Genomic DNA, 64,002 nt, shown 5'->3' on the forward strand with positions numbered 1-64,002 from the left:
CTCATACTTGTGGTGCTTTAAAAATACTAATGCTAACGGTCACGTTTCATGAAGCTAAGGGAACAGAAATGCCTCTTAAGTAACTACAAAATGCTGCAAACAAAGAGCTGCAAGTTCTTCCCCAATGAATGTTTCTTTGGAGATTCAGCAGCCGATATTTTACTGAACTTGTTCTGCCTGTGGGCAATCATAATAGCTCTCAAAAAAGTAATCCACACCAAAGCCTTGAGCTATAAAGCAGAAAGCAGCAGGAAATTAGGTTTATTTTGCTGTTAATGGAAAGAGGCAAAATCCTGCAGTAACTTAACTGTTTTTTTCATTTTTAAATGATTGAAAGAGATTAATAAATTTTAAGAGACAGAATTAACTTGCACTTGCTATGGGTATGAAAGGGCACTGTATACCAACAGTAGATTTCTGTGATAACCACAAAGCAGAATTTAATGAAATTGCTTCAGAGAAATGCAGCAATAAATACATGTAATGAGCCAGCAAAAGGAGCCAGGAGGCAAGGTGCTTCCATAGATATGAGTCAATAAGTGCATTAGTGAAAGGAAGAATGGGTTCTTAGAGAGAAAATTGTTTGAAGTGATCAGAAAAGAGAACAGAAGTCATTTGTACAAAATTCCACCAAGAAATCTTCTTTTTTCCCCCGGTTATATTAGAATATTTGCACTTTAACAGAAGATTGAGGAGGCCAAAATGGTAGTTAAACCACTATGCTTTTACTGTCAGCCAAAGGCTCTTCAAAGGCTGATGCGTGGTAGGAAACCAGGTTGTTCATTCCAGCCCACACGCACCTATTACCAACCAGCACACAAAATACAGTGCTGCCGAGGGAACAGCAGCCTCAAGGTGACCGTAGCTGGAGCTCAGTGTTAAAATATGCATCACTTAAGATCGGGCCCATACTAAATGAACCAGAAACTCCCCAGCACTTATATCTCTGTTGTGCGTGGTTTCCACCCAGCGGGTTACAGCACTCCCCCCCTCACGGACGCAGGCTGAGAGGGTGATTTCTAATAAGGAGGGTCCAGAGGCATGCAGGTGATAGAGAGCAAAGCAGAGCTCCTGTCTCCTTTCCTTTACGGCTTTTATGGAGCCAGAAGAGACAGGTGAAGGAGCTGTGCATCCTATATGCACCAGCCGGCTGCAATTTGCTGCACAAACACACCGTTTGTGAAGCCATTCCTGCCCCTACGGTTTTCTCACTGATATATGCAATATTCTAGGCAGCTCCTGTAGAAGATTCAGAGAAATGAGAACACTTTCAAAGTAACTGCCTCTGTTTGCACAAGGCAAACGTGCATCTTCAGGCAGTCACTTGTAAGTCTTCCTAAATTACCTTACCTAGAAGGGTGAGTGAAGATCTGCCATAATAATTCACAGCATACATTACATTTAAAGGCCTAGCCTACATGTAGTCAGTATGTGAAGGCTTTGTTTTTCTAAGCTGTGAAGCTGAATTAGACCGTCATATGCAATGCATACATCTTCTGGGCTGTAGACCGTGGAAAGCGGTATAAACAAAGCATTGTAGAGAGGACGTGGCAATACATTTCCCTGAAATCAGAGTCACTGCACAGCATGGAGCACAGATGTGACGAGTCCTGGCTGTGGCACCGAGTGGCTTTGTAAAGTCCTGTGCTGCATGTTTCTTAGGAGAAGGCTCCGAGGAGCTACAAGGAGCACTCTCATGAAAAATAAATTGTGGGAAGGACTCTTGCCTAGAGCTGCTGTCTATAAAGCAGTAACAGACAGCCTGTGAAATTAGAAAGCCGGCAATAGTAATTATTTCCTTAGAATAGAGAAGGGGTTTTGAAGGGTATTATACTCCAGTAAGTACTCATTCTGAACACCGAGGCAGATTTCAGTGTCTAATTAGTTAATTATATGTAATTTCAATAGGTATGGATGTTCCATTTTCTGGAACTGTTTTTTTTTCTGTCAAGTGTTACTGGATGTTGGGGGAAAAATATCTTAAGCAAACTGCTATGTAAAAAACTAAGGCAACAAGCAGACCTTTCTAAGACTGGGAGTGCCGCAGGATACCTCTAATTACCAGGTCATTGGCAACCACTGACCAAGTGAGAGCATTTGCATTCGTTTTTTCCAGTGTTCGCCAGTGCTTTCTTCACAGCATCTATGAATGGTAAAAATATTAGTCTTCACCATAAAAGGAAGGTAAATATAAAGCACAGTTAATCCATTAGTTAAGAGAAACCCTGAGCGTTCTATGCATCCTGCTGAATCCCACTTTTGGACAATCAACACAGAAACACTGGGCAATAGTAGGGCAGTAAAAAACCAGTTGCATGGCTTTCGGATGGAAGCGGCGATGATGGGCGATTCCCTGGTCCATGTGAGCCTGAGGTCGCATTCACTCCCAGCACCATGACCTTCCTCGCTCCATTTTTTCCCTGATTATTCCTCTCGCAAAACTTTTCTGCAGAGGCGTGTGCCAGCAATACCATCTGCTGGCTAAACCTAGCACTGTCCGCAGCAGCGGGCAGAGGCAGCGGGGCTGGCGGCCCCTCGGTGGGCAATTCTCTGCCCCTCGGTCTCCTGCCCCAGGAGGGCTCCTGCACCCGGGGCAGCGGGCAGCCAGCGCCGGGGAGCAAACCCCTGTCTCAGCCTCCCAAGCCAGAAACGTGTCCAGTTACTCCTGTCCCACACGTCGTTCAATGTTCTGGCTTTCAGTCCGGCTTCATAGGAGTTGGGGGTTTGGGGGGCTTCAAATCACGCCGCTGAATGGGGAAGAAATGCCTGACCGCCGCTCAGGGACGCAGAAGAGCAGGCACAAACTCCAGACCGCGTGCAGGGATGAGGCACAATCCTTTTTCCGTGTCTCGGCAAAGAAGAGCTCTCTGTGCTGTGCCCTTTGCACGTAGCTGTCCCCCTTTAATCCAGGATAAGCATGCAAAACAATTAAGATCATTTTTATGGAATGAGATAACTGAAAGGAGAAAGCACGTGCAAAACCCCTCCAGGAATTGAGCTGAGTGTGTTTTCACTAGGTATTTCTTTTGGATTAAGCTGTCTGGTTATATGAGCCAGGAACAGAGAATTATCTGAGAAACACTTCAGGGCACGCAAGGAAAGCAGCTGGGAAGCAGTAGATAGCTCTGGCCATTTTTAGGGTTGGGGGTTTTGGGGGGGGGATATTTTATTTACAAATAGAATCACAATATTTCTATCACCCAGCTTCTGTCTGATGAGTGGCTAAAGAGGCTGGGAGGCTCTGGCCTGGGAAAAAGAGGCTGTGAGGGAGGGATGAGAGCGAGGACTATGAAGGGAGTACCGAGGAGAGCGTAAGAAACAGTTCTTCATTTTCCCAGATAAAATTAGCTGAAAACTCTTGCAGAACAAACGGGAGGAATTAGCCATACACCAAATACGTGGCTGGAGCTATGGATCTTCTCTTCATAGGATGCCATGGATGCTGAGAATTCACATGGCTCCCCAGGTCCTGAGGGCACCACCAGCACTTGCTGCCCCCCGGCAGCCCCCCGGGCTCCCCCCACCCTGCCCACGGCCCCGGACCCCTGTCAGCCCCCGGGGCTGCCAGTCCCTGCCCCAGGGGTGCCCTAATCCCAACGTCTGCTCTTACACTTCTATGTACTGAGGCGCTATCAGTGAGAAACTATTAGTGAATTCAAGTCAGACGGTCTTGCTGGATAAATTGGGTGAGAGAGGCTTAGATTCACCAAAACCGAGGGGGATCTATCTCCAAAGTGCCAGGGATAGCAAAGATAGAGATTGAATCTATTTCAGATTGAATCTATTTCAGTCTAGGAGGGGATTTGCATTTTCTTCCATCACCTCTAAAGAATATGTCCCAATAGCCCAATTGGTGGATGATATTTTTCATGTGTTTTGTTCTTTTCCTGCAAGAAAAATGACCAATATTTGCTTGATTTGGCTTGAAATCTTTGGGGTTGGTCTTGTTTATTTTCTAGCCTCAGAAATAATAAAAGTAATTACAGCTTGAAGGAGAGAAAAAGCTACTTAACCTTTGCTCTGTGAGGAAAAGGTTTTGGGTAGAGTGTCTGGCTGACTAAAAAAATGACTGAGAGCTGTGAGCAGAGCCATCCCCCCCTCCAGCGGTCAGTGAACAAGGAGAATAAGCTGGTGCTCCCAGGGCCGGCAGAGTGCTTCGCCTTTCCTATGGGATGAATTAACAGACTTAACTCCAAGGAAGTCGGGATATGCTCACACCTTGCGCTCGCCAAGGTCTGATTAGCGGAGGAGCAGAAATACATGTGTCAATACAAATGGAGTTATTTTGGAAAGGGATGTCTGTAGTTCTCATCGAGAGACTTGGCGAGGCAGAGGTGCTGCCTACCAGCTTACAGGAAAAATTAGATATAAACAGTTGGAAGGGACAAAGATTTTCTTAGCCTCAGCCCTCGTGCTTGTCAGGAGGGTGCAGAAGGGGAGTCATCTGCAGGGGTGACACATCTTCGGGGAGGACTGGGGAGAGCAAAGCAGCTGCTGGGAGCTTCGCTCCACGCAGAGGCTCACACCACCAACAGTCCCTGTTTTGGGACAATTATTTAATCAAGACAAAGCCAAGATGATTTTTGTTCCCCAAAATAAGTTAATAAAAAGTGCAGTTTCAATGACAATGAGACAACCCTATATTTGTCATAGTCATAACATCTTTTTTTGGGTCTGCACGAACCTTCAGGATTCAGAGTCAGCATGTTTTCATGAAACAAAGAGCCGCTTTAACTGCTACCACTGTATTTTTCAGACCACAGAAGGAAAAGCTCTAGGGATTTCAAAAGCCCCAGACTCGGCAGAGACTCCACAGTTTAATTTGTGAAGTGAGACAACTGTCAGATTAGAAACTCAATTTTACTTCACAGGTGCTAAGGCCATGAATCTAGTCCTGTGTCTCTTGAATAGGTGATGATTAACGAGTTTCAAGGCCTTTAAAAATGCAAAGGGCAGTAGTTCAGAAAGGAAAGGCTTCACCTGGCATAGAAAAGAAACAAGACCTTGTTGCACGGTGACATGACCCAGGTATTGTCCAGGTGTGCTACCTGAGAACTCAGGTAGGGCTGAAGTAAGGGTTACCCTGTTGAATGGGGATGTAAGAATTCGAAATATTTCTCTTCCCAGCAACAGTTCACTGCTGACATTTTAAAGAAGGGTGGACTCCTCGAGGCATCCTAGAGAGCACTTTTGCATCAAATGCCTGTGTGCATGAAAGTGAGTATCCCTTGGAGCAGTGAGCTGAGCAATGTATCAAGGAATGACAAATAATTGTTCGATATGCAGAGAAATAACTCTGGCAAATTTTTATCCAAAGCCAGCAGGCTTCAGGCTGGGACTGCAGGGCAAGGCAGTCTCCATTTTGACAGATAAAGTGCATGTGTTAAGCAAGAAAAAGTGGCTTCAGGAGGATCAAGTCCTGGACCTGTGGCTCTCGAGAACATGAGTCTGAGGAGAATTGAGTGTATCCTGATTTAGGGACACAAGCACTCTCTTTTCTCCCTTCTAGCACCCTTAATCTGCTATTTTGCAGCTGGTTTGTCCCATTTTGCTAAGCTAGTAAAGCAAAATTTCTTTCCTTCTTAGTCATCCTGAAATGCATTCATGTCAGTGGAGAGGTAAGAAGACATTCTCTGCATATGCTCCAAAGCTGTATATTACATTTACTAGATTAAGATGTCTGTGGTTTCCAGTTAAGAGAAAAAAATAAAATGGTGAGAAATGGGCAGGACAGCTGTGGACTTTTGCACACGACTGCAGAATGAAGAACTGAGTCCTGGGACATGGCTGATCCCACGTAGCAACTGCTGTAGAGCCAAAGCAACTTTGCAAGGATTTGTTGTGTCAGACATCTTTCAATAAATCAGAATTTTCTTGCTTAAATAAGTTGTCTTCTTTTGTTGAGGAGCTGGTTGTTTAGTTCCACAGTTTTCATAAGCAGCCCTGTATCCAGCAGAAACAACATCTTGTAAAGCAGTTTGCTGGCACTGCTTTCTCTCTTTCAGAGATGCATCTCATGGAGGGGGAATTACTGCCCTCCCATGTCTCTCCAGCCCTGCGGTGTACCCACTGGATGCTGGCAGATAACCCTTGGACTTCTGACCATACAAGGGTCTCCAGGCACCCAGGTCATTACATGTGCCTCTTGCTGAGGAGACAGGAGAGACAAACTGATGCAAATTGGTAACAAACAAACAAACAAACAAACACCCCTAAAGATGGTGACCATCTTAATTTACATCTTTTCCTACTTTGTGAAATCTCCGGCTCCTTTTTACTAACTCTCAAGTGAGTAGAAAAAGAATTGCAAGAGTCCAACTCTACCTTAAAACATCAGCAAAAGGCAAGATTTGCACAGTATTTGCATTTTAGTCTTATCTTTACTATAGGTCTATTTGAAGGAATTCTTCTGTACAGTACCCATCTGCAGGCAGGATTGCAAACAAATAGAGTTCAGTCCAAAATTCCACAGTACCAGACAATCCACAAAATTAGTGCTATCAATTAAAAAATTAATGACAATCAAAAAAACCCATTTATAAACCATTTATTTTTGAGCAAATATCCTATGCAATTGTGGCTTGACTACCATTAAACTCCTAACAAAATAATAGCAAAGAACCTCGTAAAATATATTCCTGACAATCTTTCAAGTCCTGCATTACATTTGGAATGGTTTCAAATAGAGAAGAAGATCCAAACCTCACCTATGTGAGCTTATTCAGTTTGCATCTTGTACAACTTTTACAGTTTATAACTGGATAAATGTTGATGCATAAAGCTGTAATTTGCCAGTGTTGATCACAATTTATATTAAAATAAATAAGCAAACATACTGAGATGGTACAAGCTGAGCATACAGAATTCATCCTAATTACACTTGATCAGAGGTATTCAAGTAAACAGAGTCACACTATGAAATTTCCAGAAAAAAAGCAATCTAGAAGCAACACTCTCACCACCTTCTAAGAGCAATTTTCTCCTGGTATTAGCATTACTCCTATAAACCCATGGGCTAAAGTTACAAAATAAGATGCTTAAGGGTAAATGATAAAACTAGTATGTAAAAAAATGGTTCTTCATCATCTGAAATATAATAAGCTGGATCTTCAGCTTTCAGATGTGTCACCCAAGCAGGGATTCTTCACACTTTAATCTTCACAAGTTAAGCACTAGGATTGTTGTCCGTTCCTTGCCTGTTCAATGCAAATTCAGCTTAACCAAGATACTGATTTTAGAAGGATCCTCCTTTCCCATCCAAGATGCCTGCTTTTATTCAGCCTATGAAGACCAGTGTCTATTTTTCTTCCCCAGCAGGAGGGAAAGAATATAGAAGGCCATCTTAAACCAGCCAGTGAATTTTTACGTGGCTCAAATTATGTGTGATGAATCGGGTCAGATAAGTGAAGATTTTTAGGTGCTCTATCATAAGGGGAGTTCCAGACTTAATTGTGTTTGTCCCTTTGTCCCATTAAGGTACAATTTGGTATCCCACAAAACCAAGAGAACTGCTCTTGCTGTGTTTGGTCAGCACAAGAAAATCAAACCATCATACTGGATACCTATAGTGAGCAGTAACGTTGTCTAGCCGAGGATTTGAATTGTAATTTACACCAAATATGAGCATCCAGGTAGCATTTGACCCATCCTCTTTAACTTCCCCTGTGTGAAAGGAAGACTTGCACTGCACACACCAGCACACTAGTAAACATCAAAATAAGTTTGTGTATTTGAAGGCTGCCCGTCTCTCCACTTACGAGATGAGGACTCCGTATATCTCACTGCTGGCGTTAACGATGTTGTCACGGTTTTCGCACACCAAGCCCACTCTTGCAGGAGTCTCCACAGCTAAGTGAAAAAGAAAAGAAATTCCAAAAGCGCTGAAGCATGTGGCCTGCCCCTCCAACGCAGCGGGTAGGACGTAGCCCCTCAGGGGAGGTGGTGGGTGTGCTGCTGCTCCCGGGTGATGCAGATCCATCACGGTCCAGAGCCGGAGAGGAGACAGGGTGGCAAGCAGAAGAGCCCGAGCTTCGGCATCCTCGCTCCCACATGCATCAGGCAACCGATATTCCCACAGGAGCGCCCGGGACAGCCCAGAGTGGTTATAACTGCACTTTGGTTTGTGGCAGCAGGATGTGTTTCTGGGAGGGGAGGAAAAACACCCAGTGTTAAAGTTTAGCTGGAGGAAATATTTGTTCTTATGACCTCGGTGGAATAAGAACCACATGTCATGTTTGTCTGAGAGATGCATACAGTGAGCCAGCAGCTCAGCAACCAAGCAGGGGGCAGAAATTATCCATTATCTCTTTACTTTGGAATGGACTTCAATTTCAGTATTCTCTTTGTTTGGTTTATGACCACAGATTAGAGGTGTTATTGTTACCACTCCCGTGGAAAATGCTATGAATGAGGTAGCACCTCTCCAAGAAAAAGAATTATCTCACTCTTAAGACGATCTCTTTTCTTGGGTGGGGAAGGGGGATGTTTTTCTGATGCATGCTGAGAAATGCTTAGGAAATATCACCTGATTTTCAGGGTAGAAAGGGGAAGCACTCAATGCCTGCAACTGATAGCCTGTTAGCCTGTGTCCTTGAAAAATAATATGTTACAAGGAGAAAATGTGTAGTTCTGAAGTGTGGCTCCCTTATGTCTCAAAGCATCAGGAATAAGTGATTTTAATGGATGATTAAAAACTTTCCCCCCACTATGATTGCACCATAGGGAGCTGCCATCAGCAGCGACCTACTTGCTGCCACGGCAGAAACGCGTGTTTCAGATGCTGGCCTAAAAGCAGATGATTGTTGGTTGGTGCTCATCTATCCGCAGTGTGATATACTTAGAAAATAAGTAACATCTGTCAGAGGGCCTCGCTTGCTCTACAGGTAGGTTCAGTTGGGTTCCCTTTCCTTATCCGTAGATTGGTGTGGGTACAGCCCTCACAGATGACAGGCACGAGTGCTGCTTACAGAGAAAGTGTAGCTATCCTTCGTACCCTTAATATACACGTGAAGTGCTGTTAGTGCTGGGCTGGGATATGCGGGTTTTTTTCTTTGTAAGGGGCTGTCAACTATGAGCCCTCTAAAACTGTGTCAGAGAATCAAGAGGTCTGTTTTAAAATGCTAGGCTCATTTTCTACACTTTCTAGGGGGCTCTCGAGTCATATTTCCAAGCTTTACCATTGTTCCTTTCCAAATGACCTATTTGCTGGGGGTGGTGGCAGCAAGGACTGAGCAAGTCGGTCAGTCCTGTGTTTCTTGGACCCAGGGCTTTACCAGAGACCAACAGCTATCATAAATTAACATTGCAGGCATTGGCAACATTCCTGATGAGAAGAGTCTTTCCTCAACGAACCTTGCTGTGTTATTAAAGGCACCATTTTGAACATGAGAGGCTTAAACGTGGAGAAGGAAATGTTTCAGCTCGTCCGGGAGGAGAAGTCCGGTTATTTTTTGATGCTGCTTGTGTCCAAAGCACCGCCTGATGCACAGGCGGCACAACTGCATCAAGGACAGCGGCCCTGGAGAAAGAGCCAGGGAAGAGGTTACACACGCGGTTTTATCACCCCAAAAGCGTAAAGCTGAAACAGCAGTTGTGCATCACCGCTCCCCCCACCTCCTGCCACCGGGGGTGCGTGGCCCTCAGAGCGCTCAGCAGTGAAAAGCCAGATCTGCGCCCACCAAAGGACATCAGCCCAAACCTGCACCCACCAAAGGACATCAGCCCGCCTGCAGTTCAATTCAAGCCTAACCGCTCTCTGTCATTACACGGCTGCAATTAGCATTAGCAGCGTCAGTCTTTCCCTTTTAAGCTTCTCTTAAATAGCTTCTCTTCACACGAGTGTGAAGCAGTTTGTGTTGTCTGATGTTGTCCCATGCTGAGAAGTACAAGCCCTGCTGAAGAATCTGTGGCACTTTTTTAAAAATCTAAGTATAAAGGCATTATACACTTATTTGGGTCCCTTATTGTTTCCAGGATGAGGCAGATCCCGTGTGACGGTTTAACTGCGGCACCCGTCAACATTCAGCCCCCCCCAGTGCATCACCTGCGCCGCGATGTGCTGCACGGAGGGGCGAGAAGCACGGAGGGTCGCGGGGGGTTTTGGGGGGGCAGACAAGAAGGGGAGGGGGGGTCAGCAAGCAAGGACATGAGGGCTGGATGCTGGGAGTGGGGAGGAGATAAGAAGAGCCAGCGTGGAAAGCAGGAGGGAGGTAAGTGAGCCGGGAGGGGACAGTTTAGGTGCCACCCGCGGCGCCTGCCTGCTGGGCGAGTAAGATAGCGGTCACCAGAGAGCTGCAATGTTAGTGGTGGTGGGCTGCGGCAAAAAATGCGGTGAGGTGGCAGCTTTAATCAGCTTTTGAGACTTCCCTCACGCAGGAGACCACTTTTCCAGGAGCTCTGCAAGGCTGAACACGGCTGCACTGTTGGAAGGGCTGTGCAGGGGGCTGCAGCCTTCTGCTGGGCGCCAGCAGATGAGTTAGTCACCCTGTGCTTGGGTACGGAACAAGGCAAGCCAGTTAAATGGGCCATTGCACGTGGGTTTGGCCATCCTGATCCCACAGGTAAATGCCCTGCCTGTAAACAGCTCATTATAAAAGCTTCCATTCAAAAAAAACACAACCCAAACCCCAAATCTAAAGACTTACCAAACGCAAGCGTTGTCACTACACTGAAAAATATTTAGCAAGCGCAAGCACGCTCTTCAAAAACACAGTGCATTTTTGGATCATTAGCTCATTCTCCTGCCCACGGGTAGGACCCTCCCTGCAGCACAAGCAGGGTACGAGCAGTCCGGCAGCACGGTGAAGTCCTGGGGCGAGGGGCTGCTGCCCCCCAGCATCTGCGGCTTGGGGGGAGAAGAGCCGTGCGTGGGAGCAGGGCAGGGGAGCAGCAGCTCAGCTCTGCCAGTGCTGAGGGGACACGGGGCTGGGGGGGGACTCTTGATCCCCCCAGCACATTTCCAAACCTCTGGGTGAAACCAGAGGGGTCACGTCTGCACCACTGTCCCCGGGGTGCAACCGTTCAGTCAGCCAAAGCAGTTAGACGTCAGCTGTCCATCAGGCGTGACCCTACTCGGAGAAGGGCGTGTTGGAGAACATCAGAAAAACAGTATTCAGCAGCAAAAGGCCCTTCAGGCATTTATCCTTTCTGATTTCGATTGCTGAATTTCATGTAGCAAAGTTCCTTACTGCCTGAGCTGTCGGCTCTCAGGCCAGCTCCACAGGGTGTGCCTGAAATATTTTTCTATATCTCAAATAAACAGGACACACATGGTGCCACTGGAGTCGGGAGACTAACACAGCAGGGATTGGAGCTCAGAAGGATCACCGCTCTGTGCACCATAGATTAGGCTGGGAAACCAAGTATCAGTTGCTCATGCATAACATGCGCAGCACAGTTGTTTTCATGCTATTATTTTCATGTTACTATTTCAAGCAGGGCCTGATTCATCACTTTGTTATTCCAGCGTTACCTTGGTGTAAATCTTGTCATGACAACAATCACATCAACATGTAACTGCCATAATAGAGTTGTGGACCACACCATCAGCAACTTGTGCAAAATAATGAAAATCCGGATTATTTAGTAATGTGTATAGCTTACTGACTGAATAAGAACATCTAAAGAACATAAGTACTCCATTGAGTAGACACTAGAGACCTTATTCTAATTTTCCTCGAGAATGGTAAGTAAAATTTCTCTCCATAATTCATTAATTTATCCATAATCAATAAAGTATAATGACCTGGAACTATTTCATTTACAGGTACAAAATAAGCACTTCCTAAAGGTTAAGCTTACAGTTTGATACTGCTGGATTATTCAACACATAATGTTGGCCTTTAAAAAAAGCCTAGTGTATAAATGTATGTACATATATATATATTCATTATATCATTCCTGTGCAATTTTCCTTAATCCCCACAAAAAAACTAATATAGAGTCTTTCACTTTAAAGATACTTTTGCACCTACATAAGAACTTGGCCCAACAATAAAAGTAAAGGGCAGAGAACTAGAAGATCATTCTTTCACTATACTGGGGTTTTTTTCAGTATCACATGCATTAAAAATTTTCTGGTTGCAATTTTGCATTTATGCAGAGACCAGTGTTTGGCATGCACCTGACCATCAGCATACTGTATAGCCAAAGATCCCAGTCCTAGCGCTCACTGCCTAGCGTCAACTCCTATCAGAGGTGATTTGCTGCCTGCATTTGTCAGCACGCTCCAGATAACGCTCCTTGGTCTACTCCCATCTCAGACACAAGGTAACTGAGAGACTCCCACTGACTTCAGTGCTCTAGGTAATCAGAAGAAGCTACCACTAATTTCTAAGGAGCATTTTGCTGTTTTTTTCACCCTAAGCTCTATTTTGCATTATATTGCAAGCTCCATATGATTGCTCCCTGATGCAGTAGATTCACAACCTGGAGGTCAAAAGATGGGTTATTGTTGTTACCATTATCACTGTTAGTGTGCCACTATATTCTGACACTAGAAAACATAGTGTGCCTATGCTGGCGAATGGAGGTAAGCTTAGTTATTCTCAGGTCTATAGTGCTAGTAGCATGGAATAGCATAGCCTTTTACAGTAGTTTGGGTGTTTTTTTCCCTAACAAATCCTGAGTGAACGAATAAAACAAGTGCTAAGTAGTACCTTCTTTCTGCAGGAACAGTCGGCCCACAGGACTGCCGGGTGGCACCAGCTCCATCGGCCTCTTGCTTTCCTCATTCTTCACCCAAATGTCTGCTCCAAAGTCAATCAGCAGAGTCACCAGCTCTGCACTGCGATTCCTGGCGGCTGCGTGCAGAGGGGAGTCCAGGCCCTTGCCACTGTTCACATTTGCTCCTGAACACCAAGAGATGACAAAGAATAATGACAAAGAATAACGACTATACAGTAGCCTATTTCCATTTCCTGGACTAGCTGCTATTTCTCTGAATAATCCATAGATACTGTAGCATCCACCCAGAGGTGGATTTCCTTACCCTGGGGCTTGGTACGACAATTTGCACAGGCACTGGTTGAGGAGGAGTGGGGCTGTGACTGAGAAAATGATCCCAGAGTAATGGTGCATGAGGAAGTCCTTCATCCAGCCCATGGATACCTTCAAGCAGGACAAAGATGTAGTTCCACCTACAGCCCACCTTTGCTCCCCATCCCAGTGCCCCATTCCCTTAAAATACATGCAGGGTTTCAACCTGCTCTGCACCAGAGGCTTAAGCTGGTGGGATTTCCAAATGCCAAAGTATTTGTTGGGGAAAAAATGTGAGGATGGAAAAGTTCTAGAGGCCCTTGGTAGAGGAGGATATAAGCAAGCACCCCTGATGAGTGTTCCCCCATCTGCTATCCTGGGCTAATGGCTCCTAAAACACCCTAAGAAGGGTGAGCTGCAGAACTAATTCAAAACCATTTATAATGTTTTTATAGTACATATTCTCATATATAGAAGGCAGCAAAAAAACAAAATAGCAGAAATCAGAAAGTAATAGCCAAACATTCAGTATTTAGATTAATTTGTGTTTGACTTCCTCCAAAAATAGATCACTGTGCTAAAAGATGATCACCCACCTAAAAGATGATCTATGTGATGTTTGCTTGTTTTTTCCAAAGCGGCTTTGTTGGTCCATTGTTTTTGTACTACCTATGCAGCTACTTTAGGTTATATGGCCCCTTGGGTTAGAAGAGTTGCACTACTGTAGATAACAAGAAGTGGCCTTGTATAATTATCCAAGCGCTTAGACTTATAGCTAGGTTTGTTTGATGCAATGTATGTAGTGCTGAATGTTTTTCTGTGTTGGAAATGTTTCAAACTTTTTGTGACCTCAGTGGGAATTAAAACATGTTTGCAGAAATACTACATAAAAATAATTGAATCAATTGTTTTGGGTAAAGAGGGAGAAGAAAAAAAGGAAATTTTTTCCTGCCCACTTCAAATAACTGCAGCATCACGCACAGAGACACTGGAAAGGATGGTGTTTGTTCCAGGCACCACCAGCCATGTGAAATCCAGAATCACCCATCATTTTGTTGGGAGCTGTAAAGCCAAGTTCCTGGGTCAAGAAGACCCTGGTTACCCTGCTACCCCTTTTAACCTCAGGCTGCCATTAAGACTGAAACATCTCCAGGTCCCAGAGCAGAAGCTCCTCTAAATTTTTGATGCAAAGAGAATCCAAAGATAGATGTTGCAGGAAACAAAAGCACACCATCCTTTATTTTTCTTTTTACCTGACTCAAGAAGCTTCTTGGCACAGTTCACTTGCTGGTTCTCACAAGCTACATAAAGCGGAGTACCCAGATGCTTGATGTTGTGATCTATATTTACCCCACGGGATGCGAGGAATTCGACACATTGCACATGACCTTAAAAGGGATAAAGGAAGAGTCAACTCACAGAGAAGAGGCATTTTTTTCAGCAAATTCTCTATTGCATGAGTGTAATTTGGCAAAGATTCAATGATTTGTCAAGAGATGGTAGTGTAATACTTTCATCCACTCCAGTGTTTCCAACCTGGAAAACAGGAGCTGCAAAGCCACGGTTAGCACAACAGGCAAAAGCCCTCGCATTTTATCTGACTCATTTCAGATGTCTACCGAAGACGAGTCAAATCACGTTGTGTCTCTCTCCACTGCTTTTGAAGATAGCCAGATGACTCCCTCAGATGTCCACATGGTAGGGGGCTGACTTGGACAACGCATCCCCTTCCAGATGTTGCCACATGAACTCAGAGGTCCTGAGAGCCGAGCTGAGCTGCCCTCGGTGAGCACCAGGGATGGGAGGAACTGCACCACTTGTGATGCCACCGACTAGGAAGGTATTTCACATGACCCAAATCGAGAAAATGATCTTCTTTAACTCTCTCTTCCACTTCAACACACTGCTAGTAACATGGAAAGGAGTGCTGATGCCTGTGGGGTTACCTCTCTTAGCAGCTTCATGGATGGGGGATGCCAAGTCACAGGGCGGGTGTAGGCTGGCTCCGTGCTGCAGCAATAAATTCAAGCAAGCCACACTGCCACTGACACAAGCACTGAACAACGGAGTGTGCCAGTCGACAGTAGCTCCGTTCACCTGGGGGAAAAATAAGAGAACCGGGCTTTTTTTTTTGCCTTCTCAGTATTTTAAAATTGATGAAAATTATTTCTCAACAGAAAACAGGGTCCTCAATACTTTTTATTTAATTCCTTGCAAAAACTGCCTACTGCTTCTGAAGATTACAACTTTTCATTAAAAAGATCATTAAAAAAATCTTTTTAAAAATTGCCCCCAAGTCTCTCCTCCTGCAAAAGAATGTTTAACCAGTGTCGCTCCAGGGTCTCTCAGGAGTTAGTTACCAAGTTAAATGTGTGCCCATTTCTCAGTTATCTCAGCTGAAACACACCTGCTTGTAGCCCTCTCCTGAAACAGTCCATTTTCAGCTGAAAGTGTGCAGCCTTTGCCTTTTTTTTAAATTTTAAACTGAAAGGTAACATCTGTATAATGAGTTAATTTTCTTATTCACTCTAATTTCAACATTAGCTTGAAAAGTAGAGGCCATGAGACACACCCACTTCACCATTTTACTTGCATGTTGTTTCCATTCTCTTCCCATTTTATCATCAGTTGATCCTAATAGTCCTACACCTCTATTTAAGACTGCATATTGACACCAATGAGATTGGTGTGTGCAGAAAATAAAACACTCCGTTAACTGTTGCAGGATTATAAACCCTTTGTAAGAGGAACTTCCCCTTATTCTTTCAGTAAATGATGAGAACACTGCACTTTCATCTAAAGAATAATAACTGTTGTTTACATCTGTGCTTTTTGGATTGCTTTATTAAGTGCATTTTATAACATATGTACCTTAAGCAGAGCTAAGTACAGTGTGTATACCAGTGGTATACTGGCATAAAATGTCCATCGTACTCACCTGAGCACCGTGTTTTAATAGGACACTGGCACAAGCAGCATGACCCCCTAGGCAGGCTTCATGAAGAGGAGACACCTGGTCTGCTGTAACAAGATTAACATCGCTCCCCTGATGAAATAATGGAAAATATCATTACAACCAACTACCAAACCCCCTATACAAACAAAAAAGCCCCACCCTTTCTAGCTTCAAATATTTATGTAATCAGACCTTCCTCCACTGCCTGGAGGGACTCATCTCAATAGGTAAGCAGAGAAAGAGGTTGTGATGCTTTGGCTGGAGTGGACCCTGGCACAGCACGCCAGAGGTCACGCCTTCTACACACTGCTAGTCGAGGCAGAAAGCTGTAGGCAGTGGACTGTCCAATGGGACTATACAGACATCCCTTTAGGAACTCAGCATGATTTTATTTCTACTACACCATGAATAGCAAAATCTGAAATTAAAAAAAAAAAAAAAAAAAGACAAATTGCTACTAGAGTTCTTGGCAGGGTCATGACTGCTGCCTTTTTACATCACTGCTCAAGCCTTCTGACCTCCTGCCTGCTGAGTCTGTGGCTGGTTGACCGAATCAAATCCTGAAATGCTTTTGAGGTGTTTTCTGCTCTTTGCAGTGAGGCACACTGAAGGAAAGCCAGCCCCTGCATTAGAAACCATTGGTTTGATTCTACAGGATCTTTTGTTTTTAGCAATCTTGGTGCTCCAGACGGTTAAGCTGGAAGAGTCTTCAATACCCCTTCCCACTCCATCAACTCCTCCTCAGGCTAAATCCGAGAATTTTGAAGAAACGGAGCAGTGAGGTTCAGAAATCGGCTCTCCATAGCTCTCCCTACCCTTCTGCAGCAGGAACCGGGGCCCCAGCTACCCGCAGATCTGTGGGTGGCTGAATCGATGCCTCAACCAGAGCCTTGCCTGGGTCCTGAGCTGCCCCCCACCCACGGCACCAAACGCTGCTTGCAGGCGCAGGAGCTACAGAAGGAATCCCCCAGCTGTCCGGAGATCCCAGCAACCGGGGTCCCGTTACCTGCACCAGAATTAAAGTATGACCCAGGATATTTTGACACATCACCAGCTTAGTGCACAGAGCTTGCGCTAGGCAAGGAACCACTTGTAGAAAAAAACCCATCTGGTACACACAGATTTCACTGCATTCTAGTCAACACGACTTTCTCACCCTTAAGGTTTCACAATAAAGCACAGACTGCATTTAACCACTGAACAAACCCAGCAGAGATCACATCAAGCCAGCGGAGGGGTACCTGTTTGATGAGTTTCTTCAGAGTAAGCAGACGCCCATGGATAGAGGCATCGTGTAAAGGAGACCAGTCTGAAACGAAGTCTGTACAAAGAGAAAGACAGGAAAAAAGGCTAACAACTCCGTGGACTGTTTCCTCAGCATACTTTACTTCAACTGCATGACCCCAGCAAACCTCTCTTCTTCTACTTTATCACTTGAGCTGCCAAGCTTTCCTTGCAGCAGCTGCCAGGACAGAGTGAGACAAGAGGACGGCTTCTCTCTGGGTGTGTTTTTAACTCATACCGTGTTGGCGCTGAGCAGCTGCGCTCCCCTTCAGAAGACACGAGAGGGATTTGCAGAACATCACCTTGCTGTGACGGAGCTTGTCCTTCACTTTAAATTACTTCCAGTGCCTTGGAAGCTCATCACACTTTACCAATTAGCTCAAAAGGACTGTGTTTTGAAGAGGGTATGGCTGCTCAGTCATTGACCCCTGCTCAGAGCTGGGCTAGAGTCAACAATACCTAACAAGAGAAGGTACCAAAGTACAAGGAGATAAATTGTGTTACCTGTTGATTTTGCCTTTCAGTTTTCAGTGTTTGGTGTTAGCCCGTGCAGCGGTGCATTTTAAGTAATAGCTGTATTCTCTGAGTTGTTGAAACCACAAAGTGAGGTACAGCACTTACATACCATCTGCAATAGTACAGGTTTTATGGCTCAGAGCCAGCTGACAACAATAATCCCTCTGGGAGACATTTCCCTCCTTCAGCACTCATTGCCTCAAAACCCAGTGTCTGGTCTACTTCAATGGCCCAGGTTGCCTCTGGGAAGGAAGAGATGCATTTCCAGAGGGCATTTCACCCAGCTTCTTTTGGAAACACATTTTGCTGCTCCGGAGATACCTCACTCTCCTTCCACTAACTACAGAGAAAACCCCATGACCAACTTGGACGAGCTGCTGAGGTTTTCAGGACTATACTAGATCACATGTGTGGAACAGGATGCTTAACAGTAAGAAGTCCGCCTTCAGCAACAAAACCTAAAAAACCACCACAATTCTTTAAAATAATTTTTACAGACTAGCTGATGATGCCAGTGCTTATACAAGATCCGCAGATCTTGTCTCAGGTATGAACGTGCATGGGAGAGCTGAACCCCTCCTGGCCAATGTCCTGCCCCTTCTGGCTATGCCGTGGGGTGCTGGAGTGGGCTGATAACCCACTGTGTCAGCCGTCGCCCAGCCTGTTGGGCTATCGCTCTCTCACCTTCAAGCATGCTCAGTAAAGGACATCAAATTTAAACAAGATCTAGTATAGCAAGACTTACAACAGTTTTGTGATTGAAAAATTCTGCACTAAGTAAATTGTGACCTGAAGATGATGGTATCTGAAATGTGTTATCACACACAGAAGATCTCTGCCTTCATACCTATATTAGGTAGGGGGGAGACTTTTTGCCAGCATAGTGCCTGCAAAAGGTCTGCTATAGATTTATAGTTATTCTCTCAAGACTCTTTTATAACTGTGCAATCCATTTGTCTAGAGTTTTTCGTATAGGTAAAAGGATATTTCCGCTACTACAATACACAATTTTTGAGCCACTTGATGTCCATCACAATGCTTCTCTGCATAGCACGCTTTTGCAAATATGTACATATTGCATCTTATCAGCTCTGAAAAATGGCCCATCGATGGACTAAACGAGGGAAAATTTTAGTGTTTCCCTTCTTGGACACAGGCAGCGGGTCAAATTGGTAGTAGTCACACACACATCACAAGAGGGAACCCAACTGGTCCCCGTGATAGTTCTTATTTGAATGAAGCAGTTAAAAAAAATCTAGCAGAATAATCAAGACTTCACCTTCTCTTGTGAGAATCCTTCCCTAACAATGCTCCAGCATGCTCCTGGCTCGCAGGGCAATCCCAGTGTCGTCCTGGAAATAACCTCAGGGTGGGTTTGAAGCCTGTGGTGGGGGGTGAGCTTGTGGAACAAGGCCCTTAGGAACAGGGGTCTCATCAGGGATGATTGGACGAGCAGCTGATTCATGATTTTCACCATTTCTCCTCATTTCCCTGTCTCTGGTTATGACTGCTACCTAGTTAGGGGAAGGGAAAGGGGGAGGGCTTGTATAAAACACTAGATCATTCATTGGTTTATGCTAGGTTTATATTTACTTGACCTAAGCTATCACTGGGCACCCCTTGGACAAGAAAGGAGGTTTATTTTGTGTCCACCGGAGACTGACCATGACTAGAGACAGGACACAGATCTGGTGGCTGGAGGTTCTGTTACCTGGTCAGTATATCCTGCTGAAAGGTGCAGTTAAAATGACTAGCAATCAGCTTTCAATTCTGAAGGAGAGATGCCTTGGAGACCAGGCTGGAGGGACCATCAGCCCTGGGCTGTGCCTCCTCCGAGCACGGGGCACAGACTCCATCCTGCGCTCTCCTCGGGGAGAAAGCTTGGCACCTTCTCCTGCTCTTGGCATGTATTTGTTATAGCTGTGGGTTTGGGTCTTTTCCTTCAGATCGTAAGTTTGTTGGCAGGGAACTGGGAAGGTGTTTGGTGATCTACTGACCGTGGCCTACAGGCTCGGTGTTTGGTGGACACTTTGAAACCTGCCATCTATTCCACTGCTGCCTGTGACTGTGAGGCACTGTCAGGGACTGTGCAGAGCGGGTAGGTAAATCTGCACTGCCAAGTAAAGAAAGCCAGAAGGATAATTGAGCATTCAGCTTTAGGCAGGTGAAGATGTGAAGGCAAGTCAGTCTGCACCATTTGGTCTCAAAGACAGAAATGGTCCCAATCTCTTTATTTAGCAGTATAGAAATGTCTAACAAGACGTGAGTCAAGGGATTTTTTCCAGTCTTTTACTGGAAGTCTATTAGTCTATTACTTTCACTATGAAAGCCAAAGGGAAAAAAATGAGAAACTGAGAAGAAACTCACACGTCACAGGCACAAAAAGATTCATCAACTCAGATGTGATTCATATTTGGGAGAAGCCTCAAAATTAAAAGGCCAAAATTAGAACCCCAATACAGCTTTATGGGATGTACCAAGTACATGAAATGAACAGAGGAATGAACTCAGGAAATGTAGGTAATGTACGTCCATTAGTTTTAAAAGAAAATTGTATTCTTTATTATCAGCAACATTTGAGCTCTGCCTGCCTCCTTCTACGTTCCATGAGCCATGTCCCACAACAAACACGTAGTTCCAGTAAGTTCACAAATATCCTTTGGCTTTAGCAAATGAACAGCCATTTCCAGAAGCTGTGGTTCTGGTCTCATAAGGACAGCTAAACTATGCTGCGATTATTAAAGCACAGTATTACTAATTGACTAAAATAGCTTTGCTTTAAATGATGTGTGTCAAATGATGCTTATCTGACCATGCTGTTGTTCTTGCTGATCCTGTCTGTGTTACCATTGTGTTTCCAGGCTCTGTAAAAAGCTTTTGATTTTCCCCTTTAGAAACTAATGCCATTGCCCAATCCGTGTGAGTTGCAAGGGAAGCATGTTTATAGTAATTCTAAAAATTTAGATTGAGGAACAAGTTTTCTGAGCTGCAGCTTGATCTTTTCTTGGACACACAAATACAAGCAGGGTTTTGTGCAAACTACCAAGTTGTTATATCATCGTGTCAGCATTCTGGTGACAAAAAGGGAGGTGCATGGTCATGCCATCACATCCATGTGCAGAATTTATCCATTCAGTGCTTGCTTGAGAAAAGGCAGGTTTCTACTGAGAGCCTAAAAAGAGCCAGACCAGACCATAGTCATCTATAGACTGGCCATTAGCTTGCAATTTTGCCAAGTCTTAACAATGAATTCAAAGATTGACCACATAAGTGTCAAAAATAGATGTCAGTGGAAAATAAAAAGAGGTATGTGCCAACACATCATAATCCAGCTGGGAATTCTGTACTGAGAGGAACTAAGGCTTTCATCCTAAATGGAAGTGGAGGCCTATGGTAGCTTCACACCAGCCTTGTACACATAGGGAAGAGGGTGCTTAAAGGCCTGTCTGATGACTAATTGCTATGGCTTACTTCCAAATCTGCTGCCGTGAACTGCATGGCCCCAATCTGCCATCTCTCCTACCCTAGCTCCGTCTGCAGCAAACGCCTCCACCCTGCAGCAATGCTGGGGAGGCAACCTCCCTCCAGGGGAAGGCAAATTTCCCCGCTTCCTGCACCCTGGGTATCACCCTTTACAAACCACAAAGTCTCTATTTTCTGCCTGCTCCAGGCTGGAACTCGTGTTTCTCGCCTGGAGGAGGAGGGAGGCCGAAGTGGATGTTGGGGTCTCGCTCCTCCCTTCTGCACAGCACAGGAGGCATGCCAGCAGTAATATAAACGATCAGTATTTATACCATACACAGACTTTTCATTGAAGCCTAAGCAAATGCCAGTGCTAACTGGCCATGGACTTTTAAAATCCTGAAATAGTGACTTTTAGGAAAGTCCTCAAAACACTTTGCCCACCAGAGCTGCCCGGTAAGGAGCAAGGCTGGTGTATGTGGGTGGCACAGCTGCGTTCACTGTATGTACCACCACAGGAACAAGGATTTCTGATGGCCAAAAATATGTACAACTGCTCTTTCACAGAGGAATGAGACTGTTTATCCAAATTTGAAATTTACCCACACCTTAGTCCACAGGCAAGCTGAGTCAGGCCTCAACAGCTTCAACATCTAGACATCCAAAACCCACTGGCTTTCAGTGGCATCTAGCTCCCCTTTCACTGCTGAAAATCCCAGCCAGCCCAGATGTTACATTAAACCTCTGGTCATACTTGATTGCACTGCCATCACTTGGGCACGTGAGCGCTGGCAGGGTGGTGTATACAGAGGGAGCCTTATAGCAATAACCGCACAAACATGCAAACCCTGACTGCTCCCTGTGGACAATAGAGCATTCACGGGACCTTTCTAGAAGAGCACTCGTTTTTGTGGTGATGCTGAAAGTATCTTTTTTCAGCCTCTGACCATGTGGAGGGTGTTGCATACTCCATGCCTGTCCCCAGGCTGGTTTACTTCCACGGTGCAGCTTGCAAGGAGCTTTGAAATCCTTTCGGTGGAAGTGTGCTCTTGCATACATATTTGCACACACATATGCCTATGGCATTATATATAACAGTATTACAAATGGTATTTTTCATATTCTAAGGCTTTCCCCTAAAGTTCGTGGTACATGTAGCCTGAGCCACACACATTCCTGTTGTAAGTTGCCAGCAGAAATTATTGACTCTGCTAAGCAGCAAGCAGACACAAGAGGAACGGACTGAACTCTAATTTTTAAAGGACCAAATGATCTCTGTGCGGCAGCGCAGCATGTGGGCTCCCTCCTTCCAGCCTCCATTTTGCTGGAGCTCCTCTCCAGTGTGGACCTGGTTCAATTCGTACTGTTAATAACATCACCATCCCGTCCCTCCCACCCCAGCCTTAGGATGTACATACGTGACATGCATGAGGAGAGGTAGACAACACAGCAGATATATTGATCATCTTTGCATTGTGGTTTTAGGGTCTTAATTTTCTAGTTGGTTTGAAGGGAAGCATCCAGAGCAGCCCAGGAAAGGAGTGAGGACAATGTAAAGTCACATTATCTTAATTTACCTCATTCCTTCTGCACGCGCCATGAGCTGAAGGAGTAGCCTCTCAGAAAACAGAGCTGCAGGGAACACACCCAGCTAAAGTGTTATGTGAAGTTAAATTACTTGTCTTTTGTCACCGTGTCATATTTTCAAGGGTTCTGGGGCAGACAACAGAGCAATGATCAGAGTGAGGCCATTTGTCTGAATAACTGTTCACCGGTGACCACAACAGCATTTGTCACAACTGACCACAATGCCCTGGCCATTGCAGAAGAACCTGCTAGGGCTGGTGGCTCAGCCTGGGCAACAGCACTTAGGTCTGCTCACCTGAAAGAAAAAAGAAAAGGATAAAGAAAAAAGGGAAAATGAAAAAGAAGAAGAAAAAGAAAAGAAGGAAGAAAAAGAAAAAAGAAAAATGAAAAGAAGAAGAAGAAAGGAGAAAGGAAAGGAGGAAAGGAAGGAAGAAAGGAATGAAAAGAAAGAAAAAAAAGAGGAACTGAGCCAGTGCTGAGCTTCCAGCTGGCACTAATCTAAGTCAAACACGCCACATTGCAACTTCTTTTTCAGCATGCTGTGGTTCAAGTGCTGCATTTGTTTCTGCTTGTACAAACTGCAGTACAGAATCAGACACTCTTTCCTGTGATACACCAAAAAAACAATCAAAAATTCAGTATCAAATAGGAATAGCTTATTAAAATCCCTTCTGAAGCGCAAGGGCATGGGAACGTTTTGTGGGACTGACTGTGGACCTGCCCTGGAAGCAGGACATCGGGAGCAGCACACCACCGTAGCCTGATCTTGCCCTTTGCCACCGCCGGCAGAGGTGAAGGCTTGTGGCGAGGCAGGAGCGCTACTTACCCCCCATCAGCGGGGTTGATAGAGACGTTGCAGACGCCTGGCCTCCAGCTCCTTGCAATTTGCTGGCGCTTTGATTTGTTCCCTCATCATCCATCTCAGCCCCGTCTGTCCAATTTCTGTTTTTTCACTTCGCGGTTGGTCTCCGGAGTTCAAATTCCATCGTCCCGGCGAGCCCCCAGCAGTGGGAGTGATCTATTAAGCAGACTCTGCACGCACGAGTCAAACAGACCTTGCAGCAGACTGGGATGTGGTGCCGACAGCACTTTGTGCAGAAACTCGAGTACCTGGGTTGGGATTTAACGAAACGGCTCCCTGACTGCCCTGGTAGGCAGCCAGCGATCCGGCGAAGCGAGAGATGTGCCTGATGTCACATCCTCTCCAACACAGCACCCAATCGGGGCGCCCGCCGTCCGTTTTTATCAGGAAGGAAATTCTTCGTTTGCCAAAAAAACAAGACAGAAGGAGCCAGTTCAACGAGTTGAGCAAACTCTGCCTGCAGGGGATTTGCAAAGAAAACCTGCAGAGGTACGAGCGCGCACGCGGATCTGCGCCGCTCCCGAGCAAGTTGTTTGCAGGCAACTTCTCCGCGTGCCTCTCTGGACGCTGCAGACTGTGCGAAACCACCCCTCTTATCTGCCAAGCCCTGACCGTATGCAAGAAACGGAGGGCTGAACGCCTGCTGCACAGCAGCGATCGCGGCATACCCTGCGGATATTGAAAACACATGTCCGGGGAGCCGCGCTTCCCACTGGAGGCCCCGTGTTGTCGGCACGGCATGGAAATCGCGGCACTGCACGGGCTCCTTTCCGTCCCCCCACCGGTTCAATCGATTTCACCGAGTCACGGTCACACCAGGAGTTTCATATCTGAGCAGTGCCCTTTTATTTTTGAGCAATTTCTCGGTCTAAAACAAACATCGGGAACCTACCAGTGAGCAAATGGCAACATTTTTTTCAGGAAGACCACCACCTCATTTCTCTGGGTTTGTTTGCAAAAACTCTGTTCTCATGGATCATCTCCATTTGCACTGCTTTCCTTCCCAAATTAGTGTAATATACAAGTGCAAAATCCTTTTTCTGTCCCTGAATATTTGCCCATTTGTGTACCCAGTTGTTCTGGGTTTGTGTGGCGAGGTGTTTTTGGGAGCAGGGTAGGGTCGGCAGGGCCGGCTCCTGTGAGAAGCTGCTGGAAGCTCCCCCAGCTCCAAGCCGGACCCGCCTCTGGCCCAGGCCGAGCCCCTCAGGGACAGTGGAAACACCGGTGGGAGAGCAGATTTAAGAGGGGAAACCTGCAGGGAGTGGGGGATTGGAACGGGAGAGGAACCCCTCTGTGGGTACCGAGGTCAGGGAGGAAGGCAGGAGGGGATGCCCCCGCAGCCCGCGGTGAGGCGGCAGGCTGTCCCCCCCAGCCATGGAGGGGAGCGGAGGCCCCCCAAGATGGCCGCCGCTCCGGGGAGCGGGCTGGGACTGAAGGACTGCAGCCCGCGGGAGGGACCCACACTGGAGAAGTTGGTGGAGGACTGTCTCCTGTGGGAGGCACCCCACGGCGGAGCAGGACTGAGTGCGGAGTCCTCCTCCCCCTGAGGAGGAAGGAGCGGCAGAGACCAGGGGTGAGGAACCGACCCCAGCCCTCATTCCCCATTCAGCTGGGCAGGAGGGAGGGCTGGGGGGAAGGTGTTCTCAGGTTTGGGTTTACTTCCTAATATCCTTGTTTTGATTTGATTGGTAGTAAAGTAAATTGATTTTGTTTCTTCCCCAAGTTGAGCCTGTCTTTTGCCCGTGACCGTAAGTGGGGAGTGATCCCTCCCTGTCCTTGTCTTGACCCACGAGCGTTTCTTTATATTTTCTCCTCATCCCCCCGCGGCCTGGGGAGAGGAGTGAGCAAGCGGCTGCGTGGTGCTTTGTTACCGGCTGGGCTGAAACCACAGTACAAGTGCAAGTAGGCAGAACTTCCATGCAAAAGTCTACACCATGGAAATAAAAATTAAGTTGGCTTTTTTTTCAATTTGTCCGCTAGGGAAGAATTTGCATTTGTGTATTTGGAGATACAAAGTTGCTAATCCTGGGCTCATTCTGATCCTAACTCAGCTGAGCCTAACCAACTTGGTTTCATTTTTATTCCTATCTATAATACATGCAAGAGATCTGGAATCATATTTAGGGTTTCTTTGTCCATATCTTTAAAAATAATCAGTTACGTTAAAAGATAAAAACAACAGTGTAACATCTGTCAAAACGTTGTCAGCAGGGAAGCTGTGAAGGCAACCTGGGCATGTGTTGATGCACAACTGCTGGTGAAATACAGATGAGGACAGGGCCAGCCCCTACCAGGACTCTCCCTGCTGAATGCCTCCTGGATCCCAGGTTTGGCCCCACGTGCTGGATGCAAGCTGACACTTTGGTCTGACTGGAAATTACATTTGTGTCTTAGCCATTGAAATTTCCGCATTAAAAATGTCGTGGGAAAAAATGTGTAAATTGAGAAAGCGGTATAAATATTGGTTTTGATGATTAACATGTAAAATGAGGAATGGAAAAACAATTTTTCCCCTTTAGTATTGTGTGAGTTTAGTGGTTAGGTTGCCACATCTTACATGTGATCATATCTTTAGCAGTATTAACAAACACGTCAGCAATTTCACTGCTAAAAGGAATCAGCATATGCATCCAAATATGCAATGATAAGGGTTATAAGTGAAGAAGCATTAGCAAGAGCTTTAAATTCAACCATAATAAGAAGGAGCCTAGAGGACAGAAATCCCTTAGTCCCTAGTCACCCACAGACAGGGAGACTTTGGCCATTTGGTCCTTTGAGCAAGAGACCTGCTGACTGATAGGGTCATGGTTTGAATAGTCTGTTATTGGTTGCACATATTTTGGTCATGTTGCGTTATATAAACCTCTGCCTTGAGAGACGAGCTGTAGACTGGTCTTCCTGGAAGCTGATAAGGTTGCACAGAGGTCCTAATGGGGCCGATGAGCCTGCAGCCCTCCCCATGGGGGCAGACAACCCTGCCTTTCGTCACCCTTTCTGAAAGGGGGGCCTCTGAGATCCCCACAGCAGGTCGGTAGCCCACAGGCACACTTTATCCCGGGCTGTTGGTGTCCTGATCCACATGTATTTGTATCTCATGGAGTAAATCGACACAAGGTTCACAAAAGGCATTTCTGGTTTGATCACACATGTCTTCTGCCAGTACCAGAGAGGCAGAGACCAGGGCAAAGCCACAAGAAGCACAGAATCCAGTCGCCACACCCATTCCTCAGAACTGGGGCTCTGTTCAGGACTACAGGACCACACTCTGTAATTTCACTCTTTGGGCATGATTTCTCCTTTGAGTCATGGTATACTCCCCAATAACTAGACACCTGTCCCTTGGGCTGGTCCTGAAGTTTTTGCTTAGTCAGAGCATCTTCAGTTCCTGTGATGATTCCCCCATCTTTGTTCCAACCTTGAAATGTCTTATGTTACAAAACCCTACAGGCTGCTAACAAACTGGAGAAAAGTGACCATTACCAGGGATGTAGCCATCCCATTTTTTGGCACAAGCAGAATTTCGTCAGCTGCTAATAGTCTTAGCAACAATTCTACCCAAAATGAGGCACTCAGCAGACCACAAAACAAGAGATCTCTATCTCGAAAAAGTAAGCATGTTGTGCCCAGGTGTTATTTTCGCATCACCTCTCCTTTTGACAGCATTGGGGCAGGCATCTGAAGATCTGGAGCAACCCCCTTGCTCAGCTTACCGTTTCTTCTGATGACAAAGTTTGCTAGAGATTTATACTGGCAAAGAGAATTACCTGTTAAAATGTGCCAAGGATGAGCCTTTTTAGTTGCTGCGCCCAAGCCATGTCCAAAAAAAAGGAAAGAAAGAAAAAAAGGGAACAAAATCCCTAACAAGTGATTTCACGGTCAGTGGCAAAAATGCATTTTTTTCCCAAGCTGCTGCAAGCATGAAAAGCCTAGGTATTTCCCATCCATTTACAATGGATGAATAGCAGAAATTTTCTCTACAGAATGAGTCATTTCAGCTCAAAGATTTTAATAAATGTCAAATGAGCTGGAGTCCCCCCGGACATCCAGTAGAGCAGCTGTGGTTCCTGTGGCTGCCCGCAGTGGATGGGAGGGGAGCGCTTTGGGGGCAGAACTGGAAAGCACTTCTAGCAAAAAAGCAGTGTCAGGCTCTGGGTGAAATTTCTTGCCCTCTCTACACCGACAGCCTGTGGGAACCTGCTTGTGGAAACAAGCTGGCGTTACTTGTTGGCATCATTTTACAGGAAAGTTTTCACTGAAGTCTTGGAAAACCCCGACCCCAAAAAATCTGTTCCTCAGTCACTGCAGTTATTTAGGATGCCTTGTTTCATGTATATGCCTTGCTGTAAATCTGTAGTGACCCTGAAAGCACAAGTAGCAAATCAAAATTATTTCACTCATTAATTAGGAGGCATTCTGGCATATCTGGGGACGAGTGGTCTTCGACAGGTACTCAGTGAAGAAAGGCACAAAGCTCCTGGGCCAAAGCCAAAATACCTTTATACACATCTCAGGCTACAGGCAGCAGGATCTCACCTTCTGAAACTGTTAAAAGCAAGCATCTCTCTGCAGGATAATGAGATACAAGTAATAAACAAAGGATGTGTGCTTCTGGGCCAGTGTCCTTAAAAATATTTCAGTTTACATTGTGATGGAGACAACATGAAAAGGGAACAGTAGTGTTCACACAGAGTTTGAGGATGATCTTTAAGCAGGTAGCAATTCATGAAGGTCCATCTGAAAAGTGGGCATATTCTTTTAAAAATATTTGAGGATAGATACACCCTGATTTAATATTTGAAAATACAGTAAAATGCTGAACCTTTTAGATACAGCCTGTTCTATACCCCATCATGTGCCCTGTCCTCAGACAGTGTTACACTACTTTAATATTAATATTCTTCTTTTAATTCTTCTTTAATACTCTTCCAGTTGCCATAAATAGTTGGTATACTTTTTTGTTGTTGTTGTTAATGCATAAAATGTGAAAAAAATACACCTTGTTTCCAATGCTAATAAACTCTATCACCCTCATGGGGATTGCTACACCAGTCTTCAAAGAAACACAGGGCCTTTGTCACTACCTATAACCATTTGTTCACTGTGACTGGAGTAAAATAGATGTTTAGTCAGTACCTAGTGCAAGAAAAGTGCAGTGAACAAGGATTGTTAACATCCTAGCTCTAAACTAACTTTCTCCAGGATTCAGTAAGTTCATACATCTCCCTTCTCCAAATACAAAGCATAAAGCATGTTCCTTACCACCTTAGGAAAAAAAAAAAGTTTGAATAATGTTTGTGAGGTTGGTGGAGCGTGACATGGGCATCATACACTGAGTGGCCTGTGGACTTGTTAATTCTTCTCTTCCTAGGAGAAAAAAGCATGTTTTACTCACAAATACTCCTGGGACAGAAAATATATGTTAGAACAAGTTATCTCTGGAAATCTCTAATTCTCCCTCCCTTCCCATCCTGTCTAATTTCTACACTGTTACGGCATGTTAACCTCCATAGCCAGCAGGTAAACCTGGCAGAAAATGAACCATCCACCACAAAAAACTTACTGCCAGCAAACCCCTGGTAGCATACAGCTAAAAATATGGCAGGATGCTGCAGAATTCACCTGCCAAACACCAGAAAACCCACCACATAGTCAAAATAGCAGGTTTTGTCCTTACTGACCTTATTTTTCATCTTCTTTTCTACAAGTGTGGGTTACCAGAATCTCGGGCACCAAGAGCTGGCTTTGGCCAGGCACCCCCCTCCGGCATGGCACGCCACCTCGCTGGCGGTGGCGGCGGCAGTAGCTCCTGGCTCTGGGCAAGAACAGATGTATGCCGAGGAGAAGACAACCCTTATCCCACCACCTCCGCGGGGCTGCGGCTGGAACAGCAGAGGAGCGGCTCCCGGGCGGCTGGGGGAGCTTGACCTCTGCCTTTCCTAAAACACGCTGTCGCCCAAAGCACAGTCTTGGTTAGCATGGTTACTGGGTGAGTCCTGTGGCTTGCCTTACAGAGGAGATCAGATGAAACAGCCACAGCCTCCAGGCCTGAAAAGCTATTAAAGGGCAGGATATTTCTTCTCTCGCCGACTTCAGACCTTTTCCACCGAATCTCTCCACCTGGGAGAAAGGCCAATACCAGAAAGCCCTGTATATTACTCCATTAGATTGTTTCAAGAAAACATGGATTTAAACCCAAACCCTGCCTTCCCCACAAAGACTGGTTTGGGAGTTTCATTTTTTTCCCCCGTTTCTAGTCACCACAGAGTTCAGTACATCTTGTAGCGAAAAGCATTAAATACCTCATTATCATAAACACCAAAATCACTTTACTTTTTTACATAGCTGGAACATAATTGTATTTCTCAGACTTCAGTTTTGCACTTGAATGAAAATGAGCCAAGTTAGCGATTGTGATTCTGGTAGCCCAAATTTGTAAAAGATAATATCACAGACTTGGTGCATAATGACAAAAATTGCTATATTGACTATGCGGTGGGTTTTGGTATTTACAATAGTTCTGTTCTAATTGCTGTGAATCAAAGTTCTGGATATATACATTTAATTCACTGAAAAATAAGTTCAAAATCTTTCACATGTGAAACTTGATCCATTGCTAGTCAGTATACGTATTAGTTGCAATGGTTTGCTGACTGATGTGTTGCTTTGGCTGACTTGTTAAATTGCTAGAATGATGTGCTCTGCTGATTCATCACTCTCCCCCTTGCAGATGTTATTCCCAAATGAATAGGTGAATTACGCTTTCTTCCACAGTTCCTGGTACCTTTTATTGGAGATTTTTCAATTCCAAACCTGACATCGTTTTCCGTTTGCTTGCAATGTGCCTCATGAGTTTCTACAAATGGTATAAAATTTAAGGGTAAAGGAATTTTCAAGAAATAGAAATCATATTAGACAGAAGGTCTGTGTGGAATAATCTATATTTGACATTAACATATTACACATCTCTTGCAGAACATTAAAAAAATCACAGTGAGGAGCAATTGGTGTGTGAAAAATGTTAATTTCTGAAAAAAATGTACAAAGGCATCATGAACTGCCAGCCCAGCATATAGGTCAGCCAGATTTTTCAACTAAGAGTCAGTGAATGTGTTTCATTTTCATTAGCATCAGTCTTGCCCTAACACCCTGCTGGGACACGCCACCAGAGTTTTCAATCCGGTAAGGACTGGAGGGTTGTTAAATGCCAATAGCAGAGCTGTGCTGCAGGACACAGAGGTCAGATTTGGGACAGAAAGGTGTCGGGCAGCCCCTGTGCCTCCTGCCCTGCAGAGCAGACAGCAAGCAGAGGACAGCGAGTGGCACGGAGGGGACGCTGGTCCCCTGCACAGGGGTTTGCACAGGGGCAGCACAACGCTGATTTCTAGCATGAGTGGTGAGAAGTCTAAATGCAACGAGGTGGATGTTGACCAGGCTCGAGTTCCCTGGGGGAAGGCAGAGTTGGGAGGCGACGAGCCCCCAGTCCCCCTGTCCAAAGTGGCACGGGCATGTCCCGTCACAAGAAGAGGGAGCACGTAGGTGGATGGATGGATGGATGGATGGATGGATGGATGGACAGCCTCTCTCAGAGCCTGCATCTGCCTGGGAAGGTAAGATGTCGGCACCTCAAGGCAGATGTGGGGAATTTCAGCTCCTAGAGTATGACCACAGGTTTCAGCAGTTTAGCATTCCCCCCCCTGCCCCACTTTTTAATTTCACTCTGAATGGGAGATTCTGTTGGACAGACAGAAAATCAGGGATATCTACTATGAAACGTTGAGACAGGATTTCCTGGAAGCAGCTTGAACCCAACAGGTTGGTGAGGAGACCAAAGCAAGGATCTTTTAGGGACCAAATTAGAATGTATTTTTTCTTTTCCTACCTACCATCAGAAACATTGTTCGTTACACCCTTTCAAAATGTGCTGGTGTATTTTTCACTGTTGTATGTCCCCAAGGAGGTGGCCCATTAGCCAGACTGCTTGCAGATGAGACTCTGGGAAAAAGTGCTCTCAAGCTACAAGGAAACCTGTGGAGCCAGGTTTCGGGCCAGGGTACTGAGATAGCAACAAGGGGACAGCAAGAAGAGCATCACCCCAACTGTCTTTACAGATTCGTGCAAAATGTGAACAACAGCGGCATGTCTCTTGCTGTGATCAGACACAGAGAAAACCACTCATGTGCAGCCAGCAGAACAGCAAGTAGGGGAGCCATGCCTGGAGTTAGCCCAGGCAGCACCCAGCACGGCAAAATGACTTGCTCCAGCTCTGCATGAACACGGTGGGTAGTACAGTCCTGCTCTCACAAGGATGTGCCAGCTGAAAAGCCGGTGAGCAGGACACGTCCCAAGGGGTGACGGCTCTTCGAACACCGGTGCCCTCCCCCGGGGCTAGGGAGGGCTGAGATGTGCAGGTTCGGGGGGGGACCCCAACACAGCAGCCTGGTGAGCGAGAGAAATAACACACCAGGCAAGGAGACAGGTTGACCTTGGCTAAAATGCCTGCTGTTGAAGAGTGAGACTCCTCAAGGAGGAAACTAAAAACTATTTTCTTAGTGACAGAGGAGAAATATGTGAATCCAGGAGAAGCTGATCAGGAAAGACATGCTCATGAACAAGAGCTTAGTGGTGTGAGAAAAGATACAGTGGGGGAAAAAAAAAGGATTGTAAAGCTGTTTGGAAACATGGGAATGCATCTACTGGTAGAAAGAACATAGATATGAAGACTGCTTATTTTAAAGATAAAGACAGGGCTGATACAAAGTCCATTTAATTTTGTTTTGCTTTGGATCATGAGCAATGATAGACATACACTGAGTAATGAACGATGGCTTGAAGTCAAGATCTGATCAGGTTGAGATCTGTGAGGTCCTCATCACTGGCATTTCTGAGTCCACACTGGATCTCTCCTAATAGCTGGATAAGAAAACTGAAAAGTGGCCCAACAGATTGAGAACGATAAAAGGAAGTCTTTGGGGATTATATTGCACATCAGTAACCTATTTAAGCCACTCCTGCAAAATACACTCAGGACCAGGGACTTTATGGCTAGCGAGCATCCATAGTGCAAGCTCGTGTCTACACTGCAAGTCAGTGTCTGTACTAGGAATCAGTAAGTGTTTGTGGTTCCGTAAAACTTTTCCAATAGTCAGCATATCATGTAATCATTCCTGTTGAGATATGAAGCACTTTTCACTGAAGCAAATAGTACTGGCAGTTGTTGGGGGTAAAGTCAGAGGGATGTGGTATAGCAGTGGACATTGCAGCACAGAAAAATGTCTGTGTTGCCAGGAAAACCATATGTTACCCAAATAACTGGTTTCTGTCAATGAACATAGAGTGACAGAGAAGACACCACCTGTTTTGGAGGAAAGAGAACTTGTGAGGTTAGTTAGCCCTTCCCCTGCCTGGGAAAAAGCGCCTGACAGATGTTGTTCAAACTCATTCTGAAAAATCACCAACAAGATTCAGTAGCGTCCTAGAAAATTGTCCCAGTCTTTCCCTATTCTCACATGAGATGGCATATTTGCAAAAAAAATGAAATACCTCCTCCAGCTATTTCCTCAGTAATATTTCCGTGTATTGTTACAACACAAAGCACAGTCAATGAGAATTAAATGGGTAACTCAATCATTTGAAATAAGAGCAAGAAAGTCTAGGTAAAGTTTCTAATGAAATTTCTTAATGTCAGGACTTCTGAGCTTCTCTTCTGATTTATTAAGGCTGTGTTCCCTCCAGAGTCTCTGATATACAGAATTTCAGGAAGAATGATGTCTCCAGGAGGAAGCAAAGGTGGGGTGATTTTTTGATGGGAAGCTAATATCAGCAATAAATATAGGGCAGCGTCTGCTGCTTCTTAACATAAACCTTCCTGAGAGGCTGAATAGACTTTGCATTTCCTTAATGGAGATACATTTTTTCAATTTAAAATCCTATGCAAGTGAAATACTGCTTTCATTGATGATCACAGTAGAAAATCAATTCAGTATTACACATGCCGAAATAGATTCCATAAATTGCTTTAGCTCCTTGATTGCAATGCAAGTCTGACAACCCGCACAGCTGAGGTTCTCTCTCTCTCTATTTAGATAGCGGATGGTATTCTGACTGCCACCTTATAAACAGAGTAGGTGAGCTGGTAGTAAAGATAAGACAGAGAGATCTGCTGACATCAGATTAATATAGACATTTCTTTCTTGATAGTATTTGATTTTTAGAGGCCCTTGAGAATTTAGCCTTCAAATCTCTGAGATTCATGATATACTGTACTCTACAAGGTCATTCATGTCACTGACACCTTTATGGGCAATAGCTCTTGCTGTCAGATAGCATTCAATATGTGCAAACACAGACTGAAAACTACGTTCATTTTTGGCTGTAAAATTGCACGTCCAGTCTCATGAACTGCTGGGAGCACAATTTCTCTTATTTGTGCTGAATTAATCATAAGAAAGTATGGGAAACTTTAGACCTATGTCTCAGAGAGGGAGACTGTCATGGTGAAATTAAGGGATTAGCATCGACCCAGAGAGGCTGCTGCTGCTGGAGCAGGGACAGGATCTCAGAGGCTGCTGGAAGCCAGCCCCGTATTCAGGCTCCAGCAGGCCAATTCCCCCTGACTTAAGATGTATGGGCAGTGAAAACTGATACCAGCATGCATAGGTCGTAATGAAACCACTATATCTCATAGCCTGAAAATGTGTCATCAGCCTCTTGAACCCGTGAAGTTGAGCAAAATGGAGACAGACTCTCCGACTTCCCCTTTTACTACAACTAGTGAAACACCATCACCTGTGTCATGGCAGAAGTTTACCTAAACTCAGGTCTGAAGAAACATTTCTCCCCTCAGAACAACCTCCACAGGAAAAATAAACAAATCTTTACAGAGCAATGCAGGCATTGCACCAGTCACTGGATGCCGCATTTCTCAGCTCAAAGAGGTGCATGTTCTTAGCTCTGCTTTGTCCAGGCTACTAACCCTGACAATATTTAAAGTAATACCACAATGGGCAACGTCATAAGACCTCAAAAATCCCTTTTCCCAGGGAGGTAAGGAAAACCTCTCGAGTAGGGGACGAGGGAGCAGACAAGCCTGCAAACTTCTCCTCCAGGTGAGCAATATCCAACAAGGAGAACATTTGCATGATGCACAATCATCCTTGGGGGCCCTGCTTCTCTCTGGCTCTACAGTCTGAGGATTTATCTTGAGAAACATCAAGGCATGCAAAGCTCAAAAGAGCAGCAACGCATTCCTTTGCTTTTCTTTAAACCTTGCAAAGGACAGACCTTGAAAGCTGACCTGCTGTGCCTATGAAAACATTTGCAATTCCATCCTGGAATTAAGCTAAGAAAAATTATTCGTGTAATAAATGCAGCCAGATATCAGGTGATATAGCTTAGGAGGGAATTTTTTAGAAGAGATGAAGGTTTTTTTAAGACTTTCACGCATTTTTGTGGGCTTACTCCAAACACCCCACACCTGCTTTAGTAACATCACTTGCACTTCAGAGGACAAGATGTGTTAGCGTTGGGGGCAGCTGGGCTGAGGACGAGGGCATGTGCAGTGGCTGGACAGCCAGAGCCTGCTGGAAGTTGCTGCAGCTCCACTAGACTATGGGAAAGAGATGGCAGGATGCGAACAAAAGATGTGCAATATATCATATATGGCTGACGTTGGGCACTGGAGGCTTTCATTCTCACACTAGTGGAAGAATAACAGCCACTACCTTGATTTTTGACAGTGAGATTGGATAGGCAAGACAAGGAAGATGCACAGATACTGCATGAATAAATATAACACTAAATGCAGAGGAAATCTCTGTGTGTGCCTGTGGGTGGGTGGATGTGTGCACGTGCATCTACAAACATGTCAAGTGCGTTGTTCATATACTACAACTTCTCAGGCTGGCATAAGTGGATGTGGCAATAGACTGTGAGGGAACCGTACCCATAATATCATTCACTGTGAAAGGTGTTTTCAATTTGCACTGTCATGTAGCAGCTAATGTTTGGTATCCACAGTAGACAGTAAATGATGTCTTTGATTTTTTTCTTTGATATAATAGTTTTGGAGTAAACAACCATTTGTTCCTCTTTCTTTTCCAGGGTAAAGATAGTCACAGACTTATCGATAAAGGAGAAAGTTCTCAAGTGGCTCAGGTAGGTGCAGCTTGTGGACTGCATATAGGCACGACCGACCCAGATGCTTTCTGATACACAACCGGCACAGCTGGGCAAGGCTGGCAGGACCTGGGAAAAAAAAAAAGCAAGAACAAGAACCCCCAGCCCCACCAACGGTATAAGTCAGAAAGCAACAAACACCAGCAAGATTTGAAAATCAGATCAAGCACTACACAATGACTTGCTGAAGTCAGGGAGAGCTAAATACATTATTGTTCATATTTAATTTATGTTGTCAAAGTTGGTTCAGTGATTTGAAAACTATAAGCACTAAAAACCTTTTTCTGCATGCATGGCCAGGCTTTCCTGCATCTTTTCTTGAGCAAATACTTAAAATACCATTAAGGTGGCTGCACTGGAGAGGGAGCGCCAGGATGCATAGCCCTTGCTCAGGATACAGGACAACACCCAGCGGTGTTGTGAGGATAAAGACAAGAGGAATTACGGGGAGCTGCAGAGGTTCTCAGTGTACACCAGCCGTAATTGGATGGATATGGCAAATACAGTTAGTTGTTCATATATACAGAACATGCTGCTTCCAACCGCTGGTGTCTCAGCAGGTACCTGCACAAGTAGTAACTACAACTTAGGCTTTTTACATGACCACGCTGTCTCTGAATATTTGTGTATGTCAGTCAGTCTATCAGTGCTCCTCAAAATAATTTCTTAATGTGTCATCCAATTTTAATTAAGTCTGACTGAAAGGAAAACATCTCGAAGATAGAAAGTCTCCAAAAGTTTGGTGCAAAAAGGCATTGAGGGTAAAAAAATTAAAAAAGAATAAAAAATAAAAAGATGAGACGCCTTTTTGCCCTTCCCTTGCCTTGGCGCCCACTGTGGGTCAGGCGAGGGGCACCCCAGGCACAAACCCACTGGAAACGGGGCCCCGTCGCTTCTGCAACTGCAGGCGTGCACGTGCAAATGCAACTCGATGGGGACGACGTCTCTGCTCCCCCTCCGCGCTCCTCTCGCTGGAGCTGCTCCAGGTCGAAGCTTTACGCCTGCTCGGAGGGGCTCAGTTTTCAAGCCACGACTCAGCCCTTCCCCTCCAGTTGCTGGCCAAACAGCAGCGATCACAGCAGTGTTTGGCAAGCAACGGGTAGAGATGTGTGCTTAAAAGCCTGTCCTTCTATCTTCCAGGTAAGTTTCGTAACCTGTGCTTTTACTACAGGAAAATTTAGGAGCCTAAAGAGGCTGACAATGCCCCCTCTGAGAAGAAATTAATACAAAAATATGGGCTATATAGAAAAGAGCACTTGTACTACTGTCACTGACGTGAAGAAGCTACCATCTCCCAAAGCAGTTAGGAAAACAGAAACATTTTATATTTCACATCACTTAACAGCTAGGAAGAGGAGCAGTTGAAGGGAGCAATCTAAGTAACCACAGCAGAAAAGTCAGGGGGTAGAAAGAAAACTGGGGGGCTTATTTCAGACAGAAGGACCTCAGCAAACACAGAAGCAGGGGAAAAGGGCAGCTGCAGATGTTAGATACGGCATCTGAAAGCAGGACTGAGGGGAAAGGGGAGGAAACTCCATTTCTGAAAAGTGAAGAGCCTGCAGAGGCTGAAGTGCCCCCACAGTGCCTCTGGCTGTAAGGGAGGAGAGGTCGACAAGCTGAAAGTGGAAATCAAAAAGAAAGTTCAGGAAGAGGAAATTATTAATATTGGGATATTTCTTTATCTACACAAACTGTCTTTCACACAGGGCAACTGGAGCCGGACAACTGCAAGTACTGCCTTTGCTCAGGCTGCCTGATGTTGCTGAGCCCTGAACGTCTCAGATATGGGGACAGAAGTCACAAGAGGTGAGAAGCATTCAAGCAAAAGTCCTCCCAGAAGGTTTTAGACATGACAGATTAAAGCTCTGCATGAAAAGCCGTGGAGAAATGGAGCGGGACAGAAGGGTATTAAGCCAATGTTTCATTTTCTCCATAAAACCCACCTGTGTGCGGCGGGTCAGCACAATTCCTACGTGCAACATTAACAATATTAGTAAAAAAAATAATAACAATATTCTGCAGCTGGAAGCAGGCTCTCCGTGCACATTGTGCTTTGCTGCTTGGGGGTGAGCGAGCAGGCTGAGGGAGGTGGCAGGCTGCCTGCGCGGGGGAGCACCATTCACCCTCCGTGCTGGCAAAGTCCCGGGGGGGCACAGACCAACTAATGGGGTACTGGCGAGCTGGGAAACATGGGGGTTAAAGGAGCGGGGGACACGACTTAATTCAGCACGTCCATATCCCAGGGATATTGCTATTGGGTGCATCAAGCTCTGGCTGTATGTGGTGCAGGTGAAAATAGCACAAGAGGATCGAGCTTAATTTCTGCTCAGGGGTTTCTTCCAGTAGACTGGAAAGATAATTAATCGTAGGAAGGCTGAAAGTAAGCTGGTTTGTGCTGGGACTGCAGCTCCGTGAACCGCATGGAAGAGCTGCGTGCCGCGAAGCTGAAGAGCCACCCGGCAAACAGCTCTGCTTTCTGCTGGCGACCGAGGGCACACGCGCTCGTCTGGCTTTTCCTGGGGGAAGCAGGACATTGAGCCACCGTGCTAGGCTGAACACAAGACGGTGGTACTAAAATGTTATCTGTGAATAAACGCGCACGGCAGTTTTTAATCCTTAGAGTCCTGATAGGTAAATATGTATAATTTTCCATCAGTAGACGGGAAAAGAAAGCACAGAATAACTGACCAATTTACCCACTAAAACCTTAACACTTGGTGGTAGTTCTAGCAGGAAAACTGAGATCTCTTACTCATTTGCGTGTCATGTGCTGCAGGCTTGAAATCGGTAGAGAAGAGAACTTCTATAGAGCATTACTTACAAAAGCAGTTAAGAAAATGTACTTAGGTAAAGGAAATAAATACTGTTCTACTTAAAGAGAGAGAAGAAGAGAGGAAACCACTACCTTCCCGCAGCAGAAGCACCTGCTCCACTTTGCTGTTGGGTACGGCGAGATCCAGGGCACATCTGAGTTCAGCATTTCTGCATTTCGGGTTAGCACCATAGTCCGTCAGCAAGACAACTACCTCCACGCTGGATTTTCTCGCTGCCGCGTGAAGGGGGGTGTCTAATCGCTTCCCCATGTTCACGTTGGCTCCTTGAGTGAACAAGAGTACGCGGTTAGATCTGGGAGGCAGCAGGAACTGTCCGAACCTGCACCACACAGGCTGGTTTCCACCAGTAGCCTCGATAAATGATGGGGATGGATGGCACACAGGCCTCCCTCGTTTCTCTCAACAGCAGCAGCGCAGAACTCAGCAGGTCAAATACCTGCTGCGTAAAAGTCCTCTGAGCCACCGAACCCTGTCTGCGCTGGACAGAACTGAGCAGCTTGACCTTCAGCCCAATAGATGTTCAATGCCTACCATACGCTCTGTAAATGTGTTAATAACATAAAACGTAACGTACATTATGTTAATCTAATTAACGGGGTGGGGGACGGACGACGACCCTTTGGGTATCTCATTATGATAACTCTGGGAGCACAGCAGGGGAAACGCTTGCCCCAGGGTCACCAGGCACAGCAGGGCCACACTTCGAGCAGGCGCAAGTCAGCTAACGTACACCCACAGCAAAAATTTATGCTAGCTCATAGGCTGTTCCTGGACCCGCAGTGATTATTCTTTCAAGCAGCTTTACGGCTGTCTTCATCATCCACTGAGAAGCATGTGAAGTTAATGCTTAGTATGGCACTTTATCATAATCAGGGGTTGATTTTCATCACCAATATTAGCCAGCACAGTCCGTGCTTCCTGTCATCATTCTAGAAAACTAAAAGTATTTTATTTTCACATTCAGTCTCAGGGAGGTCTCTGTAATTAGGGCTTTTTTTACTGAAAGAATCATAAAGTCCTCATGAATGCAGGTGAAATTTTTAATAGCCTGAAACGAGTCTCACAGACTCGGGCTGCCCAAACACCCTTTGTGGAAATAACCCGTGAGGTCTGCAGTGCAGAGGCAGCCTGGAGAGACCAGCAGTGCGGGCTCACCCCACCGCAGCTCTCCCCCGGCCCCTTTTCCAGGTGTACCTAGCTCCAAAAGCTTCCTGACACAGTCTGTCCTCTGGTAGGTGCAAGCCACGTAGAGCGGGGTCCCGTGCTGCAGGTCCTCTTGGTCAATGTCAACCTCATGGGCCAGCAGGATCTCCATGCACTCCCTGTGACCTGTGGAGAGAAGAAGGGCCGTTACTGAAGTGCTGCAGATACAGCCCGTGAGGCACAAGGGCTGGGAATAAGCCAAACCTATTTATCCATACCAGTACAGACAAGTTTTTGTTTGTTTTTTTTTAAATTTTAACATCAATAAAAGATGTATCCTTCAGTCATTGTTAGCTTCACTCACAGCCTGAACGTTACCTCTCTTGACCGCTTCGTGAATGGGCGACGCAAGGTGGTTCCTGAGCTGCGGCTTGGCTCCGAATTCGAGCAGCATGTTGACACAGGCCACGCTGCCACTGCAGCAGGCATTAAACAGAGGAGTGATCCCATCGATGGTGACTGCATTGACCTGGAACAGCAAGACACACTCAGGATAATCTGATTTAAGAGGAACGCCCTTGCAGCATGCCTCATGTGCACGCCAGAAATGCACGAGAAAAAGATGCTTGTTTAATTTCAGAATTGATTTTGTTAACAGCTTTCAGAGTTATGTGTTGTGGCACAACATATATAACATTCTCCTTTGAGGCCTGCCTGCTTTCCCACATAGCTAGTGCCATAAGGCAGCAACCCTGCCTACTATGAATGCTCCTCCTAGAGTTGCTCAGAAAACGCAGATTTTAATTTTTTTTATGTGGACAGTTTGAGTATCTTCAATCCCCTGCATTGCAAAGGGGATGGAGCACCAGGGTAGAAATACCTTAGCTCACACAGTTTAACTAGCAGGATATTTTGCCTTTAAAGCAGAGAAAGGCAGTGATGTTTAAGGACCTATTGGTTTATTCCAGGTAATTCAACAGCGGACCATCTGCAGTTGATACCGTCCTAGATATCACTTGTCCTTTCTCATTTGAACTACCCACTTGTTTACGATGCTGTATGAGTTAACCCCCTTTCCCACAAGGTGTCCCTGCTCCTCGGTGCCTCCTCTGCTTGCTCACCTTCATGGAAAACCAGCGGCAGGAACAGATCTGGCTGGAAAACAGTCGTGACAGGGCCAGGAGGTGGGCAAGCCAGCACGCTGTGGGGAGATACCAGGTACCACAGCACGGGGGGCATGTGTCTGCTCAGATTTTGGAGCCCAAAGTGCAGCTTGCTCTTGTGAAATTGCAAAGCTCTGACTTTTAACACTCTGTTTCAACGGCATCATCACTACGGATCCCAGACTCTTCCTTGATCTTCTTCCCCCTCCTGCTAATTGCTGAGCTAAACTATCCCTCATCCTGCACAGCTCCAAAACCAACACAAATTAAGAAATAGCTGTGCCTTGGGGGTATCTGTATTTCAGATTACATGCTGGAGCCCTGCAGCCTGGCACTGCAGCCCACCTCCCCACAGTCTCATCGAGCAGACGTGGCTGGAGCTGCTGCAGGCGCTGGGGGTCTGTCAGCATCACTTCACAACAGGGCCAGCGATTCAAGCAAGCTGAAAACCAAGGGTAAGCAAGGAGATAAGTGAAGAAGGAAAATGACCTCTTTGGTTTCCCTCTCTGCTGGGCATTTGTTTAACTGGTAAAAGAGGAAGGAATGGCAAGATAGCTGTTGTGGAGTAAATGGGTTGGTAAAAAAAAAGGAAATAAAGAGCACGGCAAGAAAGGAGAGTGGCAGAATGGCACATTTTCTCCCAGAAGCTAGACAACAGCCCATTGACTTTTTATTTATGAACGGAGTGGGGTGAAAGCAAAAACAAAAAAAAAATCAGAACTACGTATCATACCAGGAATGGGCTGATTTCTTAGGAAAGCAACAGGTAGTTCAGAGATGATTCTCTGAGTTATAAAAAGGCAATTCCATTAATATACCCAAATCAAGTAAAACTGAGCAGAAAGGGGTTTTCCTTTTATCTTTCTAAGGGATTGAAATTTGGCATTCAGTTCAGGAAGTTAACAAATGCATTTTCTTCTGCAGAGGGTAGCTTGATTGCCTGTTTTGGTGTTGCTCAATTTCTTGCCATATAAATTGCACTTGAAAACCCAGCTGAATGAAATGTAGTCTTAAATATTGCATCTATTCCTGTATCTCTATTGTTAACATGTATTGTACCTTAGGTCCAACTGGGGGAAAAGTTATTTTATTAGCAGATAAAATGTTTCATTGCTTCAAGCACATCTTTTTACTTACGTGAGACTCCCAAACCATCCCACAGAAAACCAGAGGCAACCCCAGTGACCGTTACGGGGGGAAAAAAAGTCATTTTCTTCAAGGTTATTTTCACCTAGCACCTCTCATTCCTTTTCCATCAATTCTGACTACATTTCACATACAGAGGGAGAACAAAACAGAATAACGGGGTGACCCAAGCAGCCACTGGGGGAAGGCAAATCCATCACCCGTGGAAACAAAGCACCCTTTTATTTCTCCCCTGTTCTGCCCGAGACGCTCCCGTCTGTCCGTCCCCGCTGATGCAGGGAGCATCCGTGGTCCAGACACCCGCATCCCCGGACTCACCCGCGCGCCGTTCTCCAGCAGCACCTTGGCGCAGGCGACGTGGCCGCCCAGGCAGGCCTCGTGGAGAGCCGACACGCGGTCCGTCGTCACCAGGTTCACGTCGAAACCCTGCAACGCGGGGCGGGGGGCGTGAGAGGGAAACCCTGCCCGAACCACGCGGCTCCCCCCGAGGCCGGCGCGGGTCCTGGGGTGGTCGGACCACGGCAGGGGAGAGCCGCGTCTCCGGGTGCGTAAACGGGTTGGATTAATGCCGTTCGGTGCTTCGGTGCTCGTCCCCAAAGGTGGCAGCTGGTGATGGGGTTAAAGGGGGAGCCAGGACAAGCTGTGCCTTCTATTTCTAGCTCTTTACAAGGCACAGTCAATCACAGACATCACGTTTCTCTAACTTATAAAGGCGGCGGTACCTTCCCTGTTAAGTCCGGCACCAGGAGCTACAGCTGGTGGGATTCACCTCCCTGAACGGGGACGCCTCTGGCAGAGGTATCAGCAGCTCGGCGGGAGCCCTCGGCTCCTTCAGTGGGGAGAAACAGGCTCCCCTAGGATACACACGATCCATCCCGCGCTAAACCAGCTGTTTCTAGTGGGTCAGGTGAATCGTGTCCTAAAAATACTCCCACTGACTTTAGGGGGTGCCCAGTGTGTTTTACTCCCAGGTAGCAAGTACCTGGTAAACCCATAGCATAGGTGAGATGATAAATTCCACCCATGAACCAGCTCCTCTTATTTGACCACCCAGGAAACGTTTTACACTGGAAGAAAGAACTGTGATTTACAAATGCCTTATTGCAGGTATTTCCCTAAATGACAGCTCTTGCATCTATTCCTGCACAAGCAGAAACCAGGCACGTTCACAAAGGAGAAAGCAACTGGCATATGTGTTTTCCCCAGAATGCAGCTAAGTCTCCGGGTACTGAAGATTTCACAGCCACGCGTGAGAAGAGGCCTGGAAGCAGCTCCATTTTCCCTCGATGCCTGGTGTTCTGCAACAAACCCCTCGGTCTCCACCCGAGGTGCTCACGAGGTGGCAGCAGCGCACTTCGTGGTGGGCAGAAACCGGCTCCGTGGGCGCCGCCAGAGCCACCAGTCCCCGGGCAAGGAGCATCGAAAGCGGCCACTGTAACCTCTTTACGATAGAAATTCTATGATAGAAAAACAATGGCTTTTTTCAGGTACGTGAAAGCATTATTAATGTAAAGGCTGTGGCCAAAAATTTCCCGTACATTGCATCAGTGCCAGGGGAGTAGATAAAACCTTGAAAAAATGTTGAGATCATTCCATTTTCTAATTGTATAGATGTTTTATACTTAATGATCAGCATATTCCTTCAAGAGGAATGTCTTCTAGATAGTCCTGATAAAAAGAAGAGACCTATTCATAGAATCATAGAATCATATTCTCAATCATTATTCATATATATATATTATCTTTTAAAAAATGAAACTCAGTCATTGCAAGTGAAAGGCAAAACAGCAATCCCTTCCATTACAAAATGAAGACCAAGCTGTAGACCTTACTATAGCTGTTTGCCAAACACTGCTCATGTTAAACCTTGTTTTCAGAGGGTTATAAACTCTTCCCAACGTATCTGAAAAATCAATGAATCTGAAAAATCTTCTTTCGGTGCTCAAACAGGCATTGGTGAGTTTTTGAGCTCTTTTAAAACTCCAGCGCTCCATTGTTCCCTTATTTCCAGGCATCCCCCGGGGAGCAGAAGCCTCACTGCCTTTCTTGAAACCCATGGTCCTATGGCAGAGACTTCTCAGTGTCCCACATACACTCTGAAGTACCTCTCCATATTTAAGTTTAGGCTAGTGGTGTAAGTATATTTGCAGCAATGAGCAATGACTATGCTGCCCCATGAACAGCTTCATCCCTACATTTATCACACTGTGGTGAATCAGCTCCAATTCAGTCTCTACAGACATTGCTCCCTTGATCTCTTTTCATCAGTAAGGACCCTCATCCTTCACTCCCCAAATTAAATGTCTTCAGGAGAAGGAGAAAGGGTGGATTAACTAAATAATGTATAGCCACAACACCGGCTGCTTCTCTAGTATATAACCATGACCAGTGTGTAACTGGGGCATCTAGTGTGTAACCACAATAATAGTGTAGCCCCACAAATAAGATGGTGTAAGGTCAGCACAAATGGAGAGAGAGGGGGTCAGAAAACCGGCAAAGCCCCAAACGAATGAGCCCTCTTCCTTATTATCTCTAACTTCCATCACTTCCTTTTCCATGAAATCATTTGATATCAGTAGGTGAAGGAAAGAGGGATCAGGGAATGAGAGGGGGAACACTGGCCCTAAACCGCGACCTCTTCTAGCTGCAGCCATGCCTCCATACACGGCTGGAGCGGGGGCTTTCACACCGGCGGCTCCGCTCCCTGAGGCCGTTGTCCATTCGAGCTGTGGCCTCACTGCTAAAAATTATTTACCTTGAATATAAAAGGTCTGACGGCCAAGTCACAGAGCTTACACTCAGGGAATTCATTTCCCTGCAGTTGTCTTGACTGGGTATGTTGGGGGGGGCAGTTGCTCACCCAGGCCAGGTGAGGGCACTGAGCTTAAGCGGAGGTGGCAAGGAAGGCGGTTGGCAAAGCATGAAGAACCATAACCTGTCTCTGGCCAGCTGCCCACTTTCAGATCCAGCTTCTTGTCCTTTCTAGTATATTCTTTCCTCTTCTCTTTCTTTTGCCTGAACTCCTGGTTTCATATGGAGCAGAGGGTTTAAGGCTGACAGCTCTCTCTTTAGGAAGACCATGCTTGCTGTTCTATAAAGCAAGATGTACTTTTACAGCTTTCTACCAATTTTTTTTTAAATAGTTGAGATATATATATATATATATATATATTGCCCCTATTCCCAAGCCCAGTTTGCATGGTTTTCCACTGAGAAAGAACCCAGGGATTATTGTTTATCAAACAGCAAGCTACAAGCCATAACAGTCTTTGTCCTGGACTTGTCCCCAGCATCCTAACTAAGCAAACTAATACATGCCCAAAGGCATACACGCAAATCTATTATTTATACAACTGCATTTCTTATGCTCTGCTGCAGTCTATTACCAGCTCACCAACTCACAGATGCAATTCAACAGAAACTACGCTGCTTCCCAACCTTTTCTTTACCTGTGGGGTTTTACCTGTGGGCTTTTACCTGTGCAATCAAGGTTTTCAAAGACAGGAGGCGTCCCTGGAAGGCAGCGTCATGGAGAGGGGATCGGTCTGCCCAGCTGCCTGAAATACCAAATGCATAGAAGTTAATTCAGGTAAACAGCAAAAGAGGATCCTGGGAGGACAGGGAAAACCAGCTGCGTGTAAACGCAGATCGGGGCTGAAATCAATGTGGGGGTCAGCGGTCAAACTGTTTGATAAATTGATTTCAGCAGAGCAGCTGAGGGCTCAGCGCTCCTGAGAAAGCTGGCTGCTCACTAAGGGACCTAAACAAAAGCTTCTTGGCAGAACTTCTAAAAAAAGCTAAAAACATGCTTCAGCAAAGACCACGAGTTTAGTGCTGCTGGGACTCACCCGGGGACTTCAGAGCCCTGCAATTCTCCTATTCAAAACCGTATCAGCCTCCGTCTTTCCTAGGGAGCTGTTGTCACAAAACATATTCCAGCTTCTCTTGCACGTCATTAAGAGACTCATAGCAGGGAGACGCAGGGATGACTTGTCTGTCAAATGAATTCTGGCATGTCCCTGGCAGTTTTATTTCCTGAACTGACAATTTCATAAATAATATCCTCCAGCTCAGACTACCAGGTAACAGGTTTCATCCTCCTCCTCACTGGAAGGTTTCAGAAAAGACATGGAAAAAATAAATTCTGCCTGAGGCTTTACTTTTCTTCCTTACTCATTTTGAGTTGTTGAACTGTTCAGACTCCTTCATGTAGGCTAGCTTGCCCTTTTCCTTATCTTAATCTATTCATGTGCCACGAAAAAAAATTCCTTAGCCTAGCTACTACCTACAGGCATAGTCAGTCAGCCCAGGTTAAATCCCTGCAACTCAAGTAGAGAGCAAATTTACTTGACCTATATTAAAATTTATAACCGTACCACAACACAGTGTGCAGTAAGTATTTCTCCAAAGGCCAGCTGCATTTACAGTGCCACAGGACAGAAGCAATACCAGTGTTTGCATTCATGCTCTGTTGTACAGCAACCCCATGAGCACTGTATTTGAAACCCTTGTCTTGTTTAATTTTTTCAGCCACGGCGCACACCAGAGAGAATGGAAAGGGTGATTTGTCTCCATTTCAGGTGTTAACCCAAGGCAGGGAGAAATCAACACAGACCTATCCCTGGGGACCCGAGGCCAAGGACACAGCAGAGGTTTCAGCCTTGGCCGAGGGAGTCTGCTTTTGTTACCCGAGAACCGGGATGCACTTCAGCTCATGGGGTTACGGCTTTAACTTTAGTTACTACTTTTGTTTCCATTTATTTAAGGAGCTGTGCCGGGGCTCCCAGGGCAGCAAGCTGGCATGGAAAGACCAGCCAGCACAATATACAACCAGACTCCTAAGGACCAAGTAGGACACACCAGGCAAAATGATGGAAACAGGAACCAGGTAGGGACTGAGAAACATTTTCCTGAAAATATCCAAAACCCCCAACATCCCTCACCATGCCGGTGACTGAAATAGGCAAGCTCAGTTCAGAAAGTCAGAAGACATTGCAAGGGACAAAACCCAGGGCCCCTGCACAGCAGGAAGATTCCGAAGTAACTCGGACAGCAGAGCTGCAGTGCCTTATTTAACCTTTTATGCATCCAGTATAGCATGTGCCAGTGCACGTCACATGCATTTACGTGGATGCACACGCATGCCTCACCATGAAAACACATGCTGCTGCAGACTTCCATGCTAGCCACAGCAACCTACCTCCCTGAAACGTGTGGCAAATATAGTTCCCATATGGGGCACTTCTTCCCTTCACAGCTGTGAGTGGCATGTCTGAAAACACTGTGTCTTTTTAAAAGTCTACAGAGAAATGAAGCAGCCCTGCTGCTGCTGCTGCTGCGCTCCTTCACTGCAAAGAGAAAAGGCTGTGAAGCTCCGCCTGTAATCCAATATAGCGCCCCAGCAACAGGACCACATGATCTTAGGTTTTGTAAGATTATCCTTAATGGCTTTTTGCAAATGGCAACTTGCAGATAAAAATATGTTGCGGTCTGCTAAACTTCAAGGCACTTCAGTAAGAACCTGCACGACGGAAAAACTGCTGTTTGCCACGTGTCTGACTACAATTGCATGAAGGCACTTGGAAAAAAATGACAGTAATAAATTATTGGAATTATGTTCTGGAGAATAACAAGTAAATTAATAACCCAGACATGCCTGTGTATAAAGGCTTTGTAAAAAATGCTTTGCTGCAGTATTTTTCTTGGCCAGATCTTAATCTCTCTGCTTTGGGTGGCAATCTCGCACCACCCATGTTCTGCTTACTGTTCATGGTGGCCCTATTCATCGTGAAGCAAGTGCCCAACAAATGAGTCACATAAAAATCTGTGATGTCACAACACTGATAAGAATCTTCAAGTCGGAAAATATGTCCTCAGTCTTAGTAAATTTAAAATACTGTCATTTTAATTAGTGGAATTACCAGGCATGCAAATGCGTGTCTACTCATTATTATGGCAGTGATGTGAAGGAGTAAAATCACTTGGAAAAAAACAAACAAACAACAAAAAAAGACCTACTAAATACAATCTATTCCCGTGCCATATATTTTTTCAGAATAATTATAGCTGTATTCATTTTTATCATCTGATTTAACAAAACAGGGGTTCTTGGCTTGGGTTCATAAAGTCATTAGTTATATCCTCCTAGTATCTCCTTTCAGAAAATCAACATGCTAAAACTTCTCCCTAAATATTCTCTGGCAGTAAAGCTAGCTATTTAGTAAAATCATCTGTTAAGCCCACTAAAAAATGCCTTGCTTCCGAGAACAATCTTTTTATTTACCACAGCGCCTTGAGCAAATGTTGTCCTCATTCTAGCTGGGTAATTGTTGGAGTCTCATATTTTGCACACCTAAATCATGCCAACAGATACTGACACTGCAAAGACCACAGAAATGGAAGGCACTTCAGGTTAAAACATTCACCCATGCATTTAGCAACAGATTCCTCATTTCATGGCAACTCAATGATTTAAATCCTCAAGTTACAAAAATGTAGCAAATAATACACATTTAAATGTTAGAGCGTCCATATTTTTACTTTACCTGGGACTATTCCATAGATTTCTTCTGCTATCCTGGCAGCCTCTTTTCTGTTGCCTTTAACAATATAGAAATGGGTCAGCAAAGCCAAGGAAATCTTAATTAAAAGCTTGAAGCAAAACAATGCAAAAATGGCAAAATAAATGTTAGTGAAAGCATGGAGTATAGAACTGCCCTCCATTTTGGTTTGCTCTTTGAATAGTTTCTCAGGTCAGCTAAGTTGCACCGGGCTATTCTTGGTGTCACATGTCATCTATTTTAAACCCTCCAGAACCTGCTGTTGCTCACTTTCCAAAAATACATTCTGGTTTTATTTGGTATGGGCTATTTGATACTAAATAACAATACCAAGGATAAGGTAGTTTGACCATCCCATGCCATACAGGAAACAAACAGAAAATCCTTTCCAAACCCACATTAGAAGAATTAGAATTATTCTAACTAGAATTAGAATAATTTTTCAGGTAGATGATGTCCATACCACCTGAAAGCCTATACATCAACATTATATTCCTTCTTTGATGTAGCAGTTTCATTTACAAAGGCTGCATCGGTAAAGTTGCAGGAATTGTTCAGAGATACTGCAAAAAGAATACTTTTCCGTCTTTCCTGTCTTGGTAACAGGCCTTGCTGGTACTCAGATACAGAACAAAGGCAAGCACATCAAAGAAAAGCGTTATCATGAAAGAAACTGAATAAAGCCAAGGCTAAGAAGTTAAAGTTGTTCTAGGAGGAAAAAAATACCTTGAAAGTGTGTCATCAGAAACACACTGGTATTTTCCATCACTCAGGGATAAAGAATGGTGTCTATTAATATCTCTTGCAAACAGCATCTTACTGTTTTGAAAGAATGGAAATAATTTTACATTATCCATCATTGATTCAAAGGTGTAATATTTGAACCTGAAGAAGATGCACCCATTCTTTAACTGCCTTTTTTTTTCCTTTCTGAAGGCCCATGGCTTCCATAGAGAACAGAGTATTTTTTCTGCATGTAATTAATTGGATCTATGTAGAATACCCCATCTCCTTTTCATTTAAACTTCTCTTAATTCCTATTTTCCTATATGCACAGCAGGAGGGAGATTTCTTTCTTTCTTTCTTTGAATCCCCTCCATGCCCAGGTTCTCTTACCCTTCAATTTACAGACCTGTCAAGGGAAAGAGCAGGATGACTCTCCTCTCTTAGAGATCCCAAGGAGATGGTGGATATGCAGAAGGAAATTTTATGGCAAATTGTTTTTCAGGACATTTTAGATGCAATTTGTTTTGCTTTGTAGCAATACAGCTGGATTAGTACCTTGCTGTCTTCAGCACTCTGCCCTCTGAGATGCACTAGATTACTATATAAAATACATGTGGACAGACTGAAGAAACCACCCCAAGCTATTTTTTCATTTTTCAAGTGAAGCAGTTTTTCTAAATTTTTGAATTAAACCAAGATATTACATTTTTACCAATAACTTAACACCTTACATGAATATTACGTATACCTTTCCTTCCACAGTAATATACCTGTAGAGCCTGTAATGCCTATGAATCCAAAAGAGGAAAATTGCCTATTTTTAGTCACTTTAATACTGTTTGCCACAGGACAAGACAGCTGAAGACACAGATTACATGGCAAGAGAAGTTCAGTTAAGGAATCAGAAAAAAGCAGTTAAGTTTGCTCCACTGGGAAACAAAAAGGAGACATTAGCAAACAAAAGTGGACCAAAAAAAGGATGATCGGTTAGACCTAGAAAAACATAAGATAATGAAAACACTCCTCCTAAGCCAGAGGAATAGCAAAACGCATAAAGAACAGAAGATACGATGCAGAGAAAAAGAACAAACAGAAAAAAATTAAGATCATTACAAAGAAAAGGTCAGTCTAAATGACGGAGAATCTTTCTTATGCAAGATCTACAAAACTGGCACTCAATAGGATGTAAGCAAGAAAGAACAGCACCTTTTAAGAGAAAGGCCAGAAACCAAACTTATGGTCGCAAGGGAGATCCACTGATCTTCTTTCACAAATCAGCCTGCCCAGGTAGTAGGTAGAATTGTACAAGTCCACAACCCTCAGAAAAAAATACAAGAAACTAGAGATCAGGTGATTTCCACTGAAATTCTCTTATCCCTAAAGGAAGGTGAAATTCCAATAATACTGAAGAACTCTCCAAGTGGTCAGAAAAAACCATGAGGAAGTTTGACCACTTGGAAGCTGTCACAGGAACGTGACTCTTGCAGAAGGACAAGCTCCATTTGTGTAGTAGCAAAATCATCCTGTGGCTTCAGAACAAGACAACTGAAGATTTTTAGTTAAATGAAGAAGTCCTCTGAGAAAAGCTCATGTAATCTCTTAATCCGCTCTTAGTGTACAAGAACACTAGGAAAATTACTGCAGAGGATTAAAAAAACATCATCAGTGGGAAGATGGCTGAACAGGATGGTGGGAAGTATTATTACCTGTGAAGATGGAAGTCAGGTAAGCCGTAGCAAGACCTGGTGTGAACACTCAGAAATGTCTGTTATTTCTGAAACTAAATAGAGGTGAGCAACATAATGTAGGCACAAGAACAGACATAACACAATGGAAGAGCAATGACAACGCAGAAACAGGAATCTCATCTTTCCTCCCTCGCTGTTTTGGGCAACATTGCTATGAGTTGAATGAGAGGGATTTTGCAACTCCATAGATAGACGGGAGTGAACAAGTCAGCCCTCTATAGAAAAAACATGCCTTATTGAGAACTTTTGCAAGCTGCCCAAACTACTCCATGAATCACTCTAACTTTCAGCTAGAGTAATTACTAAATTGTCAAATCAAAATATCCGGAAAATATATTAATCCTTCAAAAAAATTGTCATGAGATCGTGAATGAATAGAAGTAGTTTAGCTAGATCCTCCAAAGAACTGGAAAGCTAATGTTTATATATCCTTAGTTTACAAACATGCAAGGAATAAGCACAAAAGAAAAGGCAGTCCAGCTTCGAAGACAACTCATTTTCACCATGGTTCACCTTAACTTTAGCCAACAGTGAGAAGTGTCAGACGTGACCTGAAGAATTTGACAAGGAAATAAAAGATTAGAGGGATCCTCTTCTCAAAGAAATTAAAAGAGGTATCAGTCTATTCTTATACTAGACACTCCTTGAATTACAGCAGTGTATTTCTAATGTATATAGTTGAGAGTTTGAATTTCAAATATATTCAATCAAAATAAGACAACGGGGGAAAAAGAGGAGACAGAAACCCTTTATCCCGCAGGGAAGAGATCAGGACAAAGACGTACGGCGAGCCTACCTCTTTCTTTTCTATCAGTGTGACCCAATAAATTACACTAATTCCCATACAAGCCTTGCCTCATTTGCATCCTTAGGTCAGCACACTTACAGCACTCCTGCTTTTAAAAAGAGACATACATAGCAACTCCCTGGTTGCTCTCAAACAAGCAGATGTGGGATTCATCTCACCTATCCGCCACCCATCGCACCATGTAAAGTCTGGTTATCGAAAATCCTGCTGCTGCCTGGGCAGGAAGATGGCAAATTCCAGCAGGCAGTTAATTTCCCCCGTCTGCCTCCAACACTGCGCTAGCAAGGGGATGACTCCTTCTCTACCCACCTGCCATCAGTCCCTCCTGCTTAAACAACCAGCTTAAAGAACGAGCGCGTGCTAGACAGCCAGCTTATGCGTGGTTAAAGTTCAATTAATCCCGCACAAATATAATCTCCAGAGTTATGCCAGTGTTGAAGCAAGTCAGAATCTGAAAATAATCCAATCTGTTAAGGTTACAAGAAAAATGCATAATTTCAGTACAAATGTAAATTCAGATGTATAACCGCATCTTGCCTTTAGTTTTATTCCCTTAACAAAAATTATCCACCTTTTATCATCTGACTATGTCAAAAAAATAATTAGGAAAAACTGTGGAAGTCAAGATACTACTGAGTGTCATAAAAGATGTACAGCAAATATGATGAGAGTAGCTTAAGGATAGCAAATAAAACATTAAAAATATTTAAATATTTTTTAATATGAAACACTTTGTAAAACCATTTTCTGTTGAGACTGATTGTTCTTGTATCTATTTACATGAAGTCTGTATTTTACTGGAGCATCAAAAAGATGCGCTTTTACAATTATTTATTTATAAGCCTAAGCATGTATGAAAACAAGGACTAGTGAAGAGAAATAAGTATCAAAAGGAGAAAAAATAAGTTTATTTTAAAAAGATGCAGAAAAACTTGAGCACAAAAATAAGTACATTACAGTGTATTTACCTTCTTACAGATCTATCCACATCCACGAAAACACAATCTGAAAGATGAATCTTACATTCATACTTTACTTGATACTTGCTCTGGTTTAACATACAATTTTCAGTTATCAAGACGCCGTCTATACTTTAATTCACAGTGTCTACATATAATGTATTGGAAACACAATTGCTCCTTGTGCCTGCAGGATGGAATTTCATTGCAGATGAATAGTCCCTCCTATACAGAAAGTTCCCTCCTCCTCCACACTAGAGGCTCTGCTCAGTGCAAGACATTACTCAGTAGCGTTCTCTCTTTGGTAACATTTCCCTCCTATTTCACAATGATCAAATGTTACCTGCAAGCACAACTGAAACATTTTAGATGTTTTAAATAGTTATTTTATTCATTTCTAAATATACTCGTTATGTCTGTTCTTTTATTATTGTGATTATTTTATTTAAACTTTTCCATTTCACCCACTGATGCTTTTTAAAACTAAATGATTCAGTGACACGAGCCCTTACTCCACTGCACAAGACCAGTGAGTGAACCAGTCCTGCAAAGAGTTATGCGTAATACAAGTTGCATTACTTGAGAAACAGCATAGTTGTAGTTAAACCAGTTATGGATTAAATTTTTGTGGCAGCTTGTGCAGAATGGTTTTTAATAATCATCTTTCTCATAAGAAGTCTAACCACCAGATATTAATGAAAAATATCCATTCTTTATGGAAAGGTAAATGAAGTTTTAGATAAACTGTAAATTTGTCTTGTAAACAAGATTATAACAAGGTTTTATTATATTATTCATAAGTAAACCATGTTCCAAAAAGAGAAGAGAAGTATTTTGAATAAATTCTGTCGAAAATTTGATTTGTGTTTCTAGATGTTGCAGGAAGCCAAAGAGAAATAAATGAGAATCAACAAAATATTTTTAAAAAAATATATAAAAAACTTTTCCCTGGAATGATAATCAGTATTTTTTTTCAAGTTGTTATAAACTTGAGTGTTTGGAAAAAAAGAAAAAGTAACTTTGAAAAGTAAAATATTACCTTAATTCCACCCACTTAGCCATAATCTGTATGGCACCATTTTAGCTGACCTCCACTTTTAATGTAGAGTTTGAAAAATTCAAATTCCAATACAATGCATATTGTACATTACATATCAAAGGCTAAAAATTCTAGTAAAAGAAAATAGACTTTGTATATGGCATTTATTTCACATTACCTTTCTGTGTTTCATGAAAATATCTTCAGTGAAGTTATAAAATGTCAGATGTTAGGGTAACTATGTCTGTACACAAACAAGATGATATTGACAGAAGCTGTGTTTTAAATACTGCCCTTCAAGGGTTTGGGAACAGTATTTTCATATTGCACAGTTTTAATATTAATACAATGTCCAACACTACATAATACTCAGAGTCATAAAATAGTAAGATTTTTAGTCTTTAGTGATGCTTGAGAAAGAAATTAACTCAGTGCATTAGGCAGGGGCGGGGTTTAGAGGTGGGTGACACAAATGAGATAAATGCCTCCTCGCACACTGGTAAGTTGTGCTGCCTTTTGGCCTAGGTGTACGTTACTCAGGACTACTAACAGATGCAAGGAGCCACTTCTTTTTATTTTTTTTTTCCTCTCCATGAAAAGCATACCTATTGGTAATTTCCATTTAAAGGATACCTTCCCAAGATTTCACTTGCAGTGTCTCTGATGTGGTCTAGGTGAAATCATGCATACTAAACACTGTCTGTCCCTCCCAGAGATGGACTGAAATGCCATTTTGGTCATAACTAAGGGGTAGGCAAAAAAAAAAAAAAAAAAAAAAAGAAGGGGGGGGTGCAGGGCAGAGAAGGGAGACAGAGCGCACAAGCACAATGGTGCTCGCTAAGCCCTTCACAGGTTTCTCTCTCTCACGCGTGCGCGCACATGCACGTGTTACCTCACACTTTGGCATAGTCTGCTGGAGGAGTTCTCAGGCCTGAGCTGTTTCTGAAGGCTATATTATCTCTAAATAATATAATTTCTTCACCTAAGTACTGTAAAAAAAAAAACGCTATAAGCTTTATAACACTTTCACACATGTAAGTGAACAGGACAAATTTAGCACCTCTGAAAATACCAAAAATTCATTATGGAGTTTTGACTTAGCAACAGGATGATCCAATTTTGACTAGGGAAGAACTTCAAAATAATAACACTATGCAGGCAAAACACTGTCACTGGGACACAACTGCTAGAACTAAGTCTCTGCAACTTCCATGGTAATGGACTTCATGACTAATTTCAAGTGCCATTTTCATTTTAGAAGAGAAAAGGTGTGTTTTGCTGGGTTTTTAATTAAGTATTTTTAAACAGGTCTCAAAATAATAATCACAGTAAATATCAGGAATTAGCAGGGACTACTGTAAGCTAGTAATTTTTGTGTTCTGCTTTCCCAAATACCACTAAAGTTTACAGTCACTTTCTGTAATATTCAAGTGGTCAAGAAAAAAATCTTGTATTTTTGTCTCAAAGGCTTTTGACACATATAAAAACCCACACTCTCCTCCCAGCTTTAAGTGCAAAAGAGATCTCCATAAATCTGCATGAATCCAAAACTAAATTAAAACATCATCCTAAATTGAGGTAGCACATTTAACCAAGTTTCTTTCCAAGAACTTCAGAAAGAAACTGAAGAATTTTAAGAGTAATGTCTCTATCAGCAAGCATTAAAACCTTTAGTGACTGACGTGTTCTTTCCTCTCCATTTGAGCATTTTAGGACCTTGGAAGTTCTTCTTTAACTCCTCCTTTTTTCCCCCCAAAACACTGCTTAGTCCATGCACCTTTAGGTCCTGTGGCATCTATTGCAACATCAATAATGGAATCTGGAGTCATCCACCTCAGAAAGGCCAAGAAAAGGAAGTTCAGAACAGCAAAAAGAGCAAAAATATACCCAGTCACTGGGCCACAGTGAGACATCAGCCTGTCAAGTCGCTCATCCATTGGTAAAACCACTTCATTTGACACCCTGTCATACACCTAAATGGAGAAGAGACAGAAAGTAAGGTCTTAAAACGATGTTGCTTCTACCTCAAAAATCAGGCACTACTTTGTTGTCAGTGTGCAATATAAATTATCTGTTCCTAACTACTAGATGGCACAAATATTACCCCCCAAAAAGCTTTGCAGATTTTAAAAGTTGATTTATGAGTACTGTTCTAGAAATTATTTAAGGAGAAAAAGGAAAAGAAACATTCTATTTTTTTGATGGACCTCAAGAGTATTTCATTAAATAGGAAGACTGCATCATTTGTCGCTCATGTAATATTATATAGAGAGGGTTGGGGTTTTTTAATTAATTGAATGGGTTCTAATCTCATATTCACATCAGTCACAGGAAAAGAATCTGAACATGCAATTACTAGATTTTCAACACAAAGATAGATGAACTCATAGATGAGTTGGCAATCTTCCAAATCTCTGTGTTTGAACAATCAAGCAAATCATAATAGTACACTGATTTTTATTTAAAGAAACACTAGTAATTCTTAGTAAAATTCTTAAAATTCAATGAACATGAAAAGCAAATACATGCTACTCGTGACTTAATATACATATTAACTGCAACCACTAAAAAAATAATTAAAAAAATATACAGTCCTGTGTTTCATAGAACAGAAACATAAATACCCACTAGACACAACTGAAAAAAGTCTTAAAGGATACAGAGTTTTTTCCTAGAGAATATTACAGACTTCACCCTACGGGTAAATTCACAATAAGCTAACAAACAACTGTCTTTTGTATAATGTAAGTTCCATGCAGACTTCTTCCAATTATACTAACATTTTCTTCACAGAGCTTTTGTTGTTTTGTTTTTTCTTATAATAAAGGGCTATAATGAAAACTGAAATCTAGAGTAACTTCTATAAAAACTTTGCAATTGAAATGCCGCTTGCAGTTTCAAAATCATAAAGTGAATTGTACTGACAGTACTTGAAAATGATAAAATAAACTGGTTGTACATGATACTTCAAGGAGACTTATAAGAGATATATATCTCAGTACACTACAAAGTAATTAAGTGGCATGTGATTCAGCTACTCTCTTTACTAAAACACAGGGGCTGAAATCAGAAGCGACAGATCTCCACAGGCATTTATCACACCATTGCAGTAAACATTCTTCACTAACAGCAGAGTTTTTATGCTGAAGTGCAGTTCTAATTGCAAAATACTATTTCAAAGCTGTGATAATTTATTTTCATTACATCCAAAGCTTATGTAAATTCAACTATGTTCAGCCTACCAGCATTAAACTACCTCTCATAATTTTAAACCACTTGTTAGCAGGTGGCAGACAAAACTTTGTCATGAACTCTGCCTTTTCCTTTTCATACATCTCATACAGCATTTTTTCCAGTTATGCCAGAGAAGTTACTTAATATGAAGACTGGAAAAAATATGTAAGTACAAATGTAACTAAAGATCTAGGCTGTTCTTCAGAATATTTATCGGCAGTTAGGGCATAGAAAAAAAATGCCAATAGGAAAAAAACCACCTACCTAGGGATATATTCAGGGCAGGGGGGGAAGTATTGTCTGAACCTTTTTAAACCATGTATTTTTGAAAAGAAACACACTGAAAAATTACACTGAAAGATTACATAAAGAATGTACATAGTAATGTTTCAAAGAAGGAGCTGTTTCAGAAATGTACTTTAAGAGAATTTAAAAGAAGTGGTTATACATACTTTCTCAGTTCTCTCTGCTACATTCCTCCATGTATAAAATGTCTTCACTTTATTATGAACAGTTTCTGGAGATGGTAGTGTTCCTGATCGGAGCTGGGCAATAGCTTTTTCTAATCCATCGCACAAAGATTTCACGGAAGGTTCACATAAAATAATGAGATTTTCTGGAAGCACCTCAGGAATCCCACCAACTTTTGTACTCACCACCTTCAAATGAAACAAAAGAAATAGCACGTATGCTGCATAACAATAAAATCGAGCAATGACACTGCTATTGCACCATTTAGATACAGCACTTAAGAAGAATGGGAAAAAAAAATTTACAAGGAGTGGTTGCCATGAAGGCAAAGACCGATATCATGCTTTGGGAATTTTACCTGTATGCGAACTAAAGGTCTAGGCCCTAGAAAAGACCTAGCATAGCAGATTACCTTTAACAATGTTTAGAATGATTCTTGTTAGCATGATAAAACAGAAGACTTGGTCTAATGAGCAGTTTATGAGACATCATTCCTAAAGTTGTTTGTCGTAGTACATGACTAAATATGTGTAACCAGATTTTGGACTTTCCATAGCCCCTCACGAAAACCATTACCTCTACTTGCGGAGGACATTTTTACCACATCCACCGTCAGTTTACGCTTTCTAGGCTACTGAACACTTACAAGAATTTCTTCAGAAGTTCAGTAATTTTAAATCTGAATTATTATTTTTAAAGGGAAATCAGGAACTACTAAGACTCATATTACACAATCATCTCTAAACAGCAGGCAACAACAAGAAAACTGCAGAACTTCCTCACCTCTAGAGAGCAAAACAGAAGACAGGGGAATAACGACCACAACTAGGTAGTAACTACTGTCAAAGGATACTGGAGAGAAAAAAAAAAAAAAAAAGTCCCTCACATTTTCTATACTTCCTGTATATTAGACACTCTTATCAGCCTGTCTTTTAAAAAAAAGTTTCTTTATATTTTAATGTGAAAATCTAATATCTTTATGGCTGCTGATTTAACTTTCTTTGAGTTGTCAGTCCAAGTTGTGAATTAGCCAGAAAGGGCTTTTACTGGTTTTTCTCTCTCCAACTCTTATCTTGAATCCCTACATGGCAAGGCAAATACATCTTCAGTTAATACAAGAAAACAAATGTCAGTTCTTGGTGCAGGAAGAAAACAGTTCTAGTACAATGGTGTAGCCTGATAATTCAATATGCCTGACTGACCAGTCACCCATGCTCATGAGCTGTTTTTCTGCAGCTCCTCTTAAAGCAGTGTCAAAGTAAACCTTCAATGAACATCAACTACCCCGAAACTCTGTAAAGCAGTACATACAAAATAGCATTTTGGAGAGGCAGTCTGGTTAGTTCAGAGAACTGAGAGTTAGCAGATCTACATGTTATTCCCAATTCTGCACAAGTTTCTTCTGGGAGCTTAAGCAGTTTCGGTTAACCCTTCTGTCTCAGCTTCCAGGTGATCTGTAAATGGGGATAATATTTGCTCACCTTTGTAAAGACAGAGCCTCAGATGAAATCAAATGTTACAAACACATAGTATTTAATCATGAACTTTGTTTAAAATGGATACATGCATTCTAGATAGTTGAGATTTTTTTATTTTTTTTTTTTTTTACCTGTAAACCACAGCTTGCTGCTTCCACAATTGCCATACAAAAGGCCTCAGTGAGGGAAGTGTTGAGAAAAATGTGCCCCTGGACTAGAACATTTCTAACATCCTGGTGTTCCAAGGCGCCTAGGAGACGTACCCTGCATATAAGAAAAAAAAGAAAAGAAAAAAAAGAAATAAAGAGAAGAGATAAACACTAGATTTGGACTGTAATAATACGGTATGGTGTTACACATATTCTGAAAAATGTGCCAATGGATCACACATATAGTGAGAGAAGGAACATAGACACCTTTGTTCCGTTTTCTCTAAATTTTTCCAGTAATGAAGAAATAGAAGGCTGCTGCTGATTTTCACACTAAAAGAAACTTCTGAAAATAAAGCTGGGGGAAGAAGTTGCTCTGTTTGTTTTACTGGCAACTGTCTTCAAAACATTGCTACTGAGCTTTCCAGTTCTGTAAGAGAACATGGCTTCACGCAGTTAATAATTAAGACTTGTCATCCTTTTTGATTAGATCTATTATATGACTTTTCAATGTGAGGTTTGATCAATCTCAGTCTGAGGTGGAAAAAAGTATTTAGGGGACAATGATCAGGAGCTATTATTTTGAAGAGATACTGGGACACAGAAAAGGGCAAAATAAGAACAATACTAACAAACAATTTTATCAGCAGAATCACTGACTGACGTACAGAATGGGCAACAGAAAACAGAGAAAAGGAAATGGAAAATTAAGAAGCTTGTCCTTGCCACATAAAACTGTCTTTGAACAACAAGAAAACCCCAAAGAAATACACAAATGTGTATGCACCACAGAAACATTTTGGCAACACAGTAGCACCAGGGAACATGTTCCTAGTACCACAAGAACACATACTAAATAAGCACTACCCTGAAGAGTTTCATACTGAAATATTAAAATAAATTACTAGCAGTCATCCTCACAAGCAGCAGTGACACAAACTAGGTGTCTAACACCTTATGCCATATGGCAATATGCGATCCAAGCATCACGGCTTCAGAGAGGAATATGATAAATTTATGTCTAAGTCAGCTTCTCTCTGACTCAAGTGAAGGTTCACACAGGGTCGATTTCTATGAATTAAGCTGTAGGATCACAGTCCAACTGCATAAGTCTTCAGGTTAGTGTCTGGTCTATCTGCCTTGCTTTCAATAGTTTTCATCTTCTCCAGCCTTAAGTTTTTGGTTGGTTGGGGGTTTTTTGGGTTGGTTTTTTTTTGGGGGGGGGGGGGGGGGGGGGGGGGGGTCAGGTTGTCAGGCAGAAAGGATGTTGCTGTTGTCTTCCCCACCCCTAAAGTACATTGAAGGGTCATAGGCATGCATGGAACAAACCTGTCATGTAGCTGGTATCTTTCCCGGACTTCTTCCAGTATGATTCGTTTTGGTCCTTCTCCTCCAACTAAGAAATGTAACTCTGGATATTTCTGACAGAGCTCAGGAATTATACCACTAAGCAAATCTATACCTAAGAGTAGAAAAGTTGGGGGAAGCCGTTATTGCCTTTGATTTTAGAACTTACCATGATGTAGCCTACTGCTATAACTCTATTCAAGAGAAGGAAAAAAAAAAAAAAGTCTCTTGAAGACAGTTACACTGCTGAAGACAAAATTCTGAAAAAAGACAACTTGTGATCTACCAGGAGACAAATATGAGAGAAAAAAAAAAAATCACCTAAGGTGCTGTTGCTTGAGTAAATAAAAAAACAGTTAAAACATTTCCAACAGAATACATAGATTAGGGCCTAAATCATATCCCCAATATAAGCCAAACCTTCCCTTTTAAAAATTTCAATATCTTCAGTATTACAAAAGAAACGCACTGCTGAACGCAACACGCGCAAACTGAAACGTACATTTCTTCTTCCTGAATGTACAGATGCAAAAGCTCAGAACCACCACCTTACAGCTCCCGTCTAAAATCCAACCCATGCCACAGACAGACACAGTGTCAGTGGTACCCAACCAAGGCCCTTCTTACCGTATCCTAAAGAAAAAAAACAAACCAAGCTAAAGTTACATTTCACCCCCCGTTACCTTTTCTGTAAACGAGCCTGCTGACAACAACGATTGTTATTGTGCCATCAACCCTCTTCGACGGGTCTGGGGTGAAGTCAGTGGGATCAACAGCGTTGGGGATGACAGAGACGATCCGCGGGTCCAAGGCCGCTCGCAGCACCGTGTTCTCCTTGCTCGTGTAGGAGACGCAGATGATGTGGTTCGTGTCACACAGGGACACCGTCAGCAGTTTGTTGGTGAGCACCGAGCTGACATCCGCGAAACCAAAGAGGGAATGGTCCGTGAACACCGTCCGCAGCCCCATGGTCTTGGCGTGGAAGAGGGCGTCGTGGGCCATGGCGGAGAAGGAGCTGTGGGCGTGGACGACGGTGACCCTCTCCCTCACGAAGATGTCCCTGAGCAAGGGCAGGCTGTGGAAGAGCGTCGTCGCCGTCGACTGGTTGTACATGACCTTCAGGGGCAAGTAGTAGACCTTCAGCCCGTTGGTGAGGTAGCGGACGCCTTTCCGGTGGCCGTAGGCGTGGGTGACCACCAGGACCTTGTGGCCTCGCTCGATGAGGCACTGCGACAGCTGGTACACGTGGCTCTCCACGCCCCCCATGTTGGGGTAGAAGAAGTCCGACACCATGCAGACGCTGTGGAACACCCTCGCCGGGCCCCCGGCCGCCATCCCGGCCCCCGCTCCTGCCGGGGGGGAACCACAAGGCGCCATCACTCGCCGGCGGCGGCGGCCGCTCCGCCGAGACCCCCGGCCCCCTCACCGCCGGGCCCGGCCATCCCTCCCGCGCAGGCCGCGCCGCGGGTCCCCGACAGCGCCGGCGAGGCGCACCCGGCGGCGGGCCCTTTAAAATGGCGATCACCCCGGCAACCGGCGGACTCCTCGAAGGAGTTGGAGGGCGGGGGGGGGAGCGACGGGGGACGCGTGCGTCCGCGCGTCTGTGGACGTACCTGCCGGCCGCCGGCGCTCCCCCGGCGCTTCCCGGCGCTTCCCGGCGCCCGACCCATTTCCGGGCACGGCCGACCGGTCACCACGGCAACCGAGGGACTATTTCCCCCCCCCCCCGCCTCTTTCGTCACGCAGCGGGGCGTTCCCGCCCTCCGGCCTGTCGCAGCGACGCCGCAGCCAATGGCCGCCCGGCGAATGCGTCACGCGGGAAATGAAGCGGCCAATCGTAAGCGGTGGCGGGAGCGGGGCGGGTCCGAGGGCGCGGCGGGCTGTGGAGGAGAGGCCGACATGGCGGCGGGTGGCCGGGCCCGGCTCCTGGGCGCCAGGGCAGCGCGGTGGCCGCTCGCCTGCAGTTTGCCTTTGCTGTGGCGGGGAACCAGCCTCGGCCGGTCGCTGTCCTAAAAAAATCCCGCAAAACCAAACCAAAAAACTTGCACGCAAAATAAAAAAAAAAAAAAAAAAAAAAAGCGCGGTCCAAAGGGCTGAAAAAAGCGAGCTGCGTGCTGTAAAGCCATAAAATTGCCTGAAAACTCCAAAGGTTTTGCCCTGTCCCCGGCGGAGGCCCTCTTTCGGTGCGCTGTTTGGCTCAGTCACAGCTGGAGCTCGGGAAATGTTCTTGAGCCTTTTGCCACCAGTGCTGGGAGGTTGCTCTCTCTAAATGAAAATAAAAATACCGTGATTTTCACAGCCCACTCTGAGGAAGGCGGCTGGGTTGTGTCAGTCGTGCTCTGACACCCCAGGCTGGCACCGCGTGGCTGTTATTTCGGGTTTTCTCAAGGAGCTTTGCAATCTGCTGCCAGCAGCTCCAGCACCGACCCGACTACATTCGATTGCCAAGGAAGGTGTTACCTCGCCAGGCTAGGGTTGTTCATGCCTCTCCTATAGGTTCCCCAAATTACGTTCGGCACCTACTTCTGGCCAAGATTTCTGATGGAAATTTTGTCAGATTTGGTTCTGTCGACACTCCTATGCAAATACGTGTGTGGCGAGTGATCGTACACGCTGACCAAGGCGGCGGTGCTGGCTGGATTCCTGGTTAGGTTGAGGCTTGGACAGACGTGGTTTGGAGGGGCTGATCCCAGGAAGGACCAAGGAGGACATCAGGCACTTCGTTCTGGGGACTGAAAAGCATGAAAGACGTTAGTGTGCTGAATAAGAAAAAACATTGCTCATTGTTTGAATTTTTCTCGTGTTCAGAAAGGTGAGACCGGTATTGGCAAATGTGACTTCATCATCAGATGCTCCTCCGGGGTGGGGTGGCAAGAACCTGAATTTCAGGATGAGAAGCTGAGTATGAGGCCAGAAGGGGGGAGGCTTCTCACCTGCAGCAGCACGTATCCTGCTGTGAAAGAAGAGACCGGGAACCAGGGGGCCACAGGGATCCTAGTTCTCAGAAGAAACTGCAGCCTGGGTGTAAAGCAGTTGCCTTAAATTACAACTAGGGGGAAAAAAAAAAAAGTAGTGCCAGGAGAAGGAGGAAAGCACTTGGAGGTTCTCAGCTGCAGCACCCCATGATGTGGTAATCCTGGTAAATCCCTGGTAAATGACAGTGGTGACCTCCCTTGGTGTCAGGCTGCCCTGAAGAATCAAGCCGTACTAGTCACTTCAGTTTTAGCTGTCAGAAAAACCATGCTTACGGTTTTAACTGTTTGGAAAATGATTTTTTTTTTTTTTAGACTAGTTCTTCTTGTGTGCTGTCTAGAGAAGTTGTAATTCTAGGTATGCAAGCTTAAAAGATCCAAAGAGAAACCGTAACTGGTGTACAACATA

At 44.2% G+C, this 64,002-nt stretch overlaps 3 protein-coding genes across 7 annotated transcripts; all 3 read right to left on the reverse strand.

Moving 5' to 3' along the window:
* Window positions 1–6,061: 6,061 nt before the first annotated feature.
* On the reverse strand, window positions 6,062–24,220 carry ASB9 (ankyrin repeat and SOCS box containing 9). Its single transcript, XM_075057337.1, has 8 exons — window positions 23,607–24,220; window positions 17,173–17,252; window positions 15,914–16,021; window positions 14,922–15,072; window positions 14,229–14,363; window positions 12,657–12,848; window positions 9,352–9,517; window positions 6,062–8,141 (listed from the first exon to the last, which is right to left on the reverse strand). The coding sequence occupies exons 1-7, from the start codon at window positions 23,698–23,700 to the stop codon at window positions 9,393–9,395; spliced, it is 885 nt and encodes a 294-aa protein (XP_074913438.1). The 5' UTR covers window positions 23,701–24,220; the 3' UTR covers window positions 6,062–8,141; window positions 9,352–9,392.
* A 6,342-nt stretch (window positions 24,221–30,562) lies between these two features.
* On the reverse strand, window positions 30,563–48,869 carry ASB11 (ankyrin repeat and SOCS box containing 11). Of its 4 annotated transcripts, none has more exons than XM_075057244.1 (7): window positions 48,648–48,869; window positions 45,580–45,659; window positions 42,421–42,528; window positions 40,172–40,322; window positions 39,845–39,979; window positions 38,722–38,913; window positions 30,563–35,885 (listed from the first exon to the last, which is right to left on the reverse strand). In XM_075057244.1, exons 1-7 carry the CDS (start codon window positions 48,823–48,825, stop codon window positions 35,761–35,763), a joined length of 969 nt encoding a protein of 322 aa, XP_074913345.1. In that variant the 5' UTR covers window positions 48,826–48,869; the 3' UTR covers window positions 30,563–35,760. The 4 variants fall into 4 exon arrangements, with proteins under 4 accessions (XP_074913345.1, XP_074913346.1, XP_074913347.1 ...); XM_075057245.1 differs by lacking the exon at window positions 48,648–48,869 and adding an exon at window positions 47,303–47,445; XM_075057246.1 differs by lacking the exon at window positions 42,421–42,528 and having other exon boundaries at window positions 48,648–48,846.
* Window positions 48,870–52,824: 3,955 nt separating this feature from the next.
* Window positions 52,825–62,329, reverse strand: PIGA (phosphatidylinositol glycan anchor biosynthesis class A). 2 transcript variants are annotated; one of them, XM_075057379.1, is made up of 6 exons: window positions 62,235–62,329; window positions 61,305–61,970; window positions 60,604–60,736; window positions 59,257–59,389; window positions 57,629–57,835; window positions 52,825–55,915 (listed from the first exon to the last, which is right to left on the reverse strand). In XM_075057379.1, exons 2-6 carry the CDS (start codon window positions 61,954–61,956, stop codon window positions 55,652–55,654), a joined length of 1,389 nt encoding a protein of 462 aa, XP_074913480.1. In that variant the 5' UTR covers window positions 61,957–61,970; window positions 62,235–62,329; the 3' UTR covers window positions 52,825–55,651. The 2 variants fall into 2 exon arrangements, with proteins under 2 accessions (XP_074913480.1, XP_074913478.1); XM_075057377.1 differs by lacking the exon at window positions 62,235–62,329 and having other exon boundaries at window positions 61,305–62,162.
* Between the last annotated feature and the right edge of the window lie 1,673 nt (window positions 62,330–64,002).

This window comes from Buteo buteo, chromosome 25 (genome assembly GCF_964188355.1).
Source record: "Buteo buteo chromosome 25, bButBut1.hap1.1, whole genome shotgun sequence".
In the NCBI taxonomy this organism is placed as follows: Eukaryota; Metazoa; Chordata; class Aves; order Accipitriformes; family Accipitridae; genus Buteo; species Buteo buteo.

Excerpts from the sequence above, each read along its gene's own strand:
- ASB9 (XM_075057337.1), bottom strand. The coding sequence starts at position 23,700 with ATGGATGATGAGGGAACAAATCAAAGCGCCAGCAAATTGCAAGGAGCT. Across the intron at positions 17,253-23,606 it reads ATCAACCCCGCTGATGGGGG|ACTTCGTTTCAGACTGGTCT; the intron begins GTAAGTAGCGCT and ends CTCTTTGTACAG. Across the intron at positions 14,364-14,921 it reads CCATGAAGCTGCTAAGAGAG|GTCATGTGCAATGTGTCGAA; the intron begins GTAACCCCACAG and ends ATCCCTTTTAAG.
- ASB11 (XM_075057244.1), bottom strand. The coding sequence starts at position 48,825 with ATGGAGGGCAGTTCTATACTCCATGCTTTCACTAACATTTATTTTGCC. Across the intron at positions 45,660-48,647 it reads AATCTATGGAATAGTCCCAG|GCAGCTGGGCAGACCGATCC; the intron begins GTAAAGTAAAAA and ends TTGGTATTTCAG. Across the intron at positions 38,914-39,844 it reads CAGGAAGCTTTTGGAGCTAG|GAGCCAACGTGAACATGGGG; the intron begins GTACACCTGGAA and ends TGTTCACTCAAG.
- PIGA (XM_075057377.1), bottom strand. The coding sequence starts at position 61,998 with ATGGCGCCTTGTGGTTCCCCCCCGGCAGGAGCGGGGGCCGGGATGGCG. Across the intron at positions 60,737-61,304 it reads CAGGCTCGTTTACAGAAAAG|GTATAGATTTGCTTAGTGGT; the intron begins GTAACGGGGGGT and ends TTCTACTCTTAG. Across the intron at positions 57,836-59,256 it reads CAGCAAGCTGTGGTTTACAG|GTGGTGAGTACAAAAGTTGG; the intron begins GTAAAAAAAAAA and ends TTTCATTTGAAG.